General features: G+C 42.8%; 7 protein-coding genes across 17 annotated transcripts; 2 read left to right on the top strand and 5 right to left on the bottom strand.

Moving 5' to 3' along the window:
- Positions 1-22,875: 22,875 nt before the first annotated feature.
- Positions 22,876-25,399, top strand: LOC4327282 (probable pectinesterase/pectinesterase inhibitor 41). Its single transcript, XM_015769978.3, has 2 exons — positions 22,876-23,982; positions 24,413-25,399. The coding sequence occupies exons 1-2, from the start codon at positions 23,007-23,009 to the stop codon at positions 25,108-25,110; spliced, it is 1,674 nt and encodes a 557-aa protein (XP_015625464.1). The 5' UTR covers positions 22,876-23,006; the 3' UTR covers positions 25,111-25,399.
- A 583-nt stretch (positions 25,400-25,982) lies between these two features.
- Positions 25,983-27,130, bottom strand: LOC4327281 (cell wall / vacuolar inhibitor of fructosidase 2). The gene is made up of 2 exons (XM_015790196.3): positions 26,586-27,130; positions 25,983-26,461 (listed from the first exon to the last, which is right to left on the bottom strand). Exons 1-2 carry the CDS (start codon positions 26,930-26,932, stop codon positions 26,218-26,220), a joined length of 591 nt encoding a protein of 196 aa, XP_015645682.1. The 5' UTR covers positions 26,933-27,130; the 3' UTR covers positions 25,983-26,217.
- An 8,855-nt stretch (positions 27,131-35,985) lies between these two features.
- On the top strand, positions 35,986-37,366 carry LOC4327280 (cytosolic sulfotransferase 5). The gene has a single exon (XM_015788699.3). It carries the CDS (start codon positions 36,079-36,081, stop codon positions 37,117-37,119), a length of 1,041 nt encoding a protein of 346 aa, XP_015644185.1. The 5' UTR covers positions 35,986-36,078; the 3' UTR covers positions 37,120-37,366.
- Positions 37,367-40,731: 3,365 nt separating this feature from the next.
- On the bottom strand, positions 40,732-46,635 carry LOC4327772 (dual specificity protein phosphatase PHS1). Its single transcript, XM_015766254.2, has 11 exons — positions 46,439-46,635; positions 45,509-45,547; positions 45,198-45,370; positions 44,255-44,471; positions 43,851-44,021; positions 43,598-43,758; positions 42,470-43,514; positions 42,073-42,219; positions 41,765-41,992; positions 41,519-41,676; positions 40,732-41,415 (listed from the first exon to the last, which is right to left on the bottom strand). Exons 1-11 carry the CDS (start codon positions 46,508-46,510, stop codon positions 41,046-41,048), a joined length of 2,781 nt encoding a protein of 926 aa, XP_015621740.1. The 5' UTR covers positions 46,511-46,635; the 3' UTR covers positions 40,732-41,045.
- A 2,798-nt stretch (positions 46,636-49,433) lies between these two features.
- Positions 49,434-52,839, bottom strand: LOC4327771 (RING-H2 finger protein ATL79). Its single transcript, XM_015775736.3, has 2 exons — positions 51,624-52,839; positions 49,434-50,319 (listed from the first exon to the last, which is right to left on the bottom strand). Exons 1-2 carry the CDS (start codon positions 51,757-51,759, stop codon positions 49,685-49,687), a joined length of 771 nt encoding a protein of 256 aa, XP_015631222.2. The 5' UTR covers positions 51,760-52,839; the 3' UTR covers positions 49,434-49,684.
- Positions 52,840-53,273: 434 nt separating this feature from the next.
- Positions 53,274-55,379, bottom strand: LOC107277552 (RING-H2 finger protein ATL64). Its single transcript, XM_015793605.3, has one exon. It carries the CDS (start codon positions 54,216-54,218, stop codon positions 53,469-53,471), a length of 750 nt encoding a protein of 249 aa, XP_015649091.1. The 5' UTR covers positions 54,219-55,379; the 3' UTR covers positions 53,274-53,468.
- Positions 55,288-69,643, bottom strand: LOC9266030 (uncharacterized). 11 transcript variants are annotated; one of them, XR_010740171.1, is made up of 8 exons: positions 67,853-68,164; positions 61,627-63,691; positions 60,211-60,458; positions 59,981-60,110; positions 59,650-59,832; positions 59,311-59,443; positions 59,142-59,228; positions 55,288-55,678 (listed from the first exon to the last, which is right to left on the bottom strand). XR_010740171.1 is itself a non-coding variant. In XM_026025026.2 (8 exons), exons 2-8 carry the CDS (start codon positions 63,644-63,646, stop codon positions 55,538-55,540), a joined length of 3,036 nt encoding a protein of 1,011 aa, XP_025880811.1. In that variant the 5' UTR covers positions 63,647-63,691; positions 69,508-69,643; the 3' UTR covers positions 55,288-55,537. The 11 variants fall into 11 exon arrangements, 7 of the variants coding, with proteins under 7 accessions (XP_025880811.1, XP_025880808.1, XP_066164898.1 ...); XR_010740172.1 differs by having other exon boundaries at positions 59,311-59,437; XR_010740167.1 differs by lacking the exon at positions 67,853-68,164 and adding an exon at positions 67,487-67,601.
- Between the last annotated feature and the right edge of the window lie 641 nt (positions 69,644-70,284).

Raw genomic sequence — 70,284 nt, 5'->3', positions numbered from 1 at the left:
AAATAAACTTTCCATGAGATTGACTATCTATTTCCGTGTATTTCCTATTTCCACGTTTTGAAAATCCTGTGTTCCATGGAATAGTGCAATTAGAGGGCTTCTCCTTCCATGTCATGTGTTTTCAAGTCCTGTAGGATTGGAAAAAAAATGCTACTTCAATTCCTGAATATGAGGAAATATGTCTTTTTTTCAAAAAAAAAAGAAAGTAGAAAAATTGAGAATTCATGGAAAAAAGTTTTAGTTGGAATAGAAGTTGGTAGGTGAAAATTAAATTAGTACTTGGTAATAAACTAGTATGGAAGTTGGTACATGAGAAATATAATATTGTCTCGAGATCACCAAATACCTTATATTTTGCACAAATTAGAAGGACAAAGTGTTTTATATGAAAAAGTCTTAATTACCCCTTGAACTGATGCGGCAATCTGATTTACCCCCTTAACTATAGTACTAGACATTTGACACCTTGAACCTTTAAATCAGGACAAATTACCCCTAACTCAATCTAGAGCCGTTTTTTTTTTACATGTGGTAGTCCAGTCACAAAAACAAATAAAATCAGTAGGGCCCAGTTGGCACTGCTGTCATTTTTCCGCTCTTCTCTGCCTCTCTCTTAGTGAGCTTGCCATCAAGCATGCCCATAGGACCGACGCTCATGCAAAACAACGCCTCCACGTCAGCCTCATGAGAGAAGGGGAGGGTGCCGGAGGTGAGGGCCAAACATAGCACCAGATTTGGGAGAGGAGTTAGCCCCGCAGTCGACGAGGAAGCGGTCCAAGCAGAGATGGTTGGCTGTGAGGGAAGGCTGGGCAACGACACGTGAGGTTGGTGGTGGTCAGTCGCACTAACGGCCAGATAAGAGTCATGCGAAGCAAGTGATGTCTTCTTGGCGGACCATGGTCAGCCATCACTAGGGAGAGATCTAGCTCCTGGGTCCTAGCATAGAGAGAGAGAGAGAGAGAGGCATCCGTCGTTGCTATAGCCGTGGCAAGGGAAAATCATTATTCTACCCCTCTACCTTATGTTCCTATAGTTGTGTTGGGGCTATGGAATGGCGAAGAGTCATAGCCTGTTGACATTTGGGTGTGGCCAAGAGGCGAGATGCGGTGGACTAGTAGATGGAGGGAAGGCTCACCAGGTATGGGCTAGCTGATAAAGAAGGTGAGGCGAGACATAGCCAAGCGGCGAGGAAGGGGCGTTGTTGGGCATGGCTAGGGTATGGCTGCACGGTGGTGGAGGAAGCAGTCCAGCTATCGGCAGCAATAGCAGCAGCTAGCCAAGCTCATGGAGCCCCCTTCCTCTCCTCCCTATTTGTCGGTTAGCTCTAGAGGGACAACATCCTCATAGACGAACTCATGTCTTGGCTATGAAAAATAGACAATTCAAGTGGCACTCGTTCCATCTAGTTTCACAAGGAAGAGACTAGGGGTAGAGGGAGAAGAAAGAGTTGAAGCTAACATTTAGGACCGGTCAAATATCTCCCTTTTTTAATTTCATTTGATAATCTAGCTGAGTGGATTGCCACGAAATCAAATTCGTGCCACATGTTTAACATGTAGTATCAAAACCACTATGGGTTAAGTTAAGGGGGAAGAGGAGAGGAAAGGTCAGGATTTAAGAGTTCAGGTGTTAAATATTTGGTACTGTAGGAGAGAGGGGGGGGGGGAGGTAAGTCAAACTCCTATAGGAGGGACGGAGGAAATACTTATATGTATACATCTTTATTAATAAAAGTTCAAGCTGACACAGTTCCACCGTAGTTTCGATAAAAAAGAGTATGCAAGATTGCAGAGTTCTTCGGCCTTGCTGTTGATGACACTCGACAGAGCTACTAACAGGTGCTACATACCTTCTTACTTTGATACTTTCTCCTGTGATATTCTGAAGGAAAAAGTCCGAATTACACCCCTGAACTATTGGGGGAGTACGAAATACCCCGTCAGACGTGAAAATCAGACATCTTTCAACCTCAACTATCAATATCTGTCCCTGTGGTTTTGGTTCTACGTGGCAGTCCGGTTAGCAATAATTAAAAAACCGATTGGTCCTACCTATCAGATCTCTCTCCTCCCTATCACCAAGAACCCCCCTGAGCAGCTTTGCAAGCGGTTTTGGTCCTACGTGGCAGTCTGTTTAGCAATAATTTTATTAGAAAACCGATGGGCCCCACCTATCAGATCTCTCTCCTCCCTATCTCTTTCCCCTCTCACACCTCTCTCTCTTGTGCGTGCACACATAAGTTTTAGAGGAGGAGCCCAGCGCAACAGTGGTGGTGGCGAGGACGGCGGCAGTTCAGTTGTGCCTCAAGAGGAAGCAGCAGCGGTTCACGCCGTCGTGGCTCACGGCGCAACAGCACCAGCTTGAGGCGATGGCTGGCGCGAGGAATCCAGCGGTGATGTATGGGTCAGCGATGTTCATCAGGAGCTCCATGCCGGATAGCGGCGATGCGCAGCAGTAGGCCGACCTAAGCTTTGGGTTCTCGTCGACGTCATCCGCGCTCACGTCGCTGCACGCTGCCTCCTTGGCGCATATGTCCACCACCGCGCTACTGCAGAAGGCAATGTGGATGGGTGCGACGCCGAGTTGCCTCCGTCGTCCTCACCCGCTGCCACCGCTCCGAGTTGCCTCCCCTGTCTCTACCTGTCGCCGCCGCTGCTCCGAGTTACCTCCCAATCCCCGCCGACCGTCGCCATCGTCCTTGGCTTCCCCTCTGTCATCCTCGCCTGCTGCCACCGCTCCTTGGCTTCCCCTCTGCCATCCCCGCCCGTTGCCACCGTCCTCGGCTCCCCCTCCATCGTCCCTGCTCTGAGCCGCCTCCCCCACAGCCACCATCCTCGGCTTCCTCTCCGCCAGCTGCTCAGTGATAGAGAGAGGAGGAGCCAAGAAGAGAAGAGAGAGGATTGGGAAAGAGATAGATAGTGAGGTAAGGGGAAATAGATAGAGTGGATGAGATTGATAGGTGGGATCCATCGATTAAAAAAGAAGAATTGCTGACTGAACTACTACGTAGGATCAAAACCACTCTGGTTTAAGTCAGGAAGGTTTTTCATCTGGTATTGATAGTTGAGGATGAAAAATGTCTGGTTTTCGGTTCTGATGGGGTAATTTGTACTTACCCAATAGTTCTGGGGCATAATTCATACTTTTCTGAATACCCGTGTTGCAGCGGGTGTGATTGTTTGTCAATGGCCGCATTCGTCAGTAATCACCTGACGAATAGAGACGTTTAAGCGTCCGATGCATAATTAAACTCAAGTAGATACTCTCTCAATAATAGAAATCTAACGGAGCTTAGAGCAAATTTAATAGGATAGCCAACTACTAGCTCCAATTCATACATAGTTAATCTAATAGCTCATTCATGCAATAGTTACATACTACACTATTAATACCTGGTCCCACCAGTCATACACACACTGCGTCTTATAGTCCGTGCTACAGCTGACTACAAATCTATAGCCCGCTGCTATTCTCTCTCCTTATTTATCTTCTTAAAATATATTTGTAGTTGGGTTATAGCCTGCTATTGTACCTGCTCTTAGCAGCAGTGAGTGTATGAAGAGAGGCCTACGGCTGATCTGATATTCGAAGAATCGATCTGAACATGCATTCATTAGGTTTGCACCGACACAGTACCAAACAATCATTCCTCACTCACTGTAGCCACATGATGCGATCGAGTAGATACTAAGAGCAAGGTCAATAGTATAGCCAAATACCGGCTCCAAAACATTTATAGCCAATCTAATAGCTCATTCATACAATAGTTAACTATAAAAATATACTACACCATTAATAAACAGTCCCACCTCTCATACACACATAACATCTTGGAGTCCGTGATGTAGCCGGCTACAAATCTGTAGCCCGCTTTCTTCTCTCTCTTCTTTTTTCTTCTCGATATATGGTTACAGCCGGCTTATAGCTTACTATTGTACCTGCTCTAACAAGAGTATACCTGACAGTACAAGTAATCTTATCCATAACACCGCCGTTCTGATCACGCTATACGCCGATGGATTCTCAATTCTACGTGACAAGATGAGCCGCTAGATATATGCGTACCATGGCAGCAAGGCCAACAGTTTACAGAAAGTATTTTCTACATCTAGAAGCCATGGCTGAACTGGAGCTGGGCATGCGGCGATATATAGGAGAGGAGACGGAGAGCATGCGCATCTACCGGCTGGGTTTCGGAGCAAGAGTACTGGTCCCTGCATGGCAATTTTGGCTGCTGCATCTACGTCCAGACCTTAATTGGGATCCATAATACGCGCGAGTCAGGACAAGCGCACAACGGGACACGCACGCCTACATTGCAAATTTCGCTGAGACCCGGTACCGTCTCCAATTATGTGTGACACAAGCGGCCGATCCAACGGTGGTAGTTTTCGTGCATGACGAAAACGGGTAGTTTTCGTCTGTCACGTGGTAAAGCCGATCGAGAGTTCTATCCAGATCATGTTTTCCTACAGGTCCTGTATGTAGCGTTCTATTGCCTATAAGGTTAGCTCGCTGTAGTACGCACGCGTCTAGCAAATCAGCGGTCTGTAACGTGATACTTGGAGATCGATATCGTACCTTAGCAGATGTAGATAAACTTATATATCCAATGTAACAATTTACTTGCCTGTCCCGATAAAATTCGATCGTCAGAGTACTATATGCGCGCAATCAGGTCGACGATCTCAACCCAGGATCAAATTAAAGGATGCATTTTGCACACTGTACATCCGGTGCTCTGCTCATCGTTAGGTGGATTGGTTCACGTGCTACCTGGGCTAGCGGACGGAGAGCACAGTACCGAAAGCTTTGACTCTCTCGTAAGGTTGGCCCGCCCGCCACAGAAACTGAGAAACCACGTCCGGTCCCCGCGCGAGCGCGCGCGCCCGATCGACGGGCGATGGCAGACGACCGACGGAGGGGACCCCGTACGTGTACCGTGTACGTCCTGCATTGCCGACGGATAATTCCCCTGGGCCGATCGATCGATCTATCAATTCCCTCGTCAGCGCGTCACCGCGGGCCCGGTCGCGCGGCACGGCCTGCCGCTGAATGGGCGGTTCCGACTGCGTGCAGCCGGGTTCCTGCTGCTGGTCCCTCGCACGCGGCGAGACCGCGAGACGCTGCCGTACGCCCGTGCATCGATCGCGGCAGCCGGCTGGTGAGGTGGTGGGGCGCCGAGCGCGAGAGCTGCCGAGATCGATCGCGTCGCGCGCTTGGGCTGCCGTGTGCCGCGCGGCGCGACCGACCACGCGCGCTCGCGAGTCGCGATCCAACTGATGCGCGTCCAACTGATGGCGCGACATGGACTTGGGCCTCTTGCGTGTTTCAGCTATGATCCATGAAGGGATTCAAGGCTTCCTTCAAGGCCTATGGGGCAATGGCCATGACCCGATGCATTTGGGCCACTTAGAGATGTATGGCCCTAGATTACAGCACACAAAGAGTCAATGAGTTCTCTGTTTCTATTCTTTTTCCTGCGAGTGTACCTATGAACAGATTAGTAGGAGCTAGTAGAAAGCAGCAAAGAACACACAGTGCATCCCTGCCGAATTATTTTAGCTGGAAGCGGCACGCATAAGCCTCCAAATCTTCCAATTAGCTAACCCTACTGGTACTGATAGACTAGAGTTCGTCCCGACCCAATACGTGCAGTGCGTCTACATTTCTGCCGTCTGCGTGCATTCAACGTGAATTCGGTCAGATTTCGGCAGCTCGTCGGCTGGTCACTCATCCCAGAGCCAGCTCGATTCATCGGCGGTGAGCTGTGCATTTTGCAGACTTGCACAGAGAAAATATACAGGGCAATGGCGTGCAGTTTTTCTCAGATCTGCCAAACTTGGCGTGTCCATGTCCTATGATAGTCCTCACTTCCATGTGCCATGCACTTCACACCGCTGGATATTGTTGGGTCAGCCGTCAAAGCCCTCCACTTGACGAAGACCCAAACCGGGCGCAAACTTTTGGTTCGTATCTCCACTAGTTTCTGACTCCCAGAGTACAGAGTGTGCTAGCCTTCGTTTTTTGGTCATGGACCAAGTTGATCTAAGGTATACAAGAGACAGGTGGCTGGGCATGGAGTGTCACTTAATTAAGACATCCGATGTCTGCATGTGGCCCTTGCGCTGTTCTTGTTCTCACTAGTTCCGATTATCATCGCCAGTAGATGACGTACGTGACCATTGGACAGATGGCCTCTGTGTGGGGCCATCTTTTGAAACAGTGCTCCTGATGACTTGATGAGTCGAGTACTTGAGTTCTACTCAAGTATTTTGACGTCGTTGATTTTTTTAAACATGTTTGACTATTCGACTTATTCAAAAACTTTTATAAAATATGTAAAACTATATATATATATATAAAAGTATATTTAACAATGAATCAAATGGTAGGAAAATAATTAATAATTGATATGTATATATAAAAGTATATTTAACAATGAATCAAATGGTAGGAAAATAATTAATAGTTGCTTAAATTTTTGAATAAGACGAATGGTCAAACATGTTTAAAAAAGTCAACAGCGTTAAATATTTAGAAAAGGAGGGAGTACTAGCTAGCTAGTTAGGCCTTGCTAACTCTAATTTCAAATTCGAGCATTGAATTATAGCTAGCGGAGCTCGAGTTGCATGCTCATGACTCGTATGAGTCTCACAATATTGCAAGCTCAATTACTTGACAGATGTAGTGGCACTACTACAAGTCATGACGGATTGACGGGGCTGAGTGGAAAGGTAAAGTGGAATGTGGCTTGCTAGTTAGTACTCTCTCCATCCCAAAATATTTGACGCCGTTGATTTTTTTTAAAAATGTTTGACCGTTCGTCTTATTCAAAAAATTTAAGTAATTATTAATTCTTTTCCTATTATTTGATTTATTATTAAATATACTTTTATGTATACATATAGTTTTACACATTTCGTAAAAGTTTTTGAATAGACGAACAGTCAAACATGTTTAAAAAAAATCAACGGCGCCAAACATTTAGGAATGAGGGAGTAATTAATTAGCGTACGACGTAACTAACAATGTCGAATTTGCTGATTAGCTTTAGTCCTTAATTAGTTGATTTGTTGAAAGCGTGACGATTGTTCCTCGTTGCAGTTGTAAATAGGCTAACATATACGTGTGGCAACGATGAGATGTGAGAAGTCCAATCACATAGAAATGCAAATGGTTTGGGAATTAACGGATAACACGGTATCCAGCTGTTCACAGAAAAGCTAGATCTCACTTACCAGCTTTAAGAAACCGTGTGTTCATATAGTTGTGACCTTTTATCAGCGGAACACATCAAATTAAGTATTTCGGGTTAACATAACAATGTTCGATGAAATAAAAGCAGAATCCTTGGTAGCAATCTCAGATGTGTTTAGCACAAGATACACTCAAAATTTTCTAACTGTGACCATTATTGGCCTCTAAAGTACTACTACTTAGTTAGCAAACATAAAAATACTATGTATATATAGATTTGTGTTCAAAAGTATCTTGTAATTTCTTAAACTTTAAACCTATCACTCCCACCGGTCGAAATATTTATCGTTTAGGATAAGATATAGTCAAACTTTAAAAAATTCGACCATCATCAATTTCTTAAATGCTTAGTTTAAAACAAAACATATTATATACATAGATTTACCTCGAAAAATATTAACATAATATTATAAACTTATTAGATTTTATAAATTTATCATAATATAAAATTGGTTTTAGACAAAAGTTTGACCAAATATTGTCCAAAACGATAAATATTTTTAATTAGAGAGGGTAGATTTTATAAACATATATAATATGCATCAACATAATTGTCAAAGTCACACATCGAGTATATATAATTTTAATAGAAGTATGGAGCCTTTCTCAGCAAAGATGATGCAATAAATAATTTTAGGACAAAGAGGTAGAGATGAAATTAAATCAAATTACACCTATGTTTTAAAAAACATGAATCTGAGAGGGTAACAACAGAATATTATAGTTTCATAAAGAAAAATAGATACCATAGAAGTAAATTATTCGATCAAATAGTATGAAACAGGGGGCGAGGTTGGATGCATGCACAGTCAAACAACAAACCCATGGTGGATTAATTTGGATAATTCACCCTCGAACAAAAATTAAATGAAAGTATATATGAACTTATGTGTACTATATTCTCCCTTTTTTCTCCACCTTAATCCATATCTCCGGGTTTGGTGAGAATCAACTTGATGGTGCTACTCTTCTTTTAACAAACACATTTATATTTGTTGGTTTAAACATTATTGGTCGTACGTGCTTCCAATATTGTAACTTATAATCAGTAGTCCATTCAGTCGCAAAAGATTGACTTCATTTATATATATAGGCTGTGTTTAGTTCACACTGAAGTTTGGAAGTTTGGTTGAAATTGAAACGATGTGACTGAAAAGTTGTGTGTATGAAAGGTTTGATGTGATGAAAAGTTGAAAGTTTGGAAAAAAAAACTTTGAAACTAAACAGGACCATAGTTTGCAAGACCGTTGGTATGAACAAATTAAAATTCCCCCCTTATATGCTCCCTCTGTTAATAAACTTAGTTACAATAACGTCGAAAGTTTTTTTTAGATTCAAAAAAAATAAAAAAGAAGGTGTTTTTTCTTAAGAAAAATATATTGCATGTTATGTTGCCTACCTTTCCTTAGTGGGCCAAGCTAGCTTTCAGTATACTCCCCGAAAATAAAAGGCTTTCAGTATACTCACATACAAGAAAACATCTTTGGTACAATGACGAAGTTATGGATGTATGGTTATATCCGGCAATTATAAATCATGGCTACTGGGATTAATAAGCGTATTCTTTCAATAGAAATTCTATGAGGTTGCGGATTTTATCTCTAGCCTCTATCTCTTAATTTGTAACTCTTAATTTGTAAGGGAGCATATTCACCATTGGATGTGCATGTATTTTCCATAAATACACAAGTAAACAGGTAAATGTAATTATTAGTATAAAGAAGAATAGGGGAAAGAGAGGTGACAATGGGAGAAATTAGTAGGGGAGGGAAGCAGGATGGAAATCGGACAATATATAGTTGGGCAGGACCAACCTAGCTAGCTAGTTCGATGGGGTTGTTTTTCACATGGTTTGTTTTCAAATGATAAACATAATAAAGCACCGATTGTTAAACTGTATATATCATCAAAATGTATGGTAGTATAAACCCTAAGTTGCAATTTATGGACGGGATATGAGTATGTTTTCTTTAAGTTATCTTTAAAAATGTTATATTAACAATATTAACTTTTACAAGGATAACAATATTATAGATCGATATTTTTTGTTTTCCAAAACTAATGTAATTTGGAACAAGGTTAATTTTGCTGCATTTTTCAATTCAAGTGCTAAAACAAGGTCCTTTCATTTCTCTTTTGTCAATGAGAATCACGTTCTGTTTTCTTAGTACATAGGCTAGCTATTGTTTCACGTGCAATGAATGGGCAATCTTGTAGGGTTTATGGTGTTTGTTTCTATCAGTCTTTGTCCTAGACAAGTAGAGATCTTAGATCTTTGAGTTTCTGTGTATACATGTATATAATACAAACATATATTGTGGGATCGGTGGTTTAATTATACTCTTTAAATTGTTTTATACTTATCAATAATTAAGTCGTGATCCTACAAATAAATTAATATATATATTTGGTCTAGCCATATCCAATCCACCACAAGCAATTGTCAGAGTCAAAATAAGTAAACGCTTGGTCATGGCTAGCTTAGTAGGATCCTTGCATGCTTAGTGGATTGAGCATCCACATCCATGACTTGATTCACAAAAATTAAACTATCATGACAAATATAGTCGTTACAAGACCTTACAATGACCATCGTATCTACGTAAAAAGCCTCCCAAAAGGCATTGACATGTACGCCCCTAACACAAGACGTCTTTCTCTTGCTGCTCGATCGATCAATCAGTGCAAATTCCGGTAAAAGATTTTTTTTAATAAGCTAGTTAATTAGCCACCGACCGGTCACACGTACGTCCACTAAATAATCCACCACGTCGTCAACCAAATTTTGGGGTTAGTGGTGGCCTAACTGTGTGGAACACCGCACACACCCGCGCGCGCGAGCGCAGATCGACGACCACAGAAATCTCTCCATTAGCATAGCTGAAGTTTACGTGGCTGTCACATCGATCTTTGGCCTAGGTACGTTTTGCATGCTGTAGTGGCTCTCGTGCCGCTTTGCATTGCTTGATCGGTCGGTAGCAATGGAGTGTGGAGCCGCGCCACGGCGCACCGTACGAATTGTTTATGTTACGGTCGCAGCAAGCTGCAAGCAAAATTAATGGGTACGAGTGGTTTTTGAGTGGTTTTTGACGGCGGCCCGGTAGAACGGTTAGGAATTTTTTTTCATGAATTTTTATATGTTACTCTGAATTATGTCTTTAGGGGGAAGCAAACAGATTACTGGACATGCTATGTATTTTTTTTAATAATGGTATAACCCCGGTTTTTCTTAAAGAGCTACAGCCAATTATTACAATCTAACACTCTAGAAGAGTGTAGTTCAACAAAACATGAAAAACATCGAAAACAACCACCAATGTTTAAAGAGAGATCAAACTAAGATAAGTAGAACACATTTATTGAAGTCTATTTGTGAATCCCCATCCATAATTGGCAAAGAGTTGCATAACCATCGTCTCAAGCTTCTGACATGCAACCTTTATGAACTCACCATTTTCATTAGACCTTTGTAGTTGAGCCCAGAGCCGGAGCCAGTATGTTGCCCTGAAAATTACCTGCATATATGTAATAGATGATGATTTGTCAAAAACCACATTATTCCTGCACAACCACAGCGCCCAATATATAGCAGAAGCTCCTACAAGAATAAGCTTGCACTCTTTCTTGTCCACCCCAAAAGCCAACCATAAAAAATGTGTGATATGCTACTAGGGAGATATAAACCAAAAGAGAACTGAAGAGCTCTCCATATGAATTTCGCATAGTGACAATCAATAAAAAGATGTTAAATAGTCTCATCTTTCATACAGAAGCAACATCTTAAACTACCATTCCAATTCCGTCTTGCAAGATTATCTTTGGTTAATACAACTCCTTTGAGTAAGTACCACATAAAGATTTTAATCTTAAGAGACATCCTAAGCTTCCAAATTATCTTGTTCCTTTCAATATAACCATTATTGATTAATTCAAGATACATTGACCTAACCGAAAATCCACCATTCTGATTAAAGTTCCATCTAAAACTATCAGAAGAGTGATTTAACTGGATATGGACGATAGAGGGACACAACTCATGCCATAAAACAAGATTCTGACCAACTAAAGCTCTTCTAAAAGAAACATTAAGTGGAACAGATCTCATTACAGTAGCAATTGAAGAACTTTTCCTTCAGACAATAGCATACAAAGACGGATATTTATCCTTAAAGGCTACATTTCCTAACCATTTGTCTTCCCAAAATCTTGTTTGTTCCCTATTATTCACAATCCAAGAACCCATATTTAAGAAAGTACTCTTAACTTTCATGAGACCAGACAAAAAAGGGAATCACTTTGTTTCCTATCCACTTGAGTAATAGACCTATTATGAAGATATTTTCTCTTCAATAAGTCCTGCCAAACCCCTTGTTTATTAATTAACTTAAACAACCATTTACTCAAGAGACATCTATTCTGTACCTCCAAATTATGGACCCCAGACCACCCTGATCTTTGGGTTGACAAATTATATCCCATCTGGTGAGTCTATACTTTTTCTTGTGATCATCTCCTTGCCAAAAGAAACGTGATCTGTAGTAATCAATCTTTTGAAGAACCCCTTTCGGTATCTCAAAGAAAGAAATCATAAATATAGCTAAACTTGAAAGTACAGAATTAATCAAAACCAATCTTCCTCCAACAGAGAGATGTTTACCTTTCCAACTACTAAGTTTTTTCTCAATTCTTTGTTTAATAACTTTCCAATCTTTGTTACTAAGTTTTCTAAAATGCATTGGAATGCCAAGGTACTTGACAGGAAAAGACCCTAGCTTACAACCAAAGATATTAGAGTAATGATCAACAAAATCCTTTGCTTGACCAAAACAAAATAATTCACTTTTGTGAAAATTTATTTTCAAACCAGATAACTTTTCAAACACAGCTAAGATCAATTTCAGATTCTTTGCTTGTTGTAAATCATGTTCTAAAAAAATGATAGTATCATCTGTATATTGTAAAATAGATAAACCATTATCCACTAAATGAGGAATAACCCCATTTATAAGACCAACCTCCTTAGCCCTCTTAATTAGTAAAGCGAGCATGTCCGCCACTATATTAAAGAGGATTGGAGATAAATGATCCCCTTGCCTAAGACCTTTATAAGTTTGGAAATTATTGCCAATTTGATCATTCACTTTAATACCAACATGACCACCATGACCACCAATTTGATCATCCTCAGCGTCTGTTGAACAAAGGGCCATTTAACCTTATCATAAGCTTTTTCAAAATCAATCTTAAAAATTACACCACTTTTATTCTTATGATGTAATTCATGTAAAGTCTCATGTAAAATCACAACTCCTTCCATAATGTTTCTACCCGGAATAAAAGCCGTTTGAGTAGGACTGATCACCTTTTGGGCAACACACATTATCCTATTTGTTAGCAACTTTGGTAAAAATCTTGAAACTAACATTAAGTAAACATATGGGCCTATATTGTTGAATTTTAATGGCCTCAACGCACTTAGGTAACAGAATGATTGTACCAAAATTAAGCGAGAACAGTGGTAAAGTTCCATTATGGAAATCATTAAAAAGCTCCAGCAAGTCATATTTAATTACATTCCAAAAAACTTGGTAAAACTCTGCAGGAAAACCATCCGGACCTGGTGCATTGTTATGTTCCATTTGAAAAATGGCCTCCTTAATCTCCTTTTCAGAGAAAGGTTGTGTCAAAGCATCATTTTCCAAAAGAGAAACTTGAGGAATATCTTCAGTTCTATTTTCATCAAATTGGAGAGTAGAATCATCAGGAGGACCAAATAAACCTTTATAATAAGTGGTAATATGTGATTTTAAATTCGCATCACCATTTATTACTTGATCACCATCCTGTAATTGAAAAATTATAGTTTTCCTATGCTTGCCATTCGCAACCAAATGGAAATACTTTGTATTAGAATCACCGTCCATAATATCTTTAGATTTAGCCCTATTATACCACTTTATTTCTTCTTCTCTCATTATAGAAGAAAGCCTATTCCTATAGAACCATCTAATATCAATTTCCTCTTGAGACAAAAGAAAATTCTCAGCCTTTTTATCAAGCAAATCCAACTTGTCTAATAAATATTTTTTTCTTCTTTTTGTAGATACCACTGGTGTGTTTTGCCCATCCCCTCAAATGTTGCCTTAAAAGACGAATTTTTGTGTGAAATCAAAGTGTGTTTTGATTATTATTTAATGATGAACAATTGTTATTTGAATAATTGGTTTTGATATTTGTAGATTATTGGCAAAGTGGTTTTGGCGACGATCAAACCGGGGTTTGTGTACCAGTCGGACCGGACAAATATTGTGAATAGTGGTTGACGATAAATAGGTTTTTCTGCTAGAGTGGATTCACTGGAACAGGATCAGTCATCTATAACGGGCTAAAAGCCTCATCTCTTTCGAATATAGCCCCCGTCACTAAGCAAAGGTCACTGATATGGTAAAATATCTCAATCGGGCATCCGGCTGTCACACGGATGACACACATCTCAATCGGGCCAACACAAAAGCCCGTCACGAATGACTCTCAAGCACACACTATACTTCCCAGTCGGTCACCCATCCAGGTCCTGCTCCAGGCCAAGCACGCTTAACCATAGAGTTCTTTAGAGATCGGCTTCGGCCTTCCGGAATTGAAGAGAGATCGGCTTCCGGAATTGAAGTTGTAACAAGTTGGTATGAATATTCTATTAATCCTATTAAGTCCTGGGTCAGGATGTCACACCCCAGCATACCCCATTCATATACATTCATTCACATAAACAACCATCAATATATTTAACAGAATCACATTCACATAACATCCATTTTGATCACATATTTCACATCTATTCACATATTTCATATACTTTACTAGCAAAACCGAGTTAATTGGATCAAATATATATTTAGCAAGTATTATCATGAGAGGAGGCAATTCATACTTCTAGGCAAAAATGAATTTCGAATTGAATTTTATGATACTAAATGAACTCATATGAAAAAGCTGTCAAAAACGAAGTTGTAGAACTCATTGAGATCTACCAATTTTATTTTGGTCGTTTCTCCATCTGGGTTTGATTGAACTATACAAAATTTGAATTTTAAAATATAAGAAATTCAAATAATTTTTTGGGTAGTAAATGATTTCAAATGGAAAAATGTCAACAACAAAGTTGTATAACTCATTAAGATCTATAACTTTTATTTTGGTCATTTTGATATATAACATTTTTTAAAATGTTTGAATTTGAATTTGCAAATATGACAACTTCAAACAACATTTTCAAATACTAAATGATTTCAACTGAAATAGTCATCAACAACAAAGTTGTATAACTCATCAAGATATATAACTTTTATTTTGGTCATTTTTCTATATAACATTTTTTTGAACAGTTTGAATTTGAATTTGAAAATATGACAACTTCAAACAACATTTTCAAATACTATATGATTTCAAATGGAAAAATTGTCAACAACAAAGTTGTATACCTTATCAAGATTTACAACTTTTATTTTGGTCATTTTTCTATATAACGTTTTTTTGAACAGTTTGAATGTGAATTTGCAAATATGACAACTTCAAACAACATTTTCAAATAATAAATAATTTCAACTGAAAAAGTCATTAATAATAATGTTGTATAACTCATCAAGATCGATAACTTTTATTTTGGTCATTTTTCTATATAATAATTTTTTGAACAGTTTGAATTTGAATTTGAAAATATGACAACTTCAATCAACATTTTCAAATACTAAATGATTTCAACGGGAAAAGTCATCAGCAACAAAATTGTATAACTCATCAAGATCTATATCTTTTATTTTGGCCATTTCTTCATCCGACAAATTGATAGTAACATTATTCACAAAATTCACATATCTCTTATCTGGTTTTATAAACTATAATACGGATATGTAAATTTTCGCTGACCTCCTCTCTCGCGGAACTGGCGACAGTGATGGGGGAAATCCCCTCCAAGCATGCGGCCAGGATCGCGGAGGAGACGTCGAACGGGATCTACACCGGGGCATGTCATGTCCTCGTGTGTGTAAGACTGTCGCGTCCTGAACTCGATCTGCGCGAGATCTTGGACCAGGGGGCGGCCAGCGACACGCGTAAGGAGGTGATAGAAGAAGTCGGTAATCTGGGGGAGTCTGTTCTCCCCCTTTTTGAAGAGTAGGACTTCTTGTATTTCCTAGATAATGTGTAAAACTCGAACTCTGACCGCCTTCGTGCGTGCGATTACTATCCTGGTTTACTTTGGTATGTTGACCTCGGGAACTTTTGTCCTTTGTAGAGATGCTGATGACGAGGATGTCCAGCAGCGCGGGCAGCCCGAGTTACTGGCAATAATTCCGGTACTCGAGTTTGAACCACACGTCTCGCCTGACCATGTGGATCAACCCCTTGATACGGAGGTAGGGATGGAGACGACTTCCTCAGGTTAGTAGTCCCTTCACCCCCTTAGTGCCCTCCCGGCTAGGTCAGCTATGTTTCCGAAAGAGGTGTATAGCTTGACTTAGTGGTTATCACGTTTAGCAGATCTCGAGGGTGCCCTTGCTAGCCAAGATCGTCGTATCCAATACTAGAAGACAAAGTTTGAAGTGGCAGAACTCGAGAGAACCATGCTGGCCGTGAAGAAAGAGCAGGCTGTGGAAACGCTCCGAGGTCGTGAGGTGTGGTTTAACTCGTACTTGAAGAGTTGCTGCACATCCATGGTCAGAGTATGCAGGGAACTTCGAGTAGTCCATGGAGATCCCGAGGATTCAGCGGCCGGGTGCATCTCGTGGCTGAACGGGGCCTGTGCCCAACTTGATGGCATCGACAAGCGTATCGACGAGGCCTTGAAGCAGGAGTGTCGTCGATCGAGTCGATATGCTGGAGGGCACGTGTTGGCTTGCCTACGAGATCATCGCCCGCGCCTGGACCTCGAATTTCTCCGTGAGGGTTTTGCTCGTTCTCGGAGAACTTCGGCGGAGATAGACCATCTGGCGAGGTCGATGTCGCCGTTGGCCGAGAAGATCTTCCAGTCTATGGACTGGCGTTGGCCTTCTTGGTAGTATTCGTACCTTGTGACAAATATCTTAGGAAAAAGTTGTAATGTAGCAAAATATTTGTGTAAAAACTGTAAGGAGTATTTTGTGAATAAAGAAATCTATCTTTGACAAATGTCTCTTACTCTGGATGTCATGTGTAAGAGTGCGTTCTCAGTTAACGACTTTAGTCAGCCGTTTGAGTCGTACACTCTCCCTAGCCCCCAGCCTTGTCGTCGGAGGAATTTTCTCGGAGGATAAGGCTCTTGGACCTTTGACCTGCCTTGGTTGAATAAGCTCTGATCCTAGCCCCCAGCAGTGAAGTTGGAAAGTTGATTTCCGATTTCACGACTTGGTTAATACGCACGGCGAGAACTCTTACACGACCAGATCTTACATGGTCTTTCGTCTCTACAGGATCTGACAAGGCCTTATCGCCTCTGGGCATCCCCAGCCGAAGATCCCTTAGGTTCCTCGGAGGCCTTGTCGAGACGGCGTAAAGGGACATAAGGATAGGTTTCAATGCTAGGTGTCATCAGGGTAAGGGATCATCGGGTGAAAACACGTTGATTGTGATATGGGCCTAAAAATAGGCTTTATTGATACTGTAAGGTGTCTTGCAGGTACGGATGGTATTGACTCATACATAGAATTTACGTAGTTGGTCAATGTTCCAAGAATTTGCTAATTCGTGACCATCGCCGTCTGCGATTTTGAATGCGCCTGGCCGTAAGACTTGTGTGATCGTGTAAGGTCCTTCCCATTTTGGTGAGAGTTTGTTTCGCCCTGCTTGGCTTTGAACTCGTCGGAGGACATAGTCGCCGATCGAAAGTATGCGTGCTCGGATGCGCTTCTCGTGATAACGGCGGAGGGCCTGTTGATAGCTGGCTGCTCGGACGGCAAGTCGTTCACGATGCTCCTCGAGAAGATTTACATCGATGTCTCGCTGCTCCTCCTGGTTCCCGTCGGAGTACTTCTGTACTTGTGTACTCTGGTGTCGTAGCTCGCCGGGGAGCATGGCCTCAGAGCCGTACACGAGGAAGAAGGGTGTTTCCTTATTAGACGTTGTCGGTGTGGTGCGTACGGCCCATAGTACTGATGGGAGTTCTTCAACCCACTTTTTGTCGTGTGACATGAGCCTGTCGTAGACGCGGGTTTTCATCCCTTGTAGTACTATGCCGTTTGCCCTCTCGACTTGTCCGTTGCTTTGAGGATGAGAGACCGAGGCGAAGCATATTTTGACCCCCAGCCCGATGCAGTAATCCTGGAAATTGGCGCTGATGAACTGGGAGCCGTTATCGGTTATGATGCGGTGCGGTAGTCTGTATCTGTAGAATATCCCTTTGATGAATTTGATAGTGTTGTAAGCTGTATCGAATTCAACGACATCGAAGGTGATCTGCTCTGTTCGGAAGTTGTTGGCTTGCCCAAAGGTCTGGACGATGATTGGGGAGTAATTCCATGGAAGGGTTGATCAGTTGGTGTCAACTCGCTTTGCGGAATTCCCATCGCGTCCAAAGTGCTGGCGAAAAGAAGATTGATTGAGCTGCCACTGTCGATGAGAACTCGCGCTACCTTGATGTTCCGAATAGTGGGTTCGACCACGATCGGATATCGTCCTGGGATAACGGCGGTCTTGGGGTGGTCTTCTTCCGAGAACTCTATTTTCTGCTCAGACCACTTCATCTTGGGTGCAGCCCCCTGCCATGTCGAACAGATTTCACGTTCCACTTTCTTGTATTCTCGCTTGGAGGAGTACGTTGTGGAACCGCCGAAGATGTGTGAAATGTGGAGGTCGGAGTCTGGATACGCTGAATCCGATTCGTGAGGAGCCGTCTCCTCGTTCTTCTTGACGACGCGTACTCACTTGCCTTTTTCAAATGCTATGTGCTTCTCGAGCGACTTTTTGAAAACAAGGCAATCTTCCAGAGAATGTATGTCCGTCTTGTGTATGGGGCACCATGCTTTCTTTGTGTCACTACTTTGTGGGTCTGGGCGCTTGGGAGGGTTCGCGTATTCTGCTGCGAGGACTTCCGCTTGAGCTTTCCTTTTCCCATTTTTGCGATTTTTCTTCTTGCTTGACTCAGATGCGTCCGTGGCTGGTTTCTTCTCTCCCCCGGTCTTCGGCTTATCGTTCTTGCGTCTTAGCGCATCATCTGTGTGGGCGCATCGCTCAACAATCTCGAACAATCTCCGAGTGGTTGTGATGCGTCTTGTCGCCAACTCCTGGGTAGTGTAGCGATCTCTGACACCGGATTTGAAGGCGCGAATTACAGAAGCGTCGGTGATTTCGGGAATTGTGTTTCTGCACTCGTTGAAGCGCCGAACGTATTCCCTCAATGATTCCCCCGAGTTCTGTGTCAGCGCGTGTAGGTCGTCTTCGATCGCGTGGCGCTTGTATGTTCCTTGGAAATTGGCGACGAACTGTTGCCACAGGTCTGCCCATGAAGAGATTGAGTAGGGAGGAAGATGCATCAGCCATGAACGTGTAGAACCTTTCAATGCAGTTGGTAAATAATTCGCCAACGTGTTGTCGTCTGCCCCGGCAGCGTAGAGTACTGTGGAGTAGACTTGAAGGAACTCCTCTGGGTCGGTGCTCCCATCATACTTTTCTATTGCTCTGGGTCGGAATCTCTCAGGCCATCGGACATTACGCAGGGAACGACCGAAAGCCCTACACCCAGCGTTGGGGGCGGTGGGTTGTCGGCGGTCGTGTGTCCTTCGTGGATATCTGTCTGATGATGAGGAGGACGCGGATGATGACGATGACAATGGGTCGCTTGGTTCCGGCGTACGATTACGAGGATGACGGCCTGGATCTCGAGAATCCCGTCGTCGTCTCCCGCTGTTGTCTCGGCGCCGATCTCCATCATCGTCGTCGTTACGGTGGCGGCCACGACCAGTATTGTCTGGTACCCGTCGTTCGCGATCATTGTGATCGTGGTGGTTGTCCTGGTCCCGGTTCTCGTTTGAGCGGTCTCCTCGATTTCCGTTATCATGGCGCCGTGAAGAGATATGACGCCGAGAGCGATTCACATTGTCTCGTGTGCGTCGTGCTTCTCGGCGGCCGTTGATTTGATCTCGGAGATCGCCAGTGCCGGATCTTCACCATTGGCATCGCCAGGTGGTGGCTGCTCCTGGTGTCCTGCGGTAGCGGCTTCTTCAAACGCGTTGCTGAGGTTGGTCACTGATTCCCGTAGTCGTTCTGTCCAATGCTCGAGGTCATCGTTCAGAACGGGATCGTAAGGAGTTTCCCTCAGTATAGCTTGAACGGCCCCAATGTGCTGGGCTGGAGTAGTCGATTGTTTCCCCGTTTCTGCGTTGGCGTGCGCTGACGTGCCAACGTCATCGATAGCCAATACCTCCCGCGGCACGCTCGTTGTCGATGACCCATAGTCTTCGAGAAGGTGTAAGACTGATGGTTCGTGAGGATCGATATCGATTACCCCAACGAATCGATCTGAAGTTGGAGTCGCTCCTTGTTCCTTGCCATTATCCCTGATGGGGACGTATGACTTAGGAGACAGAGCTTTCATGGCGCCGAGAAAGACTTTGCAGCTCGAGAGGTCGTGATTCTTTGTCTTATGAATAGGACAATAGACATCACGAGTTGGAGAAACACGTTGAATTCCACGCTCTTTGCAGGCGCGAATTTCAGCACGGACGTTGAGGAAAACCCAGCAGGTTTGCAGAGTGTGTTTCCTGGTTTTGTGGATAGGACACCAGGACCTTGTGGCTTCGGAAGTCATCTTTGTCGGCTCACGGTTCATGTCGGAAAGACAAGGTTTGGCCGTATCAGAGTCCTTCTCGAGCTTGGATGTCGTCGATGTTCCGTTCTTCGTCTCGGCGGGAGGATTATTCGACATGGAGTCGCCTTGGTTCGTAGCCACTGCGTTCTCGTTTCCGATCATTGGAGGACCAGTTGAGATCGGCGTCGTGGTGTAAATCGGGAAGACGATTTCGCCGACTTGAGTCCATACCAGCATTGTTGAAGCAGGGAGTACTTGGCTGAGGCTGGTGTTGACGTTGTTGTCGACGAAACTGGATGACATAGTAGTAGAACCTTGAGTACCAAGTGCCCCTACCTGGCGCGCCACTGTCGACGGGTGATACCCGTAGACCGGATATAAAGGGTATTGGGGTACGTTGGTACAAGGATCTACGTAGTACGACATCAAGCAAGCAAAAGACAAGAATTATACTGGTTCGGGCCCCTTGATAGATAATAGCCCTAATCAAGTTGATGTGGGATTATATGGTGGAAAACACAGGTTACAAAGGGAACAATGGAACTAGTTGGATCCGGCGAGATCGTAGTCGAGTTGATTCGACTAGCTCTCGATGACTTGGCTCCTCGTAGGCTCTGGCTTCATAGACTGTGTGAGTTGTGTTGGCTCTGAGATCCGATGTCTTAAGCCCTTCCCGGGGGGTCCCTTTTATATCGCAGATCTGGAGGTCTCCAAATAGAACTCGGAGGTACCAGACCCTATACGATACGTCAACGACCCAGTCCTGTCCGAGTAGAATTCTTCCCGTCTGTAGATTCCATGAAAGGTTTCCTTAGAGTACACAGGAAGTATCCGCATGCGCGTGGATATGCCATACCGATATGTAACGTATATCGAAGGGTAGAGGGTATGCCTAACCCGTATCCCTGACAGTCATATTTTCAAATTCAAAATTAAACTGTTCAAAAAAAAGTTATATAGAAAAATTACCAACATAAAACTTGTAAATCTTGATAAGTTATACAACTTTGTTGTTGACAATTTTTCCATTTGAAATAATTTAGTATTTTAAAATATTATTTGAAGTTGTCATATTTTCAAATTCAAATTCAAACTATTCAAAAAAAAGTTATATAGAAAAATGAACAAAATAAAAGTTGTAAATCTTGATAAGTTATACAACTTTGTTGTTGACAATTTTTCCATTTAAAATCACTTACTACCAAAAAAATTATTTTGACTAATAAAATAAATTATTATACTGCATTTAATTATTTTGCTATAGGTCAACTCACAAATATAAACATTTCGTATGAAAAATGAAAAAAAAAATACTAAGTCATCTTAATCGGGCATTAGTATAGAGCCCATCATAGATGACGGGCCTAGTTGTTACCAATTGAGATATGGTCGCACAGACATGTTAGATGGTCATAAAACTCATACTCGTCATGGATGACACCTATCAGTGACGGGCCGTAGTTTAGACCCGATTGAGATAACATTCTAAATCTCAATCGGGCAATAAGTTGGCGCCCGTCACAGATGATGGAAGCAACTTGGGCCCCATTTGAGATGTGGAATGTTATCTCAATCGGGCCTAAACTACGACCCGTCACTAATATGTGTCATCCGTGATGGGCCTGAGTTTATGCCATCTAACATGTCTGCGCGACCATATCTCAATCGGGCGCTTTTTTGGCTCGATTGAAATGACTTCCTTGTGATGGCCCGCTAATTCCAGGCATGTTAGAGACCGTCACACAGGAGAGAGGATCTATACTAGTGATTGGTCAGACCGGAGTTATGCGAGTAGTCAGACCAGCCAACTCAATGGTTTGACTGACCGACTCTAAGGTATCGGTTTCGGGTTGTTTATTTGGATACTCGTGATTAATTCATATTTATGACTTCTAGATGATCAATGTACATATGTAATACTGTTCTATGCTAATATTGAGTCAAGTTTAAGAGAACTTGTGCTCGGATATGATTTCTTATTTGATTCATGTGTTGGTGTGCCATGATGCCTTAGAAGAGTATTATCGGTGATGTATCAGGAGTCAACTTGGGAGAAAATGACGTCCAGACGATCGGGATATTATACGAGATGCTAAGGCTAAAAAACAATGCACGTAATCGATGGAGATTCCATGCGGCATAAGAAACATGTATCTAGCAAATTCATGTATAGGGAGATTGTGTGTGTATAGAATGAGTTGTGAATTTGGTAATATCACGAGGTCAATTGGATGAGGTAAAACATGTATCTCCATGACACAAAATCAAACGGATAAATATTATAATTGATTGTCGATGAAACATCGGGTTGTACGTGGTGAAACAACAAAATTAGTGATTAAAACATTTCAAAGATTTGTGAAACAAAATAAAATTCCTATTGAAACATTTCACTCTCGTATATGAAACAATGATGCGATTCCTATTGAAACATTTCACTCTCGTATATGAAACAATGATGCGAACAACTTTTAAAATGTTACAATCATGCTCCAAACTCACACCTTGTTTAACATGTGATCATACAAAGTAACTAGCAAATTCTCCCAAATAGGAGTATGATAAAGAAACAAAAGCTCAATTTGAATCCTACCTACCCAACCCAAACAAATGTCGCCTTCCCCAAACAAAACGCATCCCAAACTAGAGTGCTTGACCTCACCCGGTTTTCCCTCGCACCGTTACAGCGATTCGTCAACTCATTTCGTCCACACGCGCTTAGCGGGACCCCTCCGCAGCCAAACGGCGCAGTCCCCCGCCCGAGTCGCCATGCACGTTAAGTTTGACCTGCCAACCTCTCGAAACCTTATAAAAGGACACCTCGGCTCGATCCATTGCTCGATCCATCTCAAGTCTCAAGCTTAATTAAGCTCGTAATCTCATATAACCTCTTTTTGGACGAAGCTTGCCACTCGATCGTGTTAACCACTCGAGCTTGAGCGAGCGAGCTAGCTTTGCTCTGACGAGAAAAATGGCGTCCTTTCACATCGCCACGGCGCTCTCGGCGACTCTGCTGCTCTCCTTGCTCGTCCTGGGCCGCTCCGACGCCACCCTGCCGCCGCCGGCCACGCCGGTGCCGCCGTCCACGGCGTGCAATGGGACGACGGACCCCACGTTCTGCCGGTCCGTGCTCCCGTCGAACGGCACCAGCAACCTCTACACCTACGGCCGGTTCTCCGTCGCCAAGTCGCTGGCGAACGCCAACAAGTTCCTTTCCCTTGTCAACCGCTACCTCTCCGGCGGTCGGCTCGCCGCCGGCGCGGTGGCGGCGCTGCAGGACTGCCAGCTGCTGTCCGGGCTCAACATCGACTTCCTGTCCGCCGCCGGCGCCACGCTCAACAGGACGTCCAGCACGCTGCTCGACCCGCAGGCGGAGGACGTGCAGACGCTGCTGTCGGCGATCCTGACCAACCAGCAGACGTGCGCCGACGGCCTCCAGGCCGCCGCCTCGGCGTGGTCCGTGCGCAACGGCCTCGCCGTGCCGATGAGCAACAGCACCAAGCTGTACAGCGTCTCGCTCTCGCTCTTCACCAGGGCGTGGGTGCGCCCCAGCACCAAGAAGCCGAGGACGGCGACGCCGAAGCCGCCTCGCCACGGCGGCCGCGGCAGGGGCCTGTTCGACGCCACCGACGACGAGATGGTGCGGAGGATGGCGCTCGACGGCGCCGCGGCGGCCGTGTCCACGTTCGGCGCCGTGACGGTCGACCAGAGCGGCGCCGGCAACTTCACGACCGTCTCGGACGCCGTGGCGGCGGCGCCGACGAACCTCGACGGCACCAAGGGCTACTTCGTGATACACGTCACCGCCGGCGTGTACGCGGAGAATGTGGTGGTGCCCAAGAACAAGAAGTACGTGATGATGGTCGGCGACGGCATCGGGCAGACGGTGATCACCGGCAACCGGAGCGTCGTCGACGGCTGGACGACCTTCAACTCCGCCACGTTCGGTGAGTTAATTTGTCAACGCAATTTCTTCTCGTAGAAGTTTTAGGTAATTAAGTTGGTACATGTCGGTGTTCGGTACTAGGGTTTTAATTCCATACTGCAATTTGGCCAGCTGGTTCGATAATTAATGAAGTGGGAACTAGGAGCAAGTAGAGTAGTGTAGCGGTAGATTAATAAGCGGGTCGCAAGTCAAAAGTGTGTTGACACTTTACATCAGTGCAAACGTACCTCACCCTCACCGCCCGGCCGGAATACGATCATTGACGAGGCATCCCATGAGTTATTAAAATCCTTAGCTGTTAGGCTCATAATGCATAGTAGATGTTTCTGAATCCTATAAAAACTTATCTGAAAAAAAAAATCCTATGTTAATCTAATCGATTAATTATGTGCTGGTTCGGTCGTGATGTTGACGTAACTATACACATGCAGCTGTGCTCGGGCAAGGATTCGTGGCGGTGAACATGACGTTCAGGAACACGGCCGGGCCGGCGAAGCACCAGGCGGTGGCGCTCCGGTGCGGCGCCGACCTGTCGACGTTCTACCAGTGCAGCTTCGAGGCGTACCAGGACACGCTGTACACGCACTCGCTCCGGCAGTTCTACCGCGCCTGCGACGTCTACGGCACCGTCGACTACGTGTTCGGCAACGCCGCCGTGGTTTTCCAGGACTGCACCCTCTACAACCGCCTCCCCATGCAGGGGCAGAGCAACACCGTCACGGCGCAGGGGCGCACCGACCCCAACCAGAACACCGGCACCACCATCCAGGGCTGCGCCATCGTCGCGGCGCCCGACCTCGCCGCCAACACGGCGTTCGCCACCACCAACTACCTCGGCCGCCCGTGGAAGCTCTACTCGCGCACGGTGATCATGCAGTCCGTCGTCGGCGGGCTCATCGACCCCGCCGGGTGGATGCCGTGGGACGGCGACTACGCGCTCAGCACGCTCTACTACGCCGAGTACAACAACTCCGGCGCCGGGGCGGACACCAGCAGGAGGGTGACCTGGCCGGGGTACCACGTGCTCAACAGCACCGCCGACGCCGGCAACTTCACCGTCGGCAACATGGTGCTCGGCGACTTCTGGCTGCCGCAGACCGGCGTGCCGTTCACCAGCGGCCTCAACTGATCGATCAGGCGGCGCTGCACGATACATACATACATACATACATACATACATACATACATAGATACACGTGATTGGGATATGTATACGTACTCGGTGTGTCAATTCGTCAAACACTCTTAGAAGATGCAATTGTAACTTTAGCGAGAGCGTATACTGAAATAGGCAGAGAAAGAGAATAATAAGTGGTATAAAGAAATGCCACAGCTAGAATCAGATTGTTTAGCTTTCCTTAAATTGTTGTTTGGATAAATTCAGTTCTTAATCTAATCGAATTGCATAAGGAAAATAAGATATTGTTGCTTGTAATGTTTTTATTTAGAGATCTTGTACTTGTTCAATTGTTCCTTGAGTTATGTTATAGGATAAAGACCACTTTACGTCCCTACTCAAGTTATATATTTTTTAAGAATCCTCACTCAAGTTTAATTCATGCCTCTCAGCCACAAAACTAGATATAAAATGTACACCAACTATAAGTTTATATAAAAAAGAACATTTCGTAAAAAAATACTTTGTTAAACATGAAGAGGTTTGAGAATTGCAACAAACCTGTAAAGAGCTTATAATATGAAATAGAGGGTGGAGTATTTAGCAAGGGTGGAAGCCCAAGGCTGAAATCGGTCAATTTTCTGTAGTTCCAAGCCGGGGATGAGATGGGCTTAGTCGCCTTAATAAACCATGGGCCTGGGCTCGGTCCTTGCGAGGTCCAGTTGCTGAAGTCCTATACTGAAAATGTTGGATTTGAACAAACACATATTCTTATGCACGACAAAGCATTCCTCTAATCATCATTTCTGAGGTAATTTTGTATAGAAATTTATCACCTACATCCTCTATTAAAATTTGTAATTTTTTCAATGGAGATGCATAAATTAAGCAATGCTCTTTTTAAGATCAAGAATGTGCTATACATTGATCGTATGAACCCAACAACAGTTCCACCACCGCCAGCGCCTAGGATGTTGTCTGCTGATGCAAACAGCAATTACCAATCCAATTCAAAGCCATCAACAAACATGCTAATCTTCCAACCATGGAATCCCAGATTACCCCTGTCGTCGAAAAAATAAAAAAGAATATCCAGGGGATAAAAGGAAGAAGAGAAAGCTATTCTTCAGCGCTCGGTGACACGCGGATCAGCTTGGTGATGGTGAAGGCGATGCTGCAGAGCTGGTCGACCTCGCGGTTGCGCAAGGTGAGGATGTTCCGGTGCTGCGGCACGGCCTTGAACCCCCTCTGGCACATCTTCACCTCCGCCTGCCCCGCCGCCACCAGCGCCATCGCCTCCTCGTACCCCCCCGTGTCCAGCGCCACCGTCGCGTCCGTCAGCTGCTCCACCGCCGCCTCGTACCTTCATCACCACAGCGTACGTACAACACCGGTCATTCATCGCGCCTGGCACCCAACCATCGATAGCCGGCGCCCGGCGTACGTGTGTATTGATTCTCGTTGCGTATACGACGAAAACACGTTACCTCTCGGAGCAGTCCTCGAGGCACTGCTGCAGCTGCACCGTCTTCTTCTCGATGCTGTCGTCGTCGTAGATGCTGGAGAGGTAGGTGGCCGTCTCCGACGCGTTCTTCTGCGCCGCCAGGACGGCCACCCTGGCGAGCCCCACCGTGTCCGACGACTTGGCGGACCGGTCGGCGGAGAGCGTCACGATGCAGAGGCCGTAGTGTGGGCCGGTCTTCTTGCACGCGTCCTCGAGGGAGTAGTTGGCCAACGGCGCGGCGGTAGGTGCCCCGGCCTCCGCAGCCGGCGCGGCGAGGAGGATGGCAAGGACGGCGACACCGACGGCGGCGTGATACGGGGAGGAAGCCATTTCGTCGTTTTTTTCTTTCTTTTTTGGGTTTTCCTCCGATCAGCGACCGGCTTCGGTGATGTTGCTCACGTTGGACGCGGGAGGGCATGCAGGGATCCTAGCTAGTTGTATGCTGATGTTTGGCTAAATTAAGCATCTATCAATTGTTAGGTGGTTTATTAATTGTTACGATCGCCTATCGCCTGCATTAAGGGTCGAGATTTTGGTTGGACAGGAAAAAACCCCCAAAACTAAGGGAGGCTATATATATATTAAGTATTACTACATCCGTCCATATTACTTGTCGCTTTGAGTTTTTGTTTATAATATTTGATCATTCGACTTATTAAAAAAATAGAATTATTTTTTTTGTTTGTGATTTGCTTTATTATCAAGAGTACTTTAAGTATGACTTATATTTTTATATATATATTTGTACTAATTTTTCAAATAAAACGAACTAGCTGGTTGGCCCGCGCAATAACGCGGCTAGCACCCAAACAAAATCATATATTCTTTTAGTATGATTTTACTTAAAATTTATTAAATAGCTATCTCATTGTCTTAAGACTTTGAAAGACCAAATCTTATCATCCTCGTGTTTCTAATTATATAGTTTTTAAAAGTCACACCAGTTGCTACTCCTTATGTCATCTCCTTCTTTATTTGCTTACTCGATCTATCACTATTTCTATTCATTTTTCTTGGAACCTTTAAAAATTGGATTTTATAGTTTTTAGAGTTTATTTCACGTTGGGTTTCATTTTTATAATTTCTAGATGTCCCGTCAAACATTGCCATTATACTCCTATACGGCATGTGCACTGTCTCTTCTCTTTATTGTCATTGAGATTTTAAAAATCAAAGATAATTATCATTTGGGTTCATTTTTACTTTCTAAAAGTACCGCCAAACCGTCAGCAGCTTTGCCATTGTACTCCTCTACGGTTCGCCCACTACCTCCCTTCTTTATTATCATTGAGATTTTAAAATCGAACATGATTATCATTATTTTTTTTTACATTTTAAAAGTTCTGAACCTTTAAAAATTGGACTTGTAGTTTTATTTTTTATAATTTTTAGAAGTCCCATCAAACGATGCAACTATGCCCCTCTACAATCCGTCTGCTGCCTACTCTTTATTGTCACTATGATTCTAAAAATCGAACATAACTATCGTTGAAATTTATTTTTTATTTTCTAGAAGTCCCATCAACCGTCGGCGGCTCTGCAATTATACTCTTATGCACCCCGCCCACTGCTTCTCCTTTCTATTGTCACTAAGATTTTAAAAATCGAATATGATTATCAATGGGTTTTTTTTTACTTTCTAAAAGTCCCGGCAACCGCCTTACTTGTTTGCTTTACGGCATGCCTGACGTCCCTCCTTTTAATCGTCATTAGGATTCTATTTGGTGTTTTATTAACAATATTTAGATGTCGTATCAACCGCCACCACTTTACTCCTTTATAGGCCCGTTACTTAATTTTAACTCATCATGTGTTTTAGATGATATTTTCTTTCAATAGTCTTTATTTTTATCACAATTTTTATTTATTTATAAATTGTATTCCTAATTGAAATCTTATTTTTCTTTTTTTCTAATTTTAGAATCTATTTTCTTAAAAAAATCAGTTAATACCGTATTGTGTTCTTTTAATGTTTCTATTTTTTATTTTCAATTTCAGTTGTTTCAAAATTGTATTCCTACTTGAACTCTCTTTTAATTTTCTAATTTTTTTGACTGAAAGTACTGCCAGGTCTTTGCCCAGCAGTGTGATTTTCATTTATGCAAAATTTTAATTAATCTCGTATTGGGTTCTTATATGGATTCTTCTTTCAATATTGCTTATTTTTAATTTCGAATTTTAGCTAATTTTAAATTATATTCCTACTTGAACTCTTCTTTTATTTTCTTTTTCTAATTTCGGATTTATTTTTATTTTTATTCTGAATTTTAATTAATCTCGTATTGGGTTCTTATATGGACTCTTCTTTTAATATTCCTTATTTTTAATTCCGCATTTCAGCTATTTTTAAATTATATTCCTACTTAGACTCTCCTTTCATTTTCTAATTTTGGATTTTATTTTATTTTTATTTCGAATTTTGATTAATCTCGTATTGGGTTCTTATATGGAAACTTCTTTCAATATTGCTTATTTTTAATTCCGAATTTAGCTATTTTTAAATCGTATTTCTACTTGGACTCTCCTTTCCTTTTCTATGTTTGGATTTTATTTTATTTTTTTTTCGAATTTTGATTAATCTCGTATTGGGTTCTTATATGGAAACTTCTTTCAATATAGCTTATTTTTAATTTCGAATTTCAGCTATTTTTAAATTGTATTTCTACTTGAACTCTCTTTTTCTTTTTTTTTCTTTTTCTCTGATTAATGTGGGAATTTCTAGCCCTCAAAGCAAACGTGGTGCCTCCTTTCAAAGCTGTTTTAATAATATAATAGATAGATGGTTAGACATTACAAGGAAAAAAAAAAGTCAAAACGACATCTATTATGGGACGGAGATAGTAAGTCCTCTCTACATATTCATAGTTCATATATCTATTCATTTATTATTTGCTCCTTTGTCTTCAGGTATATTATGTAAGTTAGTATACTTGTTGTATTCGGTTGATAGGTAACACGTGGACTATGAATTATTTGCTGCATGAGGCTAGTGTAGCTTATCTGCAAATGAAGTTTATTAGTTTATATGTGCATGTATAAAATAGTATATACGCTACAAACATGTTTTGATTGGATTACCTGTCTTGGGACTGAGTTTAGCAATTTGAATTGACCATATATCATTTCTCCTCCATAATTGATCACTTCGGACACCATTGTTCCTATGATATTGTTTAATTCTGGTGAACTGATGTTTCTTTTGTACAAGTTGCATCTTCAAAAAGATAAATATGACAAGGTTAGATCAGTGCATTTTACTTTTTGATTGTGATATATAGTTGTAATTGCAAGTAGTTTATAATTTTTGGTTACCTTGATTGATGTTTTCATGTAGCTTCTAGTCCTCATAGTTTAGAATCTGATTTACTACCTAAATGAAGTGTTCTGTTGTTGCTTCGTTCGCCTTCATGCTTCTGCAAGTTGTAGATATCAACAAACCATCTACGTGGCACCTCTCCTGTAAAATTTATTTAAAGCATTAGACCATATGGTTTGTTATATTTGTATTTATAATTTTTACTGCCATATGATATAGTAGTAGTTCATGTTAAGAATTTTTTTTATAATAGAAACAGCTCTGATATTTTTTAGATTTAGTTGCGGAGTGGTTTGCTTTATGCTAGCTGTTGTTGTCATGTGCAGGTTTTCTTTCACCTTGAGAATGTCAACCAGGATCTCAAGTGCGAACTCAAGGATTCCAGTATAAGTGGCCAACCTTTTACATTCTAAACCTCCGAGCCAATTGGTTGTTGGCAGCTTGCTTTTTTGATCAATTTAGTGCAATAAATATCGAATTGTATTTTTTTTCATTGTTCTTCTTTTCTATACCGTTTTTCTCCATGGAGCCAACCTAAATTGGTTCTGCATATGAATTCATTCCTGCAAATTTATGGAATACGTTAGTATACATGTCTTTTGAAAGCATCGTACAAGAGTGTTTAGCACTACATATTTAGTTACACAACATATGCACCAAAATTATAGTGAACTTACATGTTATATAAATGGGGCAATTGCAAATTTACCACTACTTTGAATTGTTATTGTGTCACTAGAAAATTGCAAAGAATACCACTAAAACTGTCACTTGCAATATTGAAAAAACCGGTGGCAAATTTGCAAATGCCCCATAAAGTTGTTTTTTCAAATGTAAATTTAGATCATTGGTAATTTAATTTTATATTTTTCTTACATCTTACTTATTGTCCAAGTTTTAGAGTAATTACATACGTAGTTACATTGCAAATACATCACATTTACAAATGTAATTTTAGTTTTCAACTGATGTACTTTTATACTGTATTTCAATTTTGTGTTTTATTCCACTTCAAGTTATTTTTTGTTTTTTTATGTAGGTTAAGTTTTAGGTTCTGAAACATTTTAAGGTTCTAATATAGTTTTATGTTATGATCTATGGCATTTTACTAAATTGCATGATCAAGTTGTAGTGATTGTCAAAACTAGCATACTATGGCATGATCTAGTTATAGAACTTTTCTAAAATATAGCATGTTTTATGTTGGTAAAAATCTCAATCCAATTTTAGTTGTAGACGATTTTGGAGTATGAGCCAAGCATACTGCCATGATTTAGTTGTAGTGCTTGTGTTATTTTTTTTCACATTCACAATACTTTTGCCAAAGGTAGAGCGTTATTACATGGGTAACCAATAGAACTTACAATTGTAATTTTACTTATATACCAAAGTAATTTTGTATTGTAAGTGTATATTTTGTTCAATTATTTTATTACTTGTACTATCTATTTTGTATCTTTGAATTTTGTTAGCTGTAGAGTACTGGAAAGTTGTATGCATTTTGAAAGTTATGTGCATTTTGTTTAGCTTCTTCTCTTGTAGGATTTATGTCTTTCTTTTTACAAATGAATGTTGATAATTGGAAAAATCATGTGTTCCATTTATTACTTGGTGGGATTATATGTAGCTTTTGTCATGAAATGATATTCTGAATTTCTAATGTAGTATGGTCCTTGTTGGATTTTGCTGATTGGTTTTGGTATTTGAACCACACATCTAGTGTTTGCATCTAAGGTGAGTTAAATTTGAATTCTCATCTTGATTAGGTTGATGTGATGTTGATGATTGGTGCCTTCTTTTTGTTAGAGTACATATGCTTTTATAAATGATGTGAACATATCTTTATTCTCAAGGTTACTACATCTTAACAGTTATAATTATTTTACTGTGAGCTCACATGAACATACATTCCGAGCAAGCTAAATAGTGCATTATGAGCAGCTTTTCCTTGAATGCATTAGACTGAATAGGAACAACATTATGGTTGATGTGAAGTGTTTGGATTTGCTTGTGTGTGATTTTTTCCTATGGTTTTTTGGTGATTTTTGGTTTGTTTCTTAAAACCATCTAGAGTTTTTGCACTTCATTATGGACCTACTTAGAAGCTGCTAGTTTTTAATGCTTAGTGGCTGGATGTTTTTTTTCCACATTGAACATGTCAATTTTAGTTAGTGCAATAGAATGTAGTTTATTTTTCATGTCATGCAAGAAGTTTTTATCATTTGAATGTTACAATACACAAATCAGTACAGCTAAACCTATAAATTAGTTCAGTACCAGTGTAAGTAGTTTTAACTTCAATTAGTTCTATGTAGTGTGCTCTTTCTTGTGTTGGAATGATTTTGTTTAATGCCAGAGTAGAGTTATTTTTTTTATGATTTAGTAGCATAGTTTGAGATATGAGATTTTGCATGTGCATAGTAAATATTGTTTTAGATGCACTTACAAGATAAATCAATGGTAATTACATATGTAGTTACATTCGAAATACACCAGAATTACATATGTAATTTTAGTTTTGTACCGATGTAAATTCATAATGTATTTTGTATTTGCTATTAATTCTACTCCAATAAGTTTCTTTGTAATGTAAGAAAGGTTAGGTTATAAAGTTGTTGTATGTTCTGAGCTAACCATACTGCCATGATCTAGTTTTGGTCGTTGTGTGAAAACTAGGACATTTGTAGTTTGAGGAACCCTAGGGACTCTTTTAGTTCTGCTGGGTAGATGAAAACGGTCGCATTTCTAAAAGACATACCAGATCACGTCTCTAATTTAGATGTAAGAGTTAATCATGTGTCTAATTTAGATGTGCCCCCATGAATTTTTTTTGTTATGCTCAGTTGTGCACGTAGAAGTTAGAATATGTACTGCAGTTTAGTGTCATAAAAATTATACTAATTTGTAATGATTTCCCTTGTGTTATAGGTTTTTTTTGACACACAACACTAGTGCAAATGCTTTAGAGTCATTACATGACAAATCAATAGAACTTACCATTGCAATTTTACTTATATACCAATGTAATTTTGTACTTTGAGTTCATATTTTGTTAATTACTTGTAGTCCATATCCTGTATATTTGAATTTTATTAGCTGTAGAGTATTGCCGACTTGTATGCACGTTGTTTAGGGGCTTCTCATATAGGACATATGTGTTTTTTTTTATAAATCAATGTTTGATAATTGGGAAAATCATGAATGCATTTATTATTGGGTGGATTATATGCAATTTTTGTCCAGAGATGATATTCTAGACTTCTGACATGTAGCATGGTTTTTTTAGTCAGTTTTGCTGGATTTTCTTGATTGGTTATGGTATTTGAAGCAAACATATGATATCTGGTTGTTGCATCTCAGGATAGTTAAATTATGTTTAAATTTTCATTTTGATTTGGTTGATGTGATGTTTCATAGCTGCATTCTGGCATGACCTAGTTTTAGTGTTTGTTTGAAAACTATTGTTTTGTACTTTGGGAAATTTTTGTTGCTTTTATGTTGCTACATATTATATTGCAATTGTTCAAGTATTTCAAATGAAACAGCAGTGAATACCTACTGACAGTTCCAATTTGAAAATCAGGAAATTTATCTAGCTATTGTTCTAAATTTTACTGTTCTAATATACTATAGTGGAATGAATAACCCTACCCAAATTTTGTGATGCCTTATCCTGTCTCATTTTTTTCAACTGAAACTTATAGCACATATGTCTCTCTATTTCCACCTAAAACTTACACCTTAGAAGGATTTCGATTCATACATCCAAGTTTATTATGCTTAGTTACTACATGCTGAAGTTAGATCTTGTATTGTTGTTGTATTAGTGTTGATTTTTGTTGTGCATTACCCAAGATTTTTTTTTTTTGCTTTTGTGACATGGAGATAAAAAAGATGCAATATGGGTAAAACTTGATTTGAAGTCAAATATAGGATTCTAGAGAAATTTGGAGTCTGAGATTAGCTTTTGCAACTTACCTGGAATGGTTATGTTTCTTTCTTCTTGTTTCTCCTATGAGATTTCATTTTGATTTGAAGAAAATTTCTTCGGTTGAGTTTTCTTCCTTCTTCATTTTCTCGTTCTCCTTGTCAATCGCATGTATTCTCCTTTTTTTTGATTGATCTGAATCTGAGGAGTATGGTGGATCCAGTTTAGTTTGTCTTTTTCCCAGCTTCCTTGGCAGCCAAGTTATTTATTCGGGGCCACCTACAAATCAGGCGTTGTTCCACCATATAGATCGAAATTATTTCAATAACTAGATTGAAAATGTTTCAGTCGTTTAAAAAGCTAAAATGCGACACCTCATGAAATATTTTGCTACAACGAATGAAACAACAGTTTCCCAAAACATCGGGCGCTATTTCGCCCTATGTAAAAACAATGTTTCAACAAATAGAAAAAAATGTTTTAATTCACTACAATATTTGATCCATACATAGTGAAACATCACGAGTACATTAGATGAAACATTTTTTGTGGAACAAAAAAATGAAACAGATTTTGCTAATTGAGGGATTTCGTAATATGTGGGTGATTTGTTGCAAAAGAATGTTTTATTTCACTACAACATTTGATCTGTACACAATGAAATATTACAAGTACACTAGCTAAAACATTGTTGGTGGAACAAAAAATCAAATGGATCCCTCCTTAATAGGGCGTTTCCGTTTTATCCGAGCAACTATTGCAACGGGGCGCGTAGTGGTGGGAGCACGTGGCGGCTTGCGGACGCGCGTGGTGGGGCCTGGGTGGCAGCGGCGCGAGGCGCCTAATGCATGCGCGCGCCCGCATTGGGTGCCCGGCCGGGAGGATTTTCCTAATTATTCCTGTGTGTTTGGGTTTTTTTAGTTCGAATTTGTTTTCTTCATAATTTTTGGGCTAGTTTGTTTGCCCAATTATTGATCTGTGTTTGGCCCATCATGTTATGATGTATTTTTCAAAAAAAAAAAATTCTAGTCCGCTGGATGCTAATCCATGGGTATATAAAAAAATGGGTGATTTCGGGTGAAAAATTACCCGACAAATGGACAGGCAATTCCTTTTGTATTTACTAATTGATGCCCCACACTTTGTTACAGGATATATGTTAGATATTAGAGAAATGATAAAATAATTTGGATTGAAATATTATGAAAATGATTTGAGAATGATGATTTAGTATGTGTATGTTTAGTTTTAAAATGAAATAAATTATAGATATAATTACTATATGCTTACATGTTGAGCTTTGTATGATAATGGGTTGATGTAGCATGCTTGCATATAGGTTTGAGGTGTACTAATAAATACTATACTTGCATATTAATTGAGGCATATATGTTTAGTGGACATTAGCTTTATAGAAAGAAGAGATATGGCCAGATAAATTTATCTTCGAGTAGGATTCAGAGAAACCTTATAGAATTCAGGCAGATGAAATCCTGCCTCCCTCAGGTCGAATTCTAGTGTCTCTTATTCCCACGGAACGATTTTCTTTCTTATCCGTTATATTTTCATATTTGAGTATATCTTTTCATATAATATTAGGTATGCGGTATTTCAGGATATTACTAACAAGGATAGACCTTATCCGTACAATGATAATATTTGTGATAAAGATTGAACTTATAAGTGGGAATAAGTCAAACAGCACCTACACTATATAACAATAGTCCCTACGATAGGTACCTCACAACTATCAGTACGTCTCGCAATCAACCGAAGTACAGATGAAGAGATTTTAAGTACCGATGACCGTGACTGCATACCAATACGGCCAATTGGCAACTGCTCATCGGAATATGTATTAGAGCGTCGTGAGCACATGGAGGTAGCATAGCATAGTACTCCCTCCGTATTTTAATGTATGATGCCTTTAACTTTTTAACCAACGTTTAATGTTTGACTATTCGTTTTATTCAAAATTTTTGTGCAAATATGAAAATATTTATGTCATGCTTAAAGAACATTTGATGATGAATCAAGTCACAATAAAATAAATGATAATTACATAATTTTTTTTAATAAAACAAATGATCAAACGTTGAATAAAAAGTCAACGGCATCATAGAGTAAAATATAAAGGTAGTATCAGCGTGAGATGAATAATGAATTCTCGCTCGTGAGTCGTGACAGTAGAAGAGCTATCAGAGTATCAGTAGAAAAATCTTAGCATCGATCATGGCATCGCCACCCTCGCTGCTGCCCAGCGCCGGCGAGGACGACGAATCCCAGCGAGAAGTTTACGAGCAGCTCCGCCAGCTCGTGTCGACCTACCCGACCGTGCCGAGCGGCCTCGACACCCCGTACTACCGCCACCCCGACGGCTGGTACACGTTCTTGCCGGCGATGGTCAGCGTCATGGTGGCGCAGCGCCACTTCACCGCCCGCGACACCGACATCATCATCGCCACCTTCCCCAAGTGTGGCACCACCTGGCTCAAGGCGCTCCTCTTCGCGACCGTCCACCGCGACGGCGGCGGCGCCGGCGGCGTGGAGGACGACGCGGCGCTCGCGCAGCTCAGGGCGCGGAACCCGCACCAGCTCGTCCCGTTCCTCGAGATCCAGGTGTACGTGCGCGACAGGGCGCCCGACCTGAGCTCCCTCCCGGCGCCACGGCTCCTCGCGACGCACATCCCGCGCCCGTCCCTGCCGGCCTCCGTCGCCATCTCCGGCTGCAAGGTGGTGTACATGTGCCGCGACCCCAAGGACTGCCTCGTGTCGCTGTGGCACTTCCTGGACGCGCAGCGGCCGGAGCCACGCGGCGACGTCGGCGAGGACTTCCGCCTCTTCTGCGACGGCGTGTCGCTGGTCGGGCCGTACTGGGACCACGTGCTGGCTTACTGGCGGTGGCACGTCGAGCGGCCGGGGCAGGTGCTGTTCATGACGTACGAGGAGCTGAGCGGCGACACGCTGGGGCAGCTGCGCCGCCTCGCGGAGTTCGTCGGCCGGCCGTTCACCGGCGAGGAGCGGGCGGCCCGGGTGGACGAGGCGATCGTGAAGGCGTGCAGCTTCGAGAGCCTAGCGGGCGCGGAGGTGAACAGGTCAGGGACGATTGAGCTGATGGAGGAGCCGATGCGGAACGCCGAGTTCTTCCGGCGAGGCGTCGTCGGGGGCTGGCCGAACTACCTGTCGCCGGAGATGGCCACAAGGATCGACGAGATTACCGAGAGCAAGTTCAGAGGCTCTGGACTGGTGTTGCCCACGATGATGACCATGTAATAAGTACAGTACATTTTGCAATATTGTTACAACCACTGGTGGAGAAATATTTTTAGTCACGGTTCGCAACCCCCTGTAGTCCCGGTTAACCAGGACTACCAATCCGGGACTAAAAATCGCTATCTTTATTCCCGGTTCAAATACCCGGAACTAAAAATAGATCTTTAGTCCCGGTTAGCAACACCAATCGGGACTAAAGAGAGGGGCCAACGGGACTAAAGAGAGGGTTGCGGTAGTGAGATGATCCCCTTTTTCTTTTTTATTTTCTCCCAAATCAAGTGGGAGACATATCTCAAATCAAACCCCCAATCCACAAATCGAAGTAACATCTCAAATCTACATCACAAATCAAAGTTACTTATACACACAAATAAATACATCACAAATCAAATACATCACAATATCCTAAGAAATTACTCAAATACATCATAAATCCAAACAATGAATCACAAATTTGTAACTTCTCAGTCAAATACATCTCAGTGAATCATCACAAATTTTTTTAAAAAAAAAGAATGCCGCTGCCGCCGCCGGTCGCCACGAACGATGGGCGCGGCCCCACCGGCCGCCGGCCGCCGGGCGCGGCCCCGCCGCCCGCCGCCCCGTCGGATGGGAAGGGGAGGCCGGCCGGAAAGGGGAGGAGGAAGGGGAGAGAAGAGGGAGGAGAGGAGTTGGAGAAGAGAGTTAGAGAGGATAGATCTGAGGAGAGGGGGTGAGATTCGATCTGTTAAGTTGTAACTGTGGAGAAGAGGATAAGGGATAGGGATTATATACTACGTGTTTAATTTTAGTCCCGGTTGATACTATCAACCGGGACTAAAGATCATCTTGATCTTTAGTCCCGGTTGGTAGTACCAACCGTGATTAAAGTGGTGATCTTTAGTCCCGGTTGGTAGATCCTCGGCCCCCTGACATACATCTGACAAGGGATGAACCGGGAGTAAAGATCATCTTTAGTCCCGGTTGGTGTAGATCAAAATTTTTATAACCGGGACTAAAAACAATCTTTACTCCTGGTTCTTTTTGGATCCGGGACTATTGTGGATTTTGCCGGACCGACCAAAGATGGTTTCTCCACCAGTGAACATGAATAACCGGTTGCAACATAATACGATGTGGAAAAAAAATACGGAGTAGAAACATATCTTTTTTTACTGCTTTTGCGTAAATATACATGTTTATGTGTAGAAACCATGTCTTATGCAAGACCTGGTCTCCTTTCTCTTTTCTCATTTATTCACTTGTCACATCATCTTTTATCCTAGGTGGTAACTTATTTAATGTTATGGTCACCATTCTAGTCATTGGGTTGGGAATGGTCTTAGCAATTAATTAATTATTATTATTTCTTTAACTAGAAAGAAAACCTGCGCAGATGCGCGGGCATCTTATTGATGTTTTATAAAAATAATGCTAAAAGAAGTTACATCTCTCTATTTCTACTTAAATGTTATAAAATAATAAGAATATATCTCAGATTAAAAATACACTTTGATCGAGTGACATATAATTTCTCATATTGTCACCACTAAATTATGCTTTAAAACCAATTAACCCTAAAACCTAATACATTATTAATACACTAAATTATCCACTGCTTAAGTTTTATGTCTCATTTTTTTTTCTAAATCCATTTATAAATATTGTAAAAATACCACTACTTCTATCCATTAATGGAATATATAGCACCATTAAAGTTAAACACGAATACTATGCTCATGGGTAAAGTCGATTGTAGCCACCAAGATTTCCTTTCTCTATTGCCTTGAAACATAGGTCTCGCATCGATATAGCCATGCTCCTGAAGACCAGCTTGGAGCATAATTTTAATGTACTCTCCCTAGCTTCTTTCAAAAGTCTAAGTCCTATTTCTTTTTCACTAAGACCAAGGTGTAGTTAACTCATTCATCTTGTGACAAAACCAATGAACATGCAACCAATAAGTACTAAAATGACTTTTTAGGTTCCGATCAAAAATTTAATATAGCACATAATGACTATAAATAGGATTTAGACTTTTGGAAAACAAAAGAATAAAATAGGACTCATGGAGTATTGCATTGGTAAGTAGAAAGTTGAGTACTATTAGCGATGGTGGCCTTCACTGGACTGTTTTAACTTAGCCATATATTCTATGCTATACTTGCGACACCATAATAAACTTTGTTGCCCATGTTTGGTGTCCTTTAGGGAAGAACAAAGAGAAGATGGAGGTGATCAAAGTAGTTTTTTAAAATGTTTTGAGTAGATTTGTGGTGGAGTGTAGACACGATTTGTTTATGTTGTTGATCATTACTACTTATTTTTTTTATTATATAGATAGAATACTCTCTTTTGAATATGACTGAGGTTAATCGTTCGATCATTTTTAAAAAAAAATATAGCTAATGAGACATACCACCACGATAATAACCAGAGCTTCATGTTATTATTTATATTTTGACAAATATGTATAGTCAAATAGTTCTAAAAGTATAAAACTACTTTGAGAATCTTAATCTCAAATAAATTATAATTTAATCAGACCTACTTGAAAAACGTAATTAAATTGTGTTTTTTTTTATTTTTTACATATGCATATTTAAATTAATGTTGTATATTTGTGAAGTGATATTTCCCTCCCTAAAATATGATGTGATTTTTTGAAAAATTATCATACATATGTCAGCCTCATGTGCCGTGGTGTATTTAGGTCCATAATATAACTTTATAATTTAATTAAAGAAAATACAACATAATCACAAATTGGATATATAATTTCAAAATAATTTAGAAGATGGTTTAAAGAATATTTATTGGGTATTCTATGTTTTTATTATAGATCTTAGTTTAACTATATATATTTATATTATATTTGTGAAATAATATATTTCATATTTATATTGTGGAAAATAACCGTCCATTTTTATATATCTATGTTTCTTTTCTATCTATGTTCGTATGGTTTTTTTCCCTTCCGTGAACACAGTTGAAATTTGAATTGCACGTAACTACTCGTACGTCGTACTTACGGGATCTGAGAACGGTAATAGCGTTTCTATATTTTGTAATAATAGATCTAATCTAACGGTGTAGAATAACGGATCTACCAATTTAAATGAAAATTAACATGAAAATTAACGGTGAGATTAGATAGTACCACATGGCGGCTTAGGAGCGTTTATAGGAGTGCCACATGGTGGTTTAAAAGTGTTTGTAGGAAGTTTAATAGATTTTTAGTATATAATAAAAGATAGAAAGATAGATTAGCATCATTAGTAAATTAATTAATCGTTAGTCATCATGATTAGTCACTAATCAACGTCCATATCGCTGGCCTGAGAAGCGAGACGGTGACCAGTATACCACTCTCCCGGATGCCACCATGCGAGACAGCGGCTTCGTCACGCTTTTTCGCGCCACGATTTTTAACCATGCCGTGTTGTTTTTCTCTTCATTTGGCGACAACGGTATGTTTGTGCTAAAAATATTACTCCTACATCCGAAATATTTTTGAGAAAAAAATAAACGAACGGTATATTTTTAAATTTAACTCATACGTAGTGTACATTTTTCCTTATTGAATGTTGCTCTTCACCGTGAGCTAAAATCCGGTTGTTTTTCACCGTCAACTTTTCAAACCGAGCAAATTACATCCTTCTCTTATTCATGCGCCATTACCAGGCAAACGCAAAAATGATACTGCTGCGCTGATTATTTCTTGGTATTACAAAACCTAAACGTTCTCCTGCTAATAAACTGGTTGTATACAGTTAAAAGTGAACATTTCCTTGTATCACACCTATTCTGTCCACACCTAAAGTTCGGTCTGCTTGATACATCTACCGCTAAATTACATCGGTTTGAAAACGTGTACCGTGCACATCACCACACTGCCACAACACTAGCATCCTCGAGAGAGAAAAAAAAAACTACTAAGAACAGATTCAGAAGCTGAGCTCATCAGCGAACGCCTTGGTAAGCTTCTGAGAAGGGCTCAGGCTCCCACCGCGGCTGATCCGGAGCGACTGGATCGACTTCTGAATCTCCAAGGTCATGGCGCTGTCCACACTACCTGCAGATAGCCGCTTGTGAGCCTTCTGCAGATGCAGTTTGAGTGAGCTCGTGCTCAGTCCGACGTTCTTGCTGCAGATTGGGCACACCTTCATCTCAGGTCGCTTGTGCTGCCAATCCATAGACACCTTTCCATGCAGCTTCCTGTCAAGCGCTAGCAGAGCCTTTGCGAAACCGTCATTCGGTTGTGCCCGACGATGCACTTTCTTCAGTAAGTTCCAAGCTTTCGCAAGAGTGAGGCCCCTGAAATAAGTGTTTTGTCAGCAGGCATGGGTGAGGTTCTTGTGTGACATTACCACATAATTTGCCAACGGAAGATTGCTAGTTACAAAGTTAAATTTCTTACTTTCTGAGCATCAGGTAGGCAAGCACAATTGTGGCACTCCGACTTTTTCCTTCAAAGCAATGAACAAGAACCTTGCCTCCAACATGATCTACATGATCGAAGTAATCTGAGGCTTCTTCAAAAAGATCACTGATATTTGCATCATCATCATCACTAATCTGTAAAACATTACAAGATGAATGATTTCAGTGTGGAACTCAGTATCATGGAACATGCACTATGTCAGAGGTTGATTGATGCTCTTACTGAAAAGTTCTTGTATTCAAAAAGATCGGGAAATTGGGAATCAGATTGACCAATCTCATTTGAACACAAACATAGTATATGGGTAATGCCCAGATGCTGAAGGGTGTACATAGATCTTGCAGCCAGAGCCCCACCTATGAACAAGTTGTTGATAACAAGAGAAGGTCGCTCGGTATTTGCAGCGTCAGAGACCAAGGCTATCCTTTCAATGATGTGTTCTAGACGCACCTGCAAGTTAGTAATTTATGAATATATTTTTTCTTTAACAGAAGTACTATATATTTAGATACCAGTACATCAGGACCCACCTTCAATTCATATGCATCAGCTACCATGTTATTCTCATTGCCATCAAAAAATCCAGAATGAAAATTGTTCTCCTCGCAAAATTTGATCACATCAGACTTAAGCGCCTCATTCCATTGTTCTATTTCTTTGACTAATTCAGGATCAACCTGTCACAATAAATAGTAGTTGCAACTGAGTTTGGAATAAACTAAAAAAAGGCCAATCGGCACACGCAGCAGTCAGTTGAACTAGGCAATTCATTTCAATAGAAACTACTCTGAAGCAAGCTGCATTAAATGTTGGTACTACTTTTGTCCAGTAAAACAAAGACAGGCTAACCAAACTGAAGTTTGCTTAACAAACGAGCATAGTTATGCAATCAGATAAACAATCTTATTGCAAATAGAAAACTCTTACCTTCGGAGTCTTGTAAAAATCACGGAGCTTCATTGTCATTCTTAAACTTCGGGGACCCTCTGCACTCCCTTTGAAATACTTATTACTCCAACTCTCCCTGGACAGAGGAGATACTGAGTCTGAGCTTCCACGGGATCCCGCAGAAGAAGGCTTTGTCGTTGATTTCAGTATTTCAGAATCACCGTGCAATTCACTATTCTGCTGCTTACTAGGAGCGCAAGGAGTACTGTAGTTAGCACCGGGTGATGGAAAATCAGGAACTGTAGCATCATTGTTGTCGGATTCTTCAGAGCCTTTAGTAACTATGGACAAGAAAACTCGCAAAACACCATCTAGTTTTTGGTATAGCTGGAGAAGAAATAGATGGAACCCCTCAAGATCCCTCAGAGCTGCACGAAATGCCCCTCGGAATTCATGAATCGCAGCAGTATTGTCTTCATCAGAAATGGAACAACAAGAATCAGTGAAAGCGATTGCTTCATCAGGTCCTGGAGTCCCTAGCTTACCACCAGAAATCTCATACAATATATTCGAGGAGTAATCTGAATTATTCAACATAAGCTGCACAACTTTGGGATAACGCTCATGATCTTTCACCCGTCTCCCTGCAGGGGGGCGACGTGGCACTCCAGTGTCGATTGCTACAATGTGGACAGGGCCATCCAAACTATCAGCATTTCCTCTTACACTTTTCAATGCATCTGGTTTTGGTGACATGGACACCAATTCTGGAGAATTTATGGTTGCATTTGCAGTGTGAGTCCGCTTGTCACTCTGCACCAATTGAGTAATCGTTGGAATAGAACTTTCTGTAGTGCACTTGGAATCATCCAATCTGTCCACACTGGGTGCAGAAGGTCTATCGGAAATCATCAGGTTTGCAGGATTGCCACGCCAACCAAGCTGACGGCATGGGAGTCTGTCCTCATTTCTGAGTATCAGATCTAGCATCAAGACCCTACCCAATGATGAAGCAGTAACGCAAGCAGCTTCCCGTGGACTAAATGCCTTTGAACTCTCAAGAAGGGGAGATCCATGAATATAACTGCCAATACAGTAGTAACAATTTATATCTCCTCCTAAATGCAGTTTACCATAAAGAAAATGCATATTTAATCATAGTAGTACCTCATTAGAAGAAGACAACGGCTTAGCTCAAGAGCTTCCAACAATTCTGAGCATGTCATCTCACCAACCTCATCACTATTTGAAACTGCTACTGATCGTGCATTTTCTGCAGCCTTTCTAATATCCTGCCACTCTAGGCTAGAATTGTGTACCACTCTAGCCTGCAGTTGTTAGAAAAACCTGAATAAGAAATCAAATGTTGTGGTACATCATAATCAAAGTGCGCATAATTCATTGGGAGTTTGCAAAATACTTGTGGTGTCTGAACTCCAAGCAATCTAGCAAATTCATAACCCAACCGTTCTGCCTGAGTTGACATCTTTGATGATGAGAACTTTATAACAGCAGCTGCTTCTTTTGGTAAGACATTACTTGAAGAATTAAATAGAGCAAAGAACACTACACCACCAGAGTTCACAGTCACCTATAAAGACAGCAAGCAGAAACTATCATGTCAAATGCATGGAAATATAAAGATGGTCCAATGGAGTGAATATCAGATAAATAAATATGGTCTTGCATGTCCAATATGAAAATTAAAAAATGTTTAAAAAAATCATGTTTGTGTAATATAGTATGGAAGTAAATGATTGTTTATTTTTCTCTTGCAATAACTAAAAAGAATGTAAAAATTGCCAACAGAAGGCAGCAACAAACCTCAAGAGGTTTGCACATTTCATCTTCAGAGTGGTCCGAACTACTACTATGCTCTGTATGGTGCAGAGATGACAGCATATTCCATGAAAAGTCAGGTGATTCAATATCTAGTGCAGAAGCATTTCCAAGTCTCTCCCACAAACTTATTTCTGTAGGCTGACTGCTTGTCAATGGTATATCTTCTTTGCCTATTAGCTCTGCTGTAACCACTTGCTCACTATAGTGGGCAGTTGCAAAACAATAATAGCATTAGCTCAACATACTTACAAGGCCAGGTCAACATTTATTATTTACCAAATTGCATGTCATCTGGAGTTAAAGTAAACCGACAAATATTGCAATTAATACATACTCATATTTCTATCCAAGTTCCCATTTAGAAATGTAAATCTAAATTATTATAATAACCAATAAAAAAGTACAGGATGCCATCATATGTAACTGGTAATTTGTAAAGCACAAGGATGCTACCTTTTAACGGATAGTTTTCTATGTTCACTGATAAATGTATAATGTTACATATCATATTGAATTAATATTTGCTAGGCACAGTATATGCATATTACATATCATGCCTAATCAATGTTTATTATGACAGTTTTAATTGAAAACTCTAAGAAAAAGTGTTCATGCGATCTTGGATTACAAACAGAATGTGGCCAACTGCAATGGATGTGGACAATTAACTTCCTACTGGAGAAATCTGGAAAGTAGACTCAATCTTGTATCACAGATATGTCCACAACATATTTGCTAGTCCTTTGACTTTTCAGATGAAGTATACTAGAACGTAATCAACATTTATATGAGAAGGTTCGCTGCAGTGCACGTTATGCCTAATAAGATGATTATGAGACAATTTAATCTACTAACTGCAGATAATCGATTAGGTGCTACTCCACAAATAATTCCAAGTGATTGTTGATATATTTTGCTAAGCTACCTTAAGTCTGCTGCACTGAAAAGTGAGAAACTCCCACTCGGCATGACTTCAATCCTCGAATTCCGGCGTGGGAACCCTGATGGCCGGAATGCCCCACTTCGTTTACGTACCAATGATACCCATTTCTCGAATGTCTGCGCTGAGATATCACCACCAAATAACAAAGAAACCACCTACAAACACAAGCAGGAATTTAGAAAAGATATCCAGTAGATCCGTAACCCGGGCTTCTGAGGTTATATTCGGTATGGAAATGTACATGAGCAACACAATAGAACTGGCAACAGGAAATTAGACAAATTGACACTTACACGAGAGGATAGGTTTCGATCTCTTTCCTCGTCGTTTTCCTGCAAGAAATGTAAAACTCTTATATGTTCTTGTTTCATGCAGAAATAAATAGTTAAAACACACTGATAGCGTGTTCCATTCACAGGTTATGGTTTTGATGGCAAGAGGAGACAAAAAATACAAAGGTACTTTCTAAGTTGAACTAGACCGAAAATTTGGACATCAGCTTGTCAAGATTCTCAACCTACGCAGTGCAATCATGATGAATTCATTATTAACACGAAAAACACTATTGCTTTGGCACCTTCTGAACGGCATGGGTTTGAGGAATGATAAAATTAATGTCTTACTTACAATGAAAAGTTCCCTTGAATTTGGCACATGTCCTGCCAAACTGCGACTTTTCTATCAGAGCCAGAAGCTACAGACTTTAAGTAAAACCGAATGCTAACATTGATTGAATCAGGAGATCAAGCATTTAAAAATGTTACCCATGATTGAACAGAAGGTACAACAGAATGCTAGGATTGATTTGATCAGGGGGTACCAAGCGGAATATATCCCCCCAATGAATCGCACGAAGCAAAAAGTTGCTGCGCCTCTCATCAAAGAAGGTGCATTTTGCGCAAGAACGAGGACCACATCAGCCTGAATCGCAAGATTCTCAATCAACGCAGTGCAAATCTGCCCCCCAAAAAAAACAAAACTACTAGCGCATTTCATCTCCGCACGCCACCTCGCCACGCAGATTAGCCAACGCCAACCGAGACGCCGAGGCAGATCGAGATCCCTCCCGGACATCGGGACATGCGCCCTCACTCTACGCCCCCCAAACCCTCCGGCCTCCGCTCGCCACCAATCCAAGAGCCACCGCACCGAAGCGTCACAACCCAGATCAGATCAGATCACACAGCACCGAGCAGGAAAAGAGGAAATGGAGCTCGGCTCACCCCGGGAGGAACCGCCGGCGCGTCGCGCTCCTCCTCCTCCTCCTCCTCTTGCCGCGCCTCCCGCTGTTCCATGGGAGGGGGCCGCGGCGCAGGTAGCCGTTGACGACCCCAGGCGCGCGGTGTGATATACTGGGTGCGTGGCGATGGTGGTGGTCGGCTTTTGCTGCTGGCTGGCTCGCTCCCGGAGAGAGAGAGACAGAGAGAGGGAGAGCGCGGGGGGCCGTCAAATCCGACGGAAAAGGCGGGATCCCTCCTCCCCTCTCTTCGCCGCTCCGCCCTTTCCGTCTAGGTGTCGGCTTTTCCCGCAAATGGGGAGAGAGTGGCCAGTGGGGGGAGACGAAAGCAGAGCGAGAGAAGGGCGGGCGGATCAGTGCAGTCGGAAGAGAAGGGGGCAGTTGCTGAACAAACTGAACTGCTTTTCCGCTTTCGGCAACGGCAACGGAATCCCTGGAAGATTGGTTGTCAAAGGCACGCAGAATGCATATTTTTTATAGCAAGGATTGGTGAATCGCGACCGTCCGATTGATGATCGACCGATCCCAAGCGGCGCGCGGTCGAGGGAGAATTCAGCGAAAGCGTTTTTGCGTGCCTGATACCCGCACGAACCGGCAAAGTGGCAAACAGCTTTTGCTGAATAGAATGTAATAGAGATGGTATGAAACTTCGAATCAGACACTACAACGATTTTTATATTTCTTTGGTTATTACTCCCTCCGTTTCGAAATGTTTGACACCGTTGACTTTTTAGTACATGTTTGACCGTTCGTCTTATTCAAAAAAATTTGTGAAATATGTAAAATTATATGGCTACATAAAAATATATTTAACAATGAATCAAATGATATAAAAAGAATTAATAATTACTTAAATTTTTTAAATAATACGAATGGTCAAACATGTACTAAAAAGTCAACGGCGTCAAACATTTCGAAACGGAGGGAGTACTTAAAAGCCGCCAAAAGTTAAGAACGTAATAGAAGGTGCACAGCTAGGTACTGCTGAGGATTAGAAAAATGAATGAAGGTTATAATTGGCAAGGACTTCACATACCTTCCAATAGTGTTACACTTACGCATTAAGCTTGCATGACAGCAACAGCAACAGTTCCACTGGTTAATTAGTTGATTTCATTGCCACGTGGTATTCAGGAGGATTCTTTTATCATCTTCATATTTTAATATATGACGTTGTTTTTTTTACAAACATTTGATCATTAGTTTTATTTAAAAAATTTATGCAAATATTAAAAAAATTAAGTAATGCTTAAATAATATTTAACGATAAATTAAGTTACAATATAATATAATAATATATAATTTTTTAGTTAGATGAATGATGAAATGTATCTCAAAAATTCAACGATATTTTATATTAAAAAATAGAGGGAGTATGTAGTTCCCTTGTCGACTTTTACTATTGCAATGGAGATCATTAACTTATTGTTAGGCTAGTTCCCTTGCCGAGCTTTATCTGCTTACCAAAATAATGTCAATTTTCTACTTGAAACTTCGTCTTATTTGTTTTGAGCTAAATGTAATATTTAGATGGTGGAAGAAAATCCTGAATGCTCATGAAAACATCAATAGATGTGGCGATGGAGTCGTGTATGTATGGCTCTGTGTAACATATTTTAAATTATGGTGTCAACAATTATGAATACGGATGAACTTTTCATGAGAATTTAGTTATACCAAGAAGTTTATCATACGTTTCTCTCTGATCACACGTGTTAAGGGTACACTCGGTCACTCGCAAATGTGCATGTTTGAGTCTCCACAATCATAAGAAAAAAATAAGATTTATTTTTCTCCTAAATAAATTGCATAATATAAATATTTAACAACACTATAACAATATGAAATCGTAAAAATAGAAAATTACCATAAAAATTATAAACAAAAATATGTAGAGGTCCCATTGTAGTATTGCATCCTAATGAAACTTTTTAAATACTATGTATCTTTCTGATAATGTTAGCGTCGCAAATATATAACTTTAGGAAAATGGTTAAGTCTATAGTTTTGTGAGAAAAACTCTTAAAATTTTCTGTTGTTTTGCAAAATATACTATTTTCTTTTGTTTTGCAAAGTATGTAGTTTGGTACTGTTACATGTTGCGAAGAAATTGGACTAGTTTAGTTTTGTTTTGAGTTGGCATATCCTTGGACTAACAATACATATCATAGATATGGTTTTTTAAACATTCCAGTTTAGACACACGTTGCTGTCAATGCTTAGTAGTACATGACTAGCCATACTATAACTATTCTGGATAACACTTATCCAGAAATCGCTTTGCTCCAAGGCTTTGATTTCTCTAAATTTCTTCTTGATTTGCCTAAGTTACGGCAGTAGGACGTCCATTTTAGCATAAATAACTGGTATTTGTGTTGACCTCTACGGTTGCTAATACAAGAACCAAATCACTAAATCAGTTTCTGCTTGAAGTACTAAGCTGATGCCTTATCATAAGACCGGTCAAAATATATTCAATAATATACATTGTTTGGAACCTGTCAGTATTACAAAAGGACTGTTTAGTTTTGTCAAAACAGTTTTTTTTTTTTGGCGGGGAAGTTTGATCAATAGTTTGTTTTGTCCAACTATTTCATCCAGCTGTTGCCTGTGGCTATTTGTGTAAACCGTGCTTTGTTCGAGCCACTGATAATTTCACCTGCTTTGCCATTCAAAGGGGCTGTTTAGTCCCAAAAAAACTTTTCTAAAAAACATCACATAAATCTTTGTACACATACATGGATCATTAAAATATAGATTAAAAAACAACTAATTACACAGTTAGAGAGAAAATCGTGAGATGAATCTTTTGAGCCTAATTAGTCCATGATTAGTAATAAAATGCTACAGTAACCAATATGTGCTAATGATAGATTAATTAGGCTCAAAAGATTCGTCTCACGGTTTCTAGATGAGTTATGAAATTAGTTTTCTCATTCGTATCCGAAAACCCCTTCCGATATCCGGTCAGACGTCTGATGTGACACCAAAAGTTTTTATTTAACCAACCAAACAGCAAACAGCGTTACATTTGCATCCCAACTTTACACGAGTCATGCGAGAAACAAATCCTCCGCAAAGCGATGAACTCTGGACACAATGAACTGTCAAAGCCAGATGGACATGGTTGCCGTGTGCCTCCAATTCTTCGAAGTCCAAGCAACAAATGCGGCGACAGCAACCCAACTCTGACGGCGAGAGCTCACACGCTGGCACACGCGCGCTCTAGCGACTAGACACGCGCATCCACATCCTCCGCGGCCGCCGTCGTGTCCGCCACGCCACCTTTGCGCTCCGGGGCGGCGGCGAGGGCGACGACGCTGGCACGGCAGAGCGGGCAGGTGGTGTGCAGCCGCAGCCACCCGTCGACGCACGACGCGTGGAACCGGTGCCCGCACCGCGGCAGCGCGCGGCACTCGTCGCCGTCCCTCAGCTCCGCGATGCACACCGCGCACTCCGCCTCCGCCTCCGCCTTCTCCCCGCCGGACGAGCGCACGACGAACACGGGCAGCGACGCCAGCACGTCGTCCCGGGTCCTCACAGAGACGGCCGCCGCGGCCGGGGGCGGAGCCGAGGCGGAGGACGACGCCTCGTCGTCGTCGTCGTCGTCGTCGCTGCGCGCGGAGGCTGCAGCGGCGGCGCGCTTGCGCGAGAACACCCTCCAGAAGTAGAGGTAGACGAGGAGGACGAGCGCGACGTTGACGACGACGAGGCAGCCCGTGAGCGCGCGGCCGTGCGGCGCCCAGAGCGGGGCGGCGGCGTCGGCGGTGGGCACGGAGTCCGCGTCCGTGTCACCGGAGACGCTCGAGCTCGTTCCCCGATCTGACATGGCGACAGGTCCCAAACTTCCAATTCCAAAGCTAACAGCTTCAGAAAAAAAAAGGTAACCCTGGACAAGAATTCCGGAATCGCTGGAACATAAACAGGAAATCTTTGGATAGAAAAAGAACCTCAATCACGGTGATTGGGGAAAAACTAAAAGGAGAGACTCAGAGGGCAGAAAGGAGAACTCACAAGCAAACAAGCTAGATGAGTACTGTACTAGACATGGAGTGTGTGTGGTCAAGAATGTGTTTGGGGAAATTCCATTTTTTTTTCTTTGTGCTGCTAATGGACACTGTTGAGCTAGGTTTGACTAAGTGTTATGATGACATCAGAGTATCAGATATTGATCGGTTATTGGAGGCCATGAACAGGCAAAAGTTATACTTAATGGATATACTAGTGCCTTAAAGTAGATTTTTGTGGAGTGAATTTCATGACTAGGTCAATTTTAGTAATGTTCTTTTGGGGTTCAAAACACAAAAAAACTACTAGGAACCAAATGCAATCAAAGGATTTAATTAGAGATGATGCTACAGATCAAGGCTACATAAATTAGGACCAACGTTTGATTTGCTCCATTGATTTAGGAAGATCTGGTCAGGTTTTTCTGTCAAAACTTCGGGCGATACAAAATTAAGGCATCGAGTAACGGCTTCTTGCATAAATTGAACTATGGCTTGACTAAAAGAGTTAGCCAGCGTTTAAACCGCTGCTCGCCAACTTGATTTACGAACAGACATTTTTTATTTTTCTACACCATACATGTGAGAACAATATTTCTCACCTTTCTTAGGAAGTTGCAAATATTTGTCAGATAAATTGCAATTTGACACGTACCTGTCTACTGTCTTGCAAATTCGTGCGGACCCTACTAGTCGGTAGGTAGCAAGTAGGCGATCGAACCTGTACTCCTGTACTAGCAAGTTGGGCTGGGCCTTTAGTCATTTAGAGCCCAAGCCTAATGGGCAATATGGCCCATACTCAGCTGTGCGGTATGTAGGAATAAGATCACTTTGACTCCCTCAACCGATCACGGAATCTAAATCGTATCCCTCAACTGCAATACCAGAAATCTTGACCCCCGAACTTGTAAAACTGGTGCAATTTGACTCTCTTGGTGGTTTTGGAGAGCGGTTTCACTGACGTGGCAGTGTTGACCTGATTTTTGTCCCACGTGGCATTGACGTGGCGCTTATGTGGCATTAATATAAAATATATATATGCGAGTCCATTTGTCATTCACCCAAAAAAAAAATTTTATGGGACCCACTGACATATAGGTCCCACATGTCATCATCTCTTATCCCTTCTTCCTCCTCCCTCTCCTCCCTTCTCTATCTCGCCACCTGCATCTTCCTCGCGGGCTCCGTCCTCATGGGCCTCGCCCCCAACTTCGCCACACTCCTCGCCGGCCGCTGTGGCGTCGGCGTCGGCTCCCTTGGCGTTCCTGCACCCGACGCCGCCGGTGCGGCGCATCGTCATCGCCGCCCTGGGGATCTACTTCTTCCAGCACCTCACCGGCATAGAGGTCGTGGTGCTGTACGGCCCGAGCATCTTCAAGGCGGCCAGCATAGCTAGCCGCAACTCGGTGCTCGCGGCGACGATCGGCGTGGGCGTAACCAAGACGGCGTTCATCATCGCCTCCCTTGATGCGTCTCAAGCTGGCGTCCCCGGCCGCTGTAGCCCGCCGCCGCTCCGCCTACTCCAGCAGCGCCATTAACGACACCCTCCCGCCGTTGCCGGAGCCGTGCATGGAGCAGCGACCATCCTTGTCGACGTCAGGAGCGGTTTCCTTTGAGGACGCCAGAGCCATGCCGCTGGGAAAGGAGTTTCCTCAAGTCCGTGCTGGTCGGCGCGTGAAATTTGGACAATTTGTCGTGGCTTATTTTGTTTTGTTTTTTCAATCTTCAATTTCTTGTTTCGAGATGTTGAACTGATGTAGTGGTTTTGGTTTTGAGCATTGTAGGATCTGTCGTCATTGTTTAGCTCGTGTATAGATGTGTCCCAGCACTCCTTTGCTTTTGGCTGCTGCCTAGCGGGCAATATTTGTCCTCTTCCCTATCCCCCTCCGAAGCAAGCCACCCTCTCCGCCATGGTTCCCCTTCCCGACGTGGCCAAACAGATAGAGCTGGAGCGCCCGCGCCGCCGCCGAGGGACCTGAGCTCCCGCGTCCTCCTAGTAACCAGCCAGCTCTGCCTTGGGCCCAGGCGGCTAGCCCTGGTGAGATTTGTGAATGTTTGGTCTCGTCAGTGGCTAGCTCCCCGGCGATGGTCGGCAGCATAGCGGCGGCGGCCATGGCGTAGTCTATCGGGAGGAGGAATGAAGCGAGGGGCATATCCGGCCTCCGGATCCGCAACTCCAACGGCCGCCCGCCCGCCGCTGCCGCTTCGTCCATCGCCCGCCGTCGTCGCCGCCGATCCGGACGCCGCTCCCCACGCGCGAAGAGAAAGAGGGAGAGATAGAGAGGGAGGAGAACGAAGGGATAAGAGAGGATGACATGTGGGACCTACATGTCAGTGGGTCCCACAAATTTATTTTGGGTGAATGATAAATGGGCTCCGCATATATATTTTTAATTTTAATGCCACATAAGCGCCATATCAATGCCACGTGGGACAAAGGCTGGGTCAACACTGTCACGTGTGCGCCATGTCAGCGAAACCGCCCTCCAAAACCACCAAGGGAGTCAAATTGCACCGGTTTTGTAAGTTCAGGGGTTAAGATTTCTGGCATTGCGGTTGAGGGATACGATTTAGATTTGGTGGTCAGTTCAAGGAGTCAAAGTGATCTTATTCCCGGTATGTATGGACAAATGGAGATTTCGCTTTCCCCCAGTTTTGTCATCAGTTCATCACTCATCAGAGGCAGTTCCAACTCCAAGCTGACATCTTCCATTGATCATCATATTGCCCATACATACCATGATCAAGTCAAAGTTGAAGTTACCGGGCAAAGTAAGTAGGAGTAATTTTTTTTTCTTTCCAGGAGACTAGAAGTAACTCAATATCCAAAATATCCATTGATGATCATCTGGCAAAATTGTAAAAAAAAAGTCCAGGACTGGGAGTACAAATCTGGTATACCAACAAATCTATGTACAGTGGACAAACAATCCGAACTCCGAAAAAATCGGTCCCCTCGGCCTCGTGAACGAACGGTCTAGGAACCTTCCGCTGTCCATTCTGTCAGATTCAGAAGGAAGCGGATCGGGTCGAAGCGAAGACCCGCCTCGTCTTCTCGAGATCCGTCCCGCTCGGCAGCCTCCCCATCGCCGGTGCGCTGCCCTTCGCCGCCACAGACGGGGCGTCCCCGGCTATATCGATCCTCACCTCCGGCTGCGCGCCGTCGGCGTCGTACGGCGCCTCGACGTCGGCGCGGCAGAGCGGGCACGTGGAGTTCTCCCGGAACCACGCGTCGATGCACTCCACGTGGAACCGGTGCCCGCACCGCGGCAGCGCGCGGGCCTTGTCGCCGGCCTCGAACTCGGCGAGGCAGACCGCGCAGTCCCCGGGCGCAGCGCCCGCGGCGGCGACGACGACGACGGGGAGCGCGCGGAGCACCGCGGGGTCGAGCCCGCGCGGCGACGGCGCGGGGCCGCCGTCCCGGTCGTCGTCGCCGGCGCCGATGGCCAGGCTCCGGAGCAGGCGGCGTTCCCGGCGGCGTGTGGTGCGGCTGTCGCCGGAGTGCCCCCCACCGCGGCGGCCTCTGTTGCAGAGGTGCAGCACGACGAGCGCCAGGAGGACCCCCGAGAACGCCCCCGACACGGCGAGCAGGACCCTCCCGGCGATCTGGTAGCTCGACGGGTTGTCCACCTGCCCGCCGCCGACGCCGGCGGCCGGAATCGGGAGGTGTTTGTGGAAAGATTCATGGCGCGGGACCTCGCCGCCGCAGGGGAGCGGCGGCTCCTGGGCTCCTGGGTTTTTGTGTTCGCCAGCGCCCATGAGCGCACTGCACTGCACTACCGCAGTTACTAGCTATAGCAATTTCTCGGTAGGTTTGGTGATGTGAGCTAGCAGTGTTTTTTTGGGGCTAGCTCAGTACGTCGAGTTCACTTATGCTTGCAGTTTGGACCGGAATGCCCTCGACAGCACAGCGAGGGAAGCCGAGAAACCCAGAAACCCGCGGGCGAACTGCAGGGGTTGTCTCGGGGTTTTTCACATCCGGCGGCCCGTGCGGGTCACGCTTGGCTTGACTAGGCCTCAGAACGTAGACCGCTCTGCAGGCTGACCGTCCCGTACGTGGTGGAGGTCGAACGGACGGCCATGATGCGTCTCCGGAGCAAGGTAAGCTGGCAAATTGGGCGCTCGGTTCGGTCAAGGTCAGAGTTGACGACGACGACGACGAGTGGCAATCAGGAGTGGCAAGTCTTTGTAAAATTGGGGAGCCGAGCCGTTATTCCACGGCGCGGGGCCGGGGCCCGGGGGCGACTTGACTCGCCGTCGCCGCGGGAAAATTTCGCGGGGGAAGGGAAGGAAACGATGGGAACTGCACGGAGGACGGACGTGGGGCGGTTTCTCAAATCTGTCCGTCGTCGCTAGCGTGCACTCCCTCGGCGTATCGGAGGCGCAGGAAAGTTCGCCGAATCAGCGAGACCGTCATCACTTTGTTCTACGGCGAGCGCGGCAGAGGATGTGTGTAACGCAGCTGCGGACTTATCACACCTGTACTGTACCGATCGACGGAGAAAATATCCAAGCGACCCGTCTTTTCTCACCATTTTTGCTACGCTATGCGCGGAACTTATATGTACGGTGACGTTGGATACTCTTCGAGTGTCACTTTGTGCTTAATAGCGGTGATCTTGAAGAGGCCAGGCGGCCAGCGCAGTTACAGTTGAGTACTGCATTCGATCCGGCCGATCCAGCATCCAGTGATGAAGGATTTGCTGGCCCGTCTCCAGATTATAGCTGAATCTCAGAAGGGGAGATCGGCACAGAAGCGAAGGCATCAGCCGAAGCCGACTGCAGTTGGCTAGCGAAGATGACAATGGTGTGCTGGGCGTAAGTCCGCTGTCAGGAATAATGCACAGTATTGATTTTGTCTTTCATGTATGATCACTCTTTTGTTCCAACAATGAGACCGAACATCACGAATTCGTAATACTTAAATCATATGTACAATCTGAGACAAACTATAGTGAAGTTCAAGTTTAGTTAGGTGAATATGGAACAATCAAATAGTTACCCACATGAAACCTCCTTCCTTTGAACGCACAATATCATGCAACAAAATCACCCTATATCCAACGGAACGGCGAGCTTCACGCTCCAGCTGCTTCACCGATGCTCGGTTGCTTGCTTGACGTGCTGCTCTCTAACATGCTCAGAGCCCTGACGACGATACTCATGGAGGGCCGAAATTCCGCCTCGAATTGTATGCACAGCGCAGCCACAGCAGCCATCTATTTGCCAAACCGAACAAGCAATAAAACACACCCCAAACGTTAATGTGTGTAGAGTAGCTTTTGTCAATTGCTTATTTGACCCCATTTTAAATCATAACTATCAATTTGACCCTACTTTTATAACTACCAATTTGACCCTACTTTTTAGAGTTTGCTTATTTGACCATCATTTTTAAAAACGAAGCTCCCGTCTAACTCTGTTTCCATTATTCTGTTAAGTTTTGATTTAAAATTAAAAAAGAAATGCAACTAATATTCATAATTCCCAGAATACCCTTAGGAAACCCTATCTATCCATCCATCCACCCAACCCTATCCACATTTCTCTCTCTCTCTCCTTGTGGCGGCGACTAGCAGCGGCTGCGCTGATGGCGCGGTGGAGGCCGGCGCCGGCCCTGGTGACGACGACGAGGAGGAGTGGTGGCGACGAGTTCTTCTCCTCTCCTCCACGGATCCACCACAGAGAGGCGGCGGATGGCGAGACGGTGAGCCGGCGTTGGCCCTAGTGACGACGACGACGATGACGAGGAGTGACGGTGACGAGTCCGCGTAGTGGAGCTCGAGCCCTGGTCAGCGGATCCGGCACCGCCGCCACCGCCTCCTCCTTCCTTCTGCGCCTGCGCCAGGGCCGCCGCCATCGCCGCCGCCGCCTCCTCCCTCCTTCCGCGCGCCTACGCTGGCGCCGCCGCATCCCTCATTCCGCGTCCCTCAGCCGCCGCCGTCGCCGCTCCCTCCCTCCCTCCACGAGCCGGCACGGCCGCTCGCTCCCTCCGTGCGCCGCCGCCGCAACTCGCCCCTCCATCTGCCACCACCGTCGCTCCCTCCCTCCGCCCCCTCAGAGCGCCGCCGCCGCCGCCCCATCAGCGCCACCGCCGCAAGTCGCCGCCCCATTGGTGCTGGCTCACCGTCTCGCCGATCCGTGGAGAAGAGAAGAGAAGAGAGAAGAGAGGAGAGAGAACTGACGGGTGGGTCCCACATGTAATAGGGTTAAATGAGTAAGGACAAAAGAGACATTTTATACTTCAGTTAACACCGTTAGATGCCCTTAACAGAACATAGTCATACGGGAGCTTCGTTTTTTGAAAAGAAGGGTCAAATAAGCAAAATCCAAAAAGTAGGGTTAAATTGGTAGTTAGGGTTAAAAACGGGATCAAATAAGCAATTGTCCCGTTGTATAGAGTAGCACTTTGGGAAAGTCATTTCATCCCTTTAACTCTAACAGGATACATCCTCATCACTTGCATACCACTTAACTAGTTAAGGAAAATTCTTTAAAGTTTTGATAGGTAGAACATTGTGTTATACCACTTCACAAACATCAATTTAAAATTAAGTTGTACAAGTTGAGAAAAAAAACAAATTTGACTATGAGTAGAGGTGTAGAGCTCGCACTACCTACCGTAAGTTTGTTATTTCTCTTTCCTTTTTTAAAATCTATAGGTTGCGTTTGGAATTGATTTTTTTTATGATAAGTGACTATATTGTGTCAATATCAGCATATTTTTTTAGAATTTTTGTTGCTATTTGATTTGTTTGATATTCGAGAAGTTAGGATAAATAGGAGGGAGGGGGGGTACATTTAGGGCTGGACGAAAAACTCGTAGCTCGTTAGCTCACTCGGCTCGTCACTAGCTCGGCTCGGCTCGGCTCGTTGTGAATTCCTAACGAGCCGAGCCAATGTTTTAGCTCGTTAGTCATAACGAGCCAGCTCGAGCTGGCTCGCGAGCAGCTCACGAGCTAAACGAGCTGAGGTCAAAAGACAGCCCAACAAAAATATTTGGAGGCCCAGCCCAACTAGACATCAGGTATATATGCATAGAAACCCTAAATCCCCATCCCATTATCGATCTAGATCCTAGCCTACGGTCCCAGCGCCGCACCCTCGCTCCCCCCGTCTCACTTCGAGCCTCCAACGCTCCCAGCGCCTACTCGCCCTCCCCCATCTCACCAATCTCGCGCTGCCGACAGCAGGGTCGTGGCCGGCCGCGGGCTGCCCTCCATATCTCACCGTCGGTCATCGCTCGGTGAATGGCCGGTTGAAGACCCCGAGCCTATATCCTCGCCGCCGTCGGCATCAGTACTGATCTGAGGCCGTCAACATCGAGCAAGCTTGTATTCCAGCCGTTCTGTTACTTCTTTCATTGCCGCCAACACTGAAGACCGGATCTGTTGTTTTCTCTCTTTTTTTTGTTTTATTGGCTTGTTTCATTTGCAATTTTCATAGTTACTATTTGATATTTTGGTACTTCTTTGGGTGAATCGCTGATTGGCTATAGATTGGAACATCATATTATGGATATATGCATTTGCTTTATTTGTTTCTGCCATCTTGCTCACTGGATTGATATGTGCTAGCTGTGTACTGACTGAACCTTGCAGTTTTATTGCTCTGGCTCACGAGCTTAACGAGCTGGCTCGAGCTTTCCAACGAGCCGAGCCGAGCCAGCATCCTAGCTCGTTAGGATAACGAGCCGAGCCGAGCCAGCTCGTTATCCTAACGAGCTAGACCGAGCCGAGTCGAGCTGGCTCGCTATCCAGCCCTAGGTACATTCAATTAAAAAAAAGGAAGGGTAAGCCCATATTACCCCCTCAAATATCTTGTTTGCCTAAAAGATACCTCTCAACTCAATATACAGGTTATTATAGAAAATAATCTCTCTTAGATACTTTTGCACGATTAAATAACCTTAATGGACCCTACTATCATAGATACATATACAGAGATGATTCACCAGATCGTTTGGTCATGAACTGTCTCTAATGGCCCTTGCGTGGTATTTCCTATAGGATACAACTTGCTTAATGCTTATGGTGCTTTATTAGATTCGGAAGTACATCCATAAGAAACTGTACATTTTACTTGAACTTTATTGAGTATAATTCAACAAAGAAAAATTAAAAGAAAGAGTGATTGGTAATCTACCTCTGGTCACGCAAACTTGTTTTGGTTAATGGTCCTTTTAAAATTTATTGTAGTATATTTATAGAACCCAATAAATTGCAAAATTAATTAAAGAAAGTATTTCTTGAGACAACTTTGTACTGTTATTTTCATGTATATAGTAATATATAATTATTTAAAAATGTATGACACTCAAAATTTTGAAAGTTTGAATATAAATATAATATGTCCATAATGGGACTTGTTCGTGTGATAGACTGCTGAGGGTTTTATGTGGATTAACAAGGCCCTCAACTAACCTGCGCTTCCTATCCTCATATCTAACTTTACATGGGAGCTAACCATGAGTTACATGTGCAAAAGAAACCATCTGTTTTTTCAAAGTGAAGAACAGAAACAGATTGTTTGACCCTACAGATAATTTATGCTGACGAAGTTCAGATTCAATGTAGGCAAAACATGATCTCAAATGAAACTTCCCGAAATTCTTATGCAATTATGATGTAAAAAAAATTGTGAAACACAGACAGTAACATCCAGGCTTAGGAATATTATTACCCTGGCAACAGCCTTGAGTGGGAATGCTCGTCCAAGCTTTGGATCTACGCATTGTTTCACCTTGTCTTTACTAAGCCTTGGTGTAGCCTGCATCTCATTATCAACAGGTTAATTAGCTTCTTGATCCTATGAAGAAATTAGATCAGCGAATGCAAGCATGCATGTTTACCCATTTTACAAGGCTCATCTGGCCACGCGGAAGTGTATGATCAAATACTTTGCGACCAGTTAAAAGCTCCAACAATACAACCCCAAAGGCGTAGACATCGCTCTTTACACTATACTGTCCTCTCAACCTGCACCTAGCAAGAACCAACGAAGGAAAGAGCATATCAGTAGGAGGTAATGCATGCCATTTCCAAGCCAAGGCTCTAGTGTAACAATCTGAAAGCATGGAAACACTGTGTTGCATACTCTGGTGCTTCATAGCGAAAAATCTGTGGAACTACTCGTGTATAACTGTAATCATAATCTTCAACATGAAGCTGCTTCGAGACACCGAGATCACCTATTTTCGCAACATCATTGCCAAAGAGAAGTATGTTGCTGGACTTGATGTTGGTGTGGATGACAGGAGGCACGGCCTTCTCGTGGAGGAACTCAAGCCCTTTTGCAGCAGTTATAGCAATCTTCACTCGCTGCACCCATGATAGAGGTGGTCTTGCTTGGGCTCCTGTGACACCTTCTCTACCTGCAAATAATCATAAACTCAAAAAAATCAACTGTACTCGCCAGGTATGGTAGATTAAAAAATATTCCACACATCAAAAAGTTCAATTATATCAACGAAATATCATATTGTTTCAGCTATTGACCTACTGTCTTTATGTATTCCTTACCATGAAGAATATCATGCAAGGAGCCCTTTGGTGCATACTCATAAACAAGAACATGATTTTCCCCTTCAATAAAATACTCATGAATTTGGACAACATTGTCATGCTTCAACATTTTTGAAATGGTCGAAACCTGCAAGACACATGGAATTCAGAAAGAAATCCTTGCTTCTAGTACTAATGAATGAAGCACATTAGCCGAAAAGGTAAAAGGGAAAGGCACGCCCCAGGACCTGCACTATAGTTTCTTCATTAGGATTGAGCTTCTTTACTGCAGAATTTTTTCCATCTTTAAGCACTCCAAAGAAAACTTTAGCGTGTGAGCCTTCTCCTATTAGGGAATTGTTACTGAAGTTCCTAGTTATTTTCTTCAGTATGTCCAGCGAAATGGTCGACGCAGAAGTTGGTGGAGAAGGAATTTTGACATCATTGTTGACAGGGGTAGGGGCTATGTATTGGCTAGGTCCATTATCGCCACAATCTGCATTGAAAAGACAGAACAAGATTTAACAGGCTAAGTTGACTGCTGCCCAGGAGTATTATTATACCTGAAAATTTATCTGTCACTATTTGATTTACAATGAGTATCATTATACCTGAAAATTTTGGTATGAGAAAACCTAAACCTTAAAGCTGTTGTTGTTATGGGCTAGGGTTCATAAGGGGATAAACACCGTCGGGAAGATAGCCAGGTGACAGTGGCCGGCGGCTGCAAGGGATAACCGGATGAGAGTGGGACTTAGGTTGGGGGAGACTGATTCTAATTCATCATTTAATCCAACTAATGATACATTTCATCCTATATAGATGGAGGGAGGACCCAATCTAATCCAACGGACTCTAACCAACCAAGCTACCGTACTGTGTGCAAGGGTATTATTATTAGGTTGCCTTGGGCCTCGGCCTCTCCGGCCAATGTCAATATTTTTGAACAATGAATTATGGATGAATAACAGCTGTCACTAAATGTCAATATTTTCTTCTGTCATCACAATCATTTACCATCTTAAATTTATAACAATTTACTAGTAAAAATAATAAAAATATATGTATTATAGAGGTACTTCCTCTACTCAATTTTATAAGCCACATGCATGTACTTCAAAATTTGTATTTTTTTTACCTTTATAGGCTACATATATACTTCACGGTATAAAATGTTACAATTATATTTGGGATTTCAAAGTTCTTTTATATGAACAAGGTTTTTGTAGCTATTAGCAGTAGAAATGTATGAGAAACATATGGTCAAGTTTCAGTTTCGAATACTGCAAAGTTAAATCGTGCAAAGGGAGTATTTACCTTCACACTTTTCTACTTGACGTTTTGAACATTGACACGGTCTCCAATGCACATGTTTCATCATTATTTTTTAAACTCGTATTTATAAAATTATTAAGTAGTTGTATGAAAGTATTTTTTGTGACCAATCTACTGATATTATTTGCTCTTATCAAATCCTAATATTGTTGCAATTCATGATTTAAAATTTTGAGATTTGACTGCAGATATTCTAGATCATGTACTTGAGAATGGGGTACAATTTTTCAAAGTACTTTTTGTTAATACAAAGTGGTTAAAGTCTTAAAATTTTGATTGCACAGGATTCCATGTGTTTTTTCTGCAACTTACTGGTGCAAGATGTATACCTTTTGCTTGTGGACCCATGAGCTTGCTTCTGATACTCTGAGCTGCAGAGATGATCCGGAGACGGGAAAGAACATCACTCATTTCTGGTCGCATTTGAACATCAAGTTTTAGGCACTCAACTCCAATAGCAATGGCTTCATGAAGGAAACACTTGCCTTCCTCGTCATAAACCTTCTTGACAAAAAAGTCTGTTGCACTATGGTCTATTCTGTAAGTATCAAGGAAGTCTGTCGTAAGCATATGAGCCTGTCCACCAGACTTGTATTTCGCTGTCTTCCAAGTAATGAGTTCCAAAAGAACAACTCCAAAGCTATAAACATCAGACTTGGGGTTGAACAGATGATCAGAAACATCCTTTGGGTCTAAATAATATTTTTGTGATCTTTGGTCATGAATACAATCAACAGAGGCAGTACATTGTTGCACGGCGCAAAGCCCGAGAAATGTTGATAAGTTGGCATTGAAAACTTTTGGCATGAAGTTCTTGTCTAGAAAAATATTGGCTGACCTAAAATTTCCGAACAGGCTTGTGCCACGCGATTCAGGATTTTCAGCTAAAAATGAATGGATATGAACCAAGCCCTCTAAACACTGGACAGCTATTGACAAACGTACATGAAGAGGAAGTTTTTCCGTGGAGCAGATGATCTCATAAAGGTTTCGGTTAGAGAAGGAAATATGGCCATTATTTACCTGGGATAATTCACAGCAAGATTCATACACGCACTCTGAAATGTATTCCCCTAAATGAAAGCCAGCAACATTAGCGACATTTTTGTGATACTTCTGGCATAGTATGCCCATAGTCTTCAGAAACACTTCTCGGTCGGTTTTTGAAGATGTACTCACTTGTTTTACTATAACTGCATGAACCATGCCAAGAACTCCATTGTATAGACGTTCATGGAATTCTTCCCTAAAGGTCATGCTGTAGTTTCTTGTCATATGCTTAATTTCCTCTTGTTTGAAGATATTTAGATTGCCAAATTGGCGTCCTGCTGAGCCTTCATTCTTTGAGGGAGTTGAGTTGTTTGGTGTACTTGTATGTTGCTGAGTCAGATTCCCTTGTTCTCCCTCCAGATCTTTCCTAATCATTCTTAGACTGGTTGCTACTTCAACCATTTCAGGGCGCACTTTAACATCCCTCCTCAAGCATTTAACTGCCAACTTCCCAATATCTTCAAGGAAGTTCATGTTTTGTTTATCGTTGATTTCCTCATCAAACAAATTCATCACTTTCTTCCCTTTTTCAATGGCATCAGTGAAACTTTGAGCAAGGGTGATGGTCCCATCCACTGCTTTCTTTCTGGTGATTATCTCCAGCAAAACCACTCCAAAGCTATAAACATCACTCTTTGGGGTTAGAATTCCATTCTCGCAGAATGCAGGATCAACATAACCTATAGAACCAATGATATTTTTGGTATGTTGAGCCCCATTAGCACAAAGCAATCTTGCTATTCCAAAATCAGATATCTTTGGTGAGTGGTTTTCATCTAACAGTATATTAGCAGGTTTCACATCACCATGAAGAACAGGACTATACATTGAATGCATGCACCATAGCGCTTCAGCAACCTCAATAGCAATGTCTAAACGTTTGTACAAGGGGAAAGGAACACACCCCTTGGTGTTGCTGCAGTGGAGGACATTGTCGAGGTTCCCATTACAGATAAACTCCATAACAATCATTAGAGCATTTTCCTCCGTGCAGCAGCCCAAGAGTCTAACAACATTCTTGTGATTTATTTGAGAGTGCACTATCACCTCCTTAGCAAATTCCTCTTTCAGGTTCCCATGTATGTACCGCTTAACAGCAACAGGGCATCCGTCGTCTAGAATTCCTTTGTAGACCTCACCGAATGCTCCCTTTCCCAGCATGATGCTATACCCATTGGTGATGTGCCATACCTCATTTTTCGTGAAATATCTCAGGCTATAGTTGTTGTCCACTCTTTGAAGAACCACATGCCCATTAGTCTGAAGGAAACTTTTGAGATTATTCTCTTGGCAATCCATGCGTAAGCCAGCTGAAGAATTGGAAAGCAACAGGTGGTTGCCTGCCTGCATAAACAAGGTCAAAGTCATGTTAGTTTGTGAGTTGGAACGAATCATTTTATTTGATTCACTGAAGAATGTTAACAATGCATAACATGCCAGGGAAATTGAAATGCCAAACTGAATTCCAGGACATGGATAACATGCCAGGTTGTCCTGTGTAGAATACTGAAGAATGTTAACAATGCATTATTTGATTCACATGATAGTACTTAAGTTGTTCTCTAAAAAAAAAAATCAGATTCTGACGATTTTCGACTGGAATTGCTATACAGCACCAATATAACAGTGAGCCTTTTTCTCCCTTCTCTGGAACTGCTATACAGCACCAATATAACAATTTCTCACCATGGGATAACATCATAGGTCGTGCATTGGCCAGCCCTTCTTCGACTCCGGCGAAGAGTATGGCCACCGCGCGCGCGCGCCGCGCATCTCTCCACCGCTCCACGTTCCGGCGAACCCGCCTCCAACGCCACCACAGCTGAGGAAACATCCACTGCATCTGCATGCTCACTCTGACTTAACTAACTGGCACTCGTCCACATTCTTTTCCTTGCAAAGAGAAGCGCAGTAAGAGCCGCCTTCCATACCCTCTGCCGCGTCGGCCTTGGAGGCGGCAGAGGGTCGCCGGAGGTGATGGTAAAGGATACAGTTGAGTAAGACGGCGGAAGAGTGGAGAAGAAGGCAGTGGGATTGTTGCAAGAAGAGGGGAATTGGGAATTTGGGATCAGGCGTTACATGGGGATGGGGAGGAGCCGAGGAGGGTGAAGATTAGGGATGGCAACGGGTCGGGTCGGGTCGGGTACGGGTAGAGCAAAACCATGCCCGAACCCATGCCCGTCGTCGCCCGCCCAAACCCTACCCAGTAGGATTAGCGGGCAAAACTCTGTGCCCGTACCCATGCTCGACGGGCACGGGTATACCCGGTGGGTACCCAATGGATCTCACATGAATAGTAACTCGAAAGATACATAATTTAACAAAGAGAAATAAAATCAATAATTTACCAAATTATCAGTTATCAACAATAATTTGAATGACATCACAACTTATTATTAGTTAGTATCACAAATGAACCAAGAGAAATGAGTATAAGAATTAAGAGATAAGTCGAAATTAGCTAATACATATGTATCGGGTCGGGCATGGGTTACCCACAGGCAAAAAATGAAACCCGACTGTTGCCCACGATGTCTACGGGTTTCGGGCGGGAGTGCCCACGGGTAAAAATCACACCCACGCTCGTGCCCGTTGGGTCGGGTATCCGCGGATACCCAGACCCATGGGCAAAATTGCCATCCCTAGTGAAGATATTGAAGAAACAACTTGGAAGGTACGGACAGGTGTTAAACATTCGAGAGGCATTAGAGTTTATCCGATTACCCAAAGCTTTTTTTCTTTAAGCCTTATCGGTTACCCATATTTTCTAATAAGCCAAAATAGTTTATTAGAGAATAAAAATTAATTTATATATATATATATATATATGTTCCTAGCGACTTAAAACTCAATATTAAAATATTACGTTGAAAATATCTTAAAATTGAATTTGAAAATTAAAAAAAAAGCGAGGAAACTAGCGTGGAGCTCCTACATTTCACTATAAAAGAAGAGAGTTGATCCAGTTTAAACTGGATCAAAAACCTTACAACGACACGATTAATTTATGAAAAAATGGCAAAACCTGGCATTGATATTTTGAACCTAAGAACAACAATCCAATAAAGAAAAAACTCCTAAAATGAAGTCTTCAAGAAGAACACACTGACATCTCTCGACCCAAATAAATTTAAGGTTTTCACCCAAAGAAATCCCTTGGTGTGGAGTTGAATGAGGGCTCCAATAGCAACACCTTCAATAAGGTGAATAGCGCCCAAGAGCGTCATCGTTGCTAACACCGGCAAGCCAAGCAAGGCTTTCACCTCGGAGTCCCATCCAACCATAGTGTCCTCGGAGTCCCATCCAACCATAGTGTCCACAACGGAAGCCACCAAATTCCACCTGTACGCCGAAGGTACCTGCACTATGCATACCACCATATGCACACCGCAACGACATGCATAGCCCGGACAGGCGCCGTTGACAACCTACTCTACCGTCTAGCCGAACCGTCGGCGCCATCAGACAGCCACACAGGCTACCCAAGATCCACCGAGCGACCCCATCGTTGTCGCCGCCACGGGCCCACGGGGGACCAGCCTCGCCCGACCCAGACTAGGATGCGCCGGATCTAGACCTAGAGGGGCAAGATCTGGCCATCCCCCTTGCTGCCTTCACCATCGCCACTGGTCGCCGCCACAACAAGGGATCCGGCCTCTCGCGTTGGAGAGGCGTCGGATCTTGACCTAGGGTGGCCAGATCCGGCCGTCCCCCTCACCACCTTGACCGCCGCCGCTGGCCCTAGAACGGTGGGAGGCTGCCAGCGTCGGACGTGGGGAAGAGAATAAGGCTCAGAACCGACGTCTCCCGAGTCGCCTCAGATCTAGAGAAAAAGAGGAAGGGAAAAAAAAGAGGGAAGGAAGAAGGGGAAAGGAAGAGAGAGGGAGAGAGAGGAGGGAGGCCTGCTGCCGCCGGGCACCACCGCAAGGGGTGGCGTTGCTGACAGTGGCGAGGCAGGCGAGATGCGCTAAGTAGGGCCTTGTTTGGAAGATTAGCCCAGGGCTAATTTTGAGAGCTAATGTTTAGTCATGAATTGGTAGGCTAAACATTAGCCTAGGGTGGCATGTTTGGATCCATGGGCTAATTCAAGGCTAAAAGGTGGAGAGAGAGAGTAAAAAGAGAGGAAAGAGAAGGAGAGAGGAGAGAGAGAGAGCTGCTTTTTGATGGTCCCCACACAAAATTAGCCCCATTAGCACCCCTTGGAGGGGCTAATGTTTTGAAGGAGGCTAATTCACTTTAGCCAAGAATTAGCCCACCTGTTTGGATCCTTGAGGGCTAATTCAAGGCTAAAAGGTGGGGACTAATGTTTAGCCCATGTTACCAAACAGGGCCTAGGTGGGGGAGTCGGCTTTCGCCTCCCAGGTCGGTGAGAGAAGCGACACGGGAGTCAGTTCGACAATGAAAAAAAAAAGGCTTTGGCTTGTTAGGCCAGCCTAAAGTTTGAATTGTTTTATTTTTATATTCATGAATTATAATCTGGGATACCTTTTTATTACTCCTAAAGTTTTAGTTTGAGCCATCCTTTTTATCCAACATTTTCTGTTTTTGTTAGGTAATTTTGTCTTTGTGTCATTTAGGACCACCACATGTAGTTCATTCTATGTCAAAGGTCACTCTACATACATTTTTGAGAGTTCATTGGAGTGCAAAAACCAGTTTAGTCGAGCTCATCGATATTGTAAACACTTTAGCTAATATGTTTAGGATTTGGCTAAAGGGTTTATAATCTAGACTAAAGTACCAAATCTTTATAGGGATTGCGGTGTTGTTGTGGGCAATGTGGATTTGTAGAAATAATGTGGTCTTCAATGGCTCCAATTTTAACTCTTACTTGCAGGTTATTTTCAGGGGAACATACTGGGCTCGACAATGGTTATTGTTGCTTAAAGAAGATGAGCACGATGTGATGAAGGAAGGATGCAAACTGTTAGAGACATCTGTTATGCACTTCTTTGGTAAAGATGGATGGAACCAGTGGCGAATCCAGGATTGAAATAGAGGATAGGCTCAACATCGAAGAACTAAAGTTAATTTACGGGGATGTGCTAATTTCTTAAACATAAAACAATAGAAACAAAACACAGGATCCTTTTGGACACTAATTTTTCGAATTCCATTGAAATGACCTTGAAACCTTACCATCTAATGTCTTCGGAAAAAAAATATGGTCAGGTACTCTATTTGGAGCATTCGATAAATATGCCATCCTCACTTCATCTGTTATGTCAGGAGAAAAAATAGTAGGCATTCTTTGTGCGGGATCAGCAAAAATTTCATTACGATCAAATTGTACTTGAGGCTTCTTTGGTTGATTTGTGCTCTCATCACTTGGAATTGGATGGGTACTACTTAAATTGATTTGCTTGCATAATTTAACAACGTTTTTTTTTTCTTCTCCACTGCAAACCTAAGGATAAATCAAAACTATGAATCATGAAGCTCAAATCTTGTAAATCCCATCATCTAGCTGCTGCTGTTGAAAACAGAGATGAAGTGATGACTCACCGCTAGCGGCTTGACGCTTGCTCTGCTAGCTGCTGCTACTTGCCCCACTGCGACGATGCCTGATGCCCTTTGATGGATGGATGGCCTGATGGCCAGATCTGCTAGCTGCTTGCCCCTCGTCGCCCGGTGCGCCTCTACGGCGCTGCGCCACCGCCTGTATCTGCCTGCCCGTGCACAACCTCTGCCTGCGCCATGCTGCTCGCTGCCGCCGCCGCATCGCCGCCGGCCCGCCGTCGCCGGTCACGCCGCTAGACGCTAGGTTGGTGGCTTGTGGCGGCTTGCGTGATTGAGGAAGCGAGAGTCGAGGGAATCAGCGAGGCGGAGAAGATGGGCTATCCATGAAGTGACGATGTCAACTGGGCCACAATTGGGCCTAATACTATTTTTGTGCGTGCGTACCGCTTCGCTGGCCTTCTTTCTCGACGCCAAGCGCTGCCGCTGTTCATCTTCTTTCCCGGCGAACGCCGCCATGATTTCTCCCGATGGTTTGTAAGATGAGCTATCTAGTTAAAAAAGTTTCGCAAAAATTGGAGGGGGGCTAGAGCCTGATGGAGGCTACCTGCTAGAATCGCCACTGGATGGAACATGAGAAAGCAATTGAAGGAGTAATATGGTCGTTAGTTTGTTTGGACGGTCTTTTCACTTTGAAAGGCTTTGGAGTTTTTGTGCTCTTTTTAGTTTTATGTAAGGTGCTTGAGCCTTTGTGCTAATTTTGTTTGTGAACTTGTGTGTATGAAATGAGCTTGTTCGCTCGAATTTTTTTGGCTGTATACACCCCCGTTAGTGTAGAAGCCGGGTTTTATAAATTCCTATTATCTAAAAAAATGCATGCAGGACATCGTGCAGGAGCTACCGAGCTAGCATTTGATCTTTCTAATTCCAATGGATGAACTGAATGGCCGGTGCAATTAATATTGGATCGGTATCAGGCTTTACAATTCCGACGAAAACTAGTCAAATTCCACGAAATTTCGAGGTTTCGATGAGGCTCGAAAGTAGAAGCCATTTGAGATTTCGATGAGTTTCATCCAAATTCAAAAATTTGAATTGATAAAAAAAGGAAAAAAATCAAAAAAATTTTTATAAATAGTATGATATTAATAGAACCTATTGGGATATAAATTTTTGAAAAAAATGATGTATTCTGTGTATTTACTCAAATTTATGAAAGAAAAGAATAACAAATTAAAAAAGAAAATAATTTCAGTTTACATTTTTTTTTACCGATTGAAATTTCGATAATTTCGCTAAAGCCGACCGGTTTTCGCAAGCTTATCGTTAAACTTAAGGAATTTGTATTCAAATTTTAGTTTATGAAAATTGTTCATAATCTACCGGCTTTCCACCGGATTTCACGAAAACCGTCATTCCGCCAGAGCCCGGATTTCACGAAAACCGTCGTTCCGCCAGAGCCCGAAACGGAAGGCCATCTCCGAATCGTAAATCCTGATCGGTATTCGATCGGCTACCAAACCAATTTCTCGTGATATATGCCCATACCACATAAGATGTACATGCGGTTAGACCAAATCTCCAAACCCAAATCACCGATGATACGAAATAATCATACCAAGAAAACATAAATATGAATGAACGAACGGTGAACAAGATATGGTATGGAGGACAGAGTAAACTGCTCTGCCACGATGATGTACCTACTGTCTTCTCGTACATTAAGCCTAGCTCCTGTTTCGGCCGCCGCCTAGCCTGATCGGAGACGGAGATGGAGACGACGACGGTAGACGCAAAGTCTTGCGCCTTGGGAATGGCGGACAACCGGAATACCGCCACAATGATGGTGGCTACGCATATAAAGGATAGTCAAACCGTTATATATTTTAGATAAATTAAGTCTGCTTAGTGGGGAGGACTGCATTAAGGATGAGCTGGGAGCTAACCAAACTTGACTTGGGAGCCGGGGCCCTGGGGCGACTTGACTCGCCGTAATTTCGCGGGAAAATTTCACCGCGGGAGGGGGGGGGGGGGGGTTGGGACATGGGGCGGTTTCTTACGTCCGTCGTCCACTCCTGCACAAACCCTCTGCAGTCTGCACACCCCGTTTACAACCCTAATAGTTTTGGGTAGCAAATCGGAGCTACGAAGCGATCTTTAGTCCCGGTTAAAATCACCTACCGAAACTAATTTTTTTCATTTTTTTTTGCATATTGATTTCTAACCAAACTCAACAATAAAATCATTCACATTCAGAAAACATCACAAAATCATCCACAAATCAACAAATTCATATAAACATCACAAAATTATCCATATCCACATGTTAAGGATAAAATTAGGTGTTTTTTCACGTCAACACCACATCACAAATTTACAGATCCAAACACATCACAAATCAACAAATTCATAGATAAATCAATAAAATCAGCAAATTCACATATCCAAATGCTCGTCGCCTCCTTCGCCGCAGGGAAGGG

This window comes from Oryza sativa, chromosome 1 (assembly GCF_034140825.1).
Source record: "Oryza sativa Japonica Group chromosome 1, ASM3414082v1".
Taxonomy (NCBI): Eukaryota; Viridiplantae; Streptophyta; class Magnoliopsida; order Poales; family Poaceae; genus Oryza; species Oryza sativa.
This window is presented reverse-complemented; position numbering and strand designations above follow the sequence as displayed.

What these genes read in the sequence shown, in the direction of transcription:
- LOC107277552 (XM_015793605.3), bottom strand. Translation starts at nt 54,218, where the DNA reads ATGGGCGCTGGCGAACACAAAAACCCAGGAGCCCAGGAGCCGCCGCTC.
- LOC4327771 (XM_015775736.3), bottom strand. Translation starts at nt 51,759, where the DNA reads ATGACGATGCGCCGCACCGGCGGCGTCGGGTGCAGGAACGCCAAGGGA. An exon ending in AGCCCGCGAGGAAGATGCAG is followed by an intron (nt 50,320 to 51,623) that starts GTGGCGAGATAG and finishes TTTTTTCTGAAG; the next exon opens with CTGTTAGCTTTGGAATTGGA.
- LOC4327772 (XM_015766254.2), bottom strand. Translation starts at nt 46,510, where the DNA reads ATGGAACAGCGGGAGGCGCGGCAAGAGGAGGAGGAGGAGGAGGAGCGC. An exon ending in TTGAATACAAGAACTTTTCA is followed by an intron (nt 41,677 to 41,764) that starts GTAAGAGCATCA and finishes AATGTTTTACAG; the next exon opens with ATTAGTGATGATGATGATGC. An exon ending in GCCTACCTGATGCTCAGAAA is followed by an intron (nt 41,416 to 41,518) that starts GTAAGAAATTTA and finishes CACTTATTTCAG; the next exon opens with GGGCCTCACTCTTGCGAAAG.
- LOC9266030 (XM_066308799.1), bottom strand. An exon ending in TTTCGCTATGAAGCACCAGA is followed by an intron (nt 59,444 to 59,555) that starts GTATGCAACACA and finishes GGTTCTTGCTAG; the next exon opens with GTGCAGGTTGAGAGGACAGT. An exon ending in CACTCAAGGCTGTTGCCAGG is followed by an intron (nt 55,679 to 59,141) that starts GTAATAATATTC and finishes TTTGGCAAATAG; the next exon opens with ATGGCTGCTGTGGCTGCGCT.
- LOC4327282 (XM_015769978.3), top strand. Translation starts at nt 23,007, where the DNA reads ATGGCGTCCTTTCACATCGCCACGGCGCTCTCGGCGACTCTGCTGCTC. An exon ending in CTTCAACTCCGCCACGTTCG is followed by an intron (nt 23,983 to 24,412) that starts GTGAGTTAATTT and finishes ATACACATGCAG; the next exon opens with CTGTGCTCGGGCAAGGATTC.
- LOC4327280 (XM_015788699.3), top strand. Translation starts at nt 36,079, where the DNA reads ATGGCATCGCCACCCTCGCTGCTGCCCAGCGCCGGCGAGGACGACGAA.
- LOC4327281 (XM_015790196.3), bottom strand. Translation starts at nt 26,932, where the DNA reads ATGGCTTCCTCCCCGTATCACGCCGCCGTCGGTGTCGCCGTCCTTGCC. An exon ending in CTCGAGGACTGCTCCGAGAG is followed by an intron (nt 26,462 to 26,585) that starts GTAACGTGTTTT and finishes GTGGTGATGAAG; the next exon opens with GTACGAGGCGGCGGTGGAGC.